We start from the raw sequence: 72,089 nt of genomic DNA, 5'->3' as shown, positions 1-72,089 counted from the left end.
GCTTTTCCTTTTTCCTTTATTTCCTCCCAGGGTTTCTATTTTCTTTTTATTTTGAGGCTCTGCCCAGTCTTTCCTTTCGTACCAGCTCAGTCATATATTTTTGAAGATAATTTTTAATACTTTAGCCAGGATTCTTTATTGTTGTTTCTTTGATTAAGATTCTTTGGGATCTCTTCTGCCATGCTGCTGGAAATAGAAATCAAAAGCCATTTAGGTTTCCTGTTCCTCTTCAATCCCCATCCTATTTGGTCTTACTAAATGAAACTACCTGATTATATTGTTAGTCTTTAAGAGATGAATTTTTCTATAAGTTGATTATAATTTATGTGAAAGAAGGAATATTTGTGCTTTAGATTCTTTTATAGCCTCTTGAGGGTCTAGCAGAAGAGATTACATGTCAAAGGTGGTCAATAAATAGTTATTTTTAATTGTCATTGATACAGGCACCACATTCTCTCTAGGTTAACGTGTAGACCATCAATATGAATAATGTGAACAATCAAACAATGTGAATAATTAAACATGACAATGAGTTTACTATTTAATTTGAGCAGAAAAGATACTTTCTTATTGAATATCAACTTAATTTCCTACTTTGTAACATAGCCCTTCAAAACATATCTTAAGGTTATCAGATACAGCATAATTTAATGGAAAATCCACAATGTTGAAGTTTAAACAACTTGGGTTTTGTATTCCAACAATGCACAAACTAGGCAAATGACTAAGTGAATAATTACTCATTATTCAATCATTCATTCTACAACATTTATTGAGCATCTGCCATATGCCAAACACTGTGCTAGACATGTTACCAGCAGCACAGACAAGCTCTTTGTCCTCATGGTGACTGTAAACTAGTGGGAGATGCACATTAACTAAGTAAACACATGAGCATGAGCTAATATTACTTAAAAATACAATTAGTTTTTATATTCATCTATTTCATTCTCTTCTATCTTTCTCAAAAGAGATCCTTTCCATCAACATTGCAAAAAGGGTAAATGAATACCTTCCGGTATATAGTATTGAATGCCTTCCACTGGTCAAACATAGACTTGGGAGCCTGGAAAAGGCAGCCTGTAAGGATTAGTCCTCCTGTAAAATACAATATAATCAGTCCCTATCCAGAGCAGAGGATGGCTGGGGACTGGATATGAGTAAAAAGCCCAAGAACTGGCACAGGGTCCACAAATATTAGAGTCATAATGGACATTAACTCTAACTGATTCATTACATTTAATTAATTACATTTAAAGCAACATATTTGAAAATAATATGCTATTAGTTAAAATTATTGGGGAAATGAGGGCTGTATTATTTAATCTGGAGAATGGAGAAGAAAGTAAAAGAGTCTTTTCCTTCACTAAATCTGAACCCAGATTTGTCTGACTTCAAGACATGGTATCTGATGTCCTTGGTGACCTCTTAAGGAGCTTCTGAAATAAGAGTTTTAGAAAAAATAACATTTTAAAAAATAAGAAGAAGTACATTTGCACATGTTCTTGTTAAGTAGTAAACAGTAAATCCTACTTTTAAACTCTAGCAGTATTGTTTTTGTAGATCTGTGGTTTATGGACTTGAAGTGTTATTTAAAAACACTAATTACACTAGAAAAGATGACATTTAACAATAATTTCATCATTACTTGAGGTATGTTTTATAGCTTTTGTGGAAAATCCTTTGCTCAAGACATTTTCAATGCCTTGAATATATTAATTTATATGACTCAGTGACTCAAACTTTTCAAAATAGTGATGATTTCCATTCAGCAAGCACACTGCGTATTAATTTCATAGTCCTTGTGGGATGTGTATTAATTTAACAGCCATTGGTCCATATGAAGAATTGCTAGGGTTCCCATTTTTCCAAAGCTTAAATAGAACCTTTAAATAAAATTATTTTTTCCCCCTTCAAGCTTAAAATAGTGTTTTGGAGTCTGTAACGTGTAAGCTACTACTGGCATCCAGGTTGTTCATTACTAGTTCAGGCATCGCACATAAACAGACTCAATTAAAATGTACTTATTACACAGCTTGAAGCTCTTCTTATCTCATAAATGACAGAGAAAAAGAACCAGCCATTACCATAAAGGGATAGACTCAGGAAATTCTTGAACCTCCCCAAGGTCAGTCATATGCACCAAGCTGTTGACTAAGTCCAGGTCTGCCTGAGCAGCAAATTGTTCTGACAGATATGGGAAAAGAGTGGCAGTTGTTCCACTGTGAGGCCTGCAAAGCCACAGTAACTGATAGTGGCAAAGTGCATGATGCCCTCGTTATTCTTTGATTCAGAACTCCCCAGCAAATCTATACATAATATGTATATGCTGAAAATTATGATAGAGAGGCCAGCCTGAGAGAAGTGTACAGCCCTTAGAATCATACTAGTGATAGATAACATTCATGCTAAATGCTTATATGTGTACTTGATACCATTTAATTCTCACAACAATTTTAGAAACTGAGCAAGTTAGTCAACTCTGGCTCGAGAAATTGAAAAAGAAGTTAGGTACTTGCCCAACATCTTATAACTAGTAAGATGCAGAACCAGACTTGAACCCATTGTCTAACAGAAGAGAATGAAGCTTAATGTACTACGTTTTAGTGCCTTTCATACACTTATCATTTCAATTGTGTAACAAACATTTATTGAATTAGTCATTGTAATATGTGCTGGGTCAGAGAAATAAGGTTATCTATTACTAAATTGTAAACATATTTAGTTTACAATTTTGAATACAAAATTGAATACATAATCTAGAGCACTTAACTAATAACAGTATGGGTGATTTTTACATTAGTTGATAACATTTGACCAGAGGACACAGGAATTTCTGAATCTCACTCAGAAAATCATCCTCTTCTTCCACAAGGTTCCCAAAGGAGTTATACACACAAGGAAAGAAGAATCAAAGTTTCACTTTCTTATCTGATGTGCCCATGCCCCAAATCCTACAGTGCTGAATTCTGATAGTTAGGTTGGAACATGCAGGTTAAAATTTAATTCTAAAATAAACCTCTTTTTCCTTTATGCCAGACACTCAGTCTTGGGTTCCAGACCCTCTGATAAACCACATGATATAAAGTCCAGTGCGAAGATCTAGCGTGCATGGGAAGGGACAAGGATACGAGGCCCACCCCAAGCCAAACTCTACTTAATGATCACTCACAAAGAGAAAAGCAACCAGAAGATATTTAGGCATAGCAACACATGACCACTTAACACACAGTGACTCCCACCCACAACAAAGATCTAACCCATTCTCTATGATCTGAATAATTGGATTATAATTCTTTCTTCTTGGGTAGAAGAAAGAAGAACGGAGAAGAGATGTTCCCTACTTAGGAGGAAGGTGTTGAAAATTCTCCTCTCTCTAAGAAGTCTGTGAATAATATCACCAAACAGTGATGCTTTTTGTCATCACTGATAACTGTTACAAAAGCATCACTGTTAACAAAAACTCAATGAGTAACAGTATGAAAATTAAAACCAATAGCATGGAATCCAGTTTCCTGCTTCTCTAGGACAATTAGTTCTGTGAACTGAGCAAGTGAGTTAACTCTGGCTCGAGAAATTAACTTTTGACATTAAGGAATTTTGTGGACTAATAATTAAGCTCTAAAAGTGTATGATTTCCAACTATAACTAAGCTACTACCTTGACAATCCATGAAATATAGCAACCCCTAAAAGTAATACAATAAGCAGGAGCCTACGGGCTCTTTCTAGGAAGATGTTATTGAATCTAAACTAAGAAGAATGGAAACAATCACCCAAGATTCACAAACAGACAAAAGTGATGGAAGTAAACATACATAGACAAAGTCTATGTATCATTCTTCATGTTTAAAACTAACTTGACAACTAGCAAAGCATATTGTTATTCTATATTGCCAGAGAGATCTTATGCAGAAGTCTTTGGATCTCAATGCTAAACACACTCTCCAATCCCAGGGGATAGTTCAGAATTCCCCTCCCCACCAGCTCTACCCCCAAGGACAAGCACTGATACATGTCAAGAACATTCCATTGTAAAAAGTAGAGGTTTGGCTATTGTAGTAACTGAGATTTCTTGCTTCTCTCTCTTCCCACCTCCTGTGGGCACTCTTGGTGTCCCACCAAGAAGCCCTCATGCTGGTGCACTCATGGACCAGCTGCTGTGAGTACTGAGCACACAGGGTTCACAGCTGCCTCTTTCTCCAAAGAATTGGCCTTGGCCAAACCCGAGTGGGAGAAGACCCTGCCCCTCCTTAGGGACAGCCAGGCCAAGGACTAACTACCTGGGAGTCCGAAAGACCTGAGCAGTCCTCTTGCCTCCTGCTGGAAACAACTCTGTGGTGCAACACCGGGTCCCAGGGCTTCCCTGTGGAACCAGATGGGAGCTGGTTTCCAGGCCAAATAACGTTCTTGCTTAGCTTTCTTCCCTGACCTTCCCTGCTTCCCTCACACCTCTTTTTCTGAGTGTATTCCCTTTATAAATCACTAGAAAAGAAACCTCATCTCAGGCTCTGTGTGCCCAGTACCCAAGCTAAGACAAACCCAAGGGGCTGGTGCTGCAGGACAGGCTGAAACCCTCTCTAAGTTGGCAGTGGAGGTCTCCTTGCCTCAGAAATGTCACCAGAGCAGGGATGTCCAAGGAAAGGGTGCCTGGGGCTCTGTCCCCTGTGGGAAGAGATTTATTTCTATTCCCTTCTCTGGCATGTTCTCATATATCAGGGTAGGAAGATCCAGAAGACTGAGATCAGAATATGAACCCAAAAGGAATTGGGGCCAAAAAAACCACTTGATCTATTTCTAGATCTTATACAAAAAAAAAAAAAAAAAAAAAAAAGGGGATTTTATGTGGTCTTAGTTGAGTGTGAGAGAGAGACACACAGAGATTTGGAGTTCAAATTCTAGCTGATAGGAAGTGACATGAACTTCACCCAGAGGATCTTTAAGTACTAACACTCCCTGTATTGAACTGAAGGAGTGGCTGGTCAGAGTCTGCCGATCTAGAGATCGACTAGTGTTCAACTAATACCAAATGCTGCCCAACACCTGGCAGTATGCAGTAGAACATGACTACACAGAGGATGCTTGTGATTGGCCTGGTGATACAAAATTGAGAGACAAAAATCTCATGACCAGGATCCACAGAGAAGCCTAGACCAGGAACAGAGAGAGTTATAATCCATGTCCCATCTGTTTTCTAGTTTTCTCCAGCCCACTCAGTCAGCCCACTACAAAATATTCCCATGTGTTCCTAGGTACTGTGTGAACAAGACATCTGGAAACAAAGCACTCTTGTTTTTAAACCATGATAACAATAGAAGACTTAGAAAAAATTATGTTAAATGCTTCATTATTCTGATGGGGAAAATCTCTCAGCCAGAACTGTGTTAAGGTCCATATAAGAAAGTGAGCTCCTACATGTCTTGTCCTGGTTTATGAAGCTTGTGGAGGTGGTGGTGGGCAGAGTGCAAAGAGACAGGACTAGTCAGATGGCTGTAGAAATAAAAACAGCCAAACAGTGTTCCGAATTAGAAAACCGAATCAAGTCAGCGGTTAAAGACCTCCAGGCTGCCTCCAATAAGTAGAAAAACACCAAAGGAATAAAAAAAACAAAAAAGAGAACATTTTTACAAATAAAAAGACTCTATTAGAGCAACACATGCATGTACTTAGTTCTGTTTGTTTCCAAGATATAATTATGTCCCTAATCTCAGTTTAAGAATAATCATGGAGTCATAGAATTTAAACCTGGGTAGGACTTTTGTGCTTATCAAAGATAAATATCTCATTTTACCGGAAGACTCAGAATGGTTAAGGCATGGCAGACGGGATGGGAGTGCAGGGCTCCACCACCCCAAGTTACATTGCCCCTGTGCTGTGGAATACAACAAACACCCCCAAAGAGAGGACAAGTCCCCGAATTACCTGGAGTCACCAGCGCTACATTTTAAAACCTAATTAAGGCACATTAACATACATGTATTAATAATATCCCTTCTCAATTCAAATCATTGTGTTCAACACCAAGATGTTATCTCTGTGTGTAACTTTCATTTCTGCCTTCTAAATAGAGTGGAACTATCATTTTTCTCCATTGTAACAAAAACTCATAATAAAAAATGCAATGATATTTAACAAAAACTATTTCTTTCAAATTAAGACAAATATTAATGTAGTGTAAGCACCTTGATATAAATTATCTTCAGATCAAAGCCAGGGCACTATGAGATGACTGTGCCTTTGGAGACAGGGCACAGTTGAAGGGAGACATATGCAAAGTTGCCAGCCTGACGATTCTGCCTTCCTTCAGGCCAGTGCCCACAGGGTAACCCAACAGGAAACCCAATCTTCACAGCTTCACACTGGGAAGCAGAACTCCGCCGACCCACCTCACTAACATGCTGTGAGGATTCCTGAGTTAGAAGAGCGGCCCCACATTAAGGCCTACTGGGGGACCGATGCAATGCCATCCGTGCTCCCCCTTCACCCCACCCAGTGTCAAGTATAGAGATGAGGGTGAAACTAAACTTAACCGAATTCCCCAGACTCCACTCGAGCATCGTGGGCTTTGATTCTGTCCGAGCCATGTGGAAGACCTGGGCCTCCCTGCTGACATCATATAAAAATGGATTAATTTGCACTTACTCAGGGTTGCCAGGTAACCATCCCTTTTTCTCCCATTCATTAAAAACCCTCCAGATGTGTAAATTCCACCTTACATCTATTCTCTTTCTGTGGCACATTACAAGTCCCCTTTGTGCATTTAAGATGAGGCTGCACCTGGGCACAGCTAATGCTCAAAGTACGGCTTTGAGATTTTCTAGATGGCCAGACACTCACAAGAAGGAAATGGCAGATTCCATTTTCTTCTGCTTTGGAGTCTTATTTTTGACGGCTCACACTGAAAAGGGTGATTTGCCCTCAAACTTAAATCAGCTTGCCGCCCTTTGTGAGCAGCATTCTCGGGGTCAAATAAAGGCCAGGAAAAGCTTTTGGGAAACCGATGGTGACATCTCCCTCTGCACCCTCGCTCCCCATGCCTTGCTGAGCCACCTTAAGAAGGTGTTACATTTAAAGTCTTGCTGGGACTGTTCCTTACCCATGCTAGGCAGTGTGTGCACAGCAAGAGACTCCCACCCTGCTGGCACTGGAATGTGCCTTTCATTCATTCCATAAACATTTATAGTGTGCTTATGATATACCAGGCTGTCAGGTGCCAGGGGTTACAAGAAGAATCAGAAAGCCCATGCCCACCCAGAGCTTGGCCTGCTGCGTGTATAACAGAGCTCACTTGCCATTCTGGGTTTTATTTATTCGCTTATTTCAGTTTTGTGGCCTTGGAATAAGAACGTTTCCATCTCTTTGCCAGTGTATGCCTACATTTAGAAATCCTTATCCCTGTTCTGGGGCTGTATTAAATCAGAAAATCTCTATTTCATGAATAAAAACCTTATTAATGCTGAGCACTATCCCAGTTAGTGGATAAAGCAGGAGTTTGTCTCCCAAAAGGCAGTGGGGCCCCGATGGGCAATAGTAAAGGAGCAGAGCGGCTGTGTTCCCTGAGATGCCCTGCACCCTCGGGGTTGCTCTTGGGAATAGACCTGGGTATCTGAGGCCACCTCACTAGATCAACACGTGGAAGATAGTAATGCAATGCATTCACAGAATGTTACAGCCTGGCAGGCTGGCAGAGATCTTTGGAGGAGGGTAATCGGGTACTTCTCAGATTGCACCAAATAATGTTGCCCAGTCCAGAGAACCCTGTCCTAGAGGGTGCCCCTACTGGATCAGCTTCTGGGCTGTATTAGTCAGGTTTCTCCAGAGAAATAGAAGCAATAAGATTGATTGACTCATTGATAGTAGTTCTTGCGACTTTGGGGCCTCAGATGTCCCATATGTGCAAGCTGGAGAACCAGGAAAGCTGCTGGTGGAGTCTGAGGCCTAGGGACCTGATGGAGTGCTTGCCAGCCAGGTTCTGGAGACCTGGGAACCAGAGCTCAGGACAGATGGCCGGCGTCCCGGCTCAGGCAGGCAGCCTGAGAGCCAGCGAAGCCTCCCTTCATTCACAGTTTTGTTGCATTCAGGCTCTCAGTGGACAGGATGCTGCCTGCCCACACTGGGAGGGTAACCTGCTTTATTTATTCTAGTGATTCAAGTGCTAATCTCTTCCAGAAACATTCTTACAGACAAACCAGGAAATTATGTTTAAGTACATATCTGGGCATCCTATAATCCAGTCAAGTTGACACAAAATTATAAGGGTGGCGTAACTCACACCCTTTCTTACTGGGAAAAAACAAAACAAAACAAAGCAAAACAAAAACAGAACAAATGGATGGTGGTCTGTGCCCTACTTTGAATGTGCTGTTCTTTTTGGGGGTTCTGGGTAAACTTTTTAAAAGAAGGCATTTTTTTATTCCAAGAGAGTTCAAATATATTTTTTACAATGTATTTACCCTTCTCTATAAAAGACCTCCTCTGCCAGCCTGCCAGGCTTCTGGAGCCCTCCTGTCACCTCTCCTTTGGGCTAGAGCCCTGAGCGTGTTATAAGAACACAAACACCACCCAGTACCCTAAAGTTCTGCTGCAGATTAATGGAAATTTATCAACATCTTCAACTGCTGCCATGTTTAAGTCGATTTCCCTTTCTTCCAAGCCAAATCTTTTAAGTGCTGCCAGGGAAAGAAGTGTAAGTGAGGACGGGGTAGAGGCCATGAAGAAGTGAAGACTACAGGATCCTAAAAGAAATCCATCTTAGATTTACAAGGAATTAGGCAGTTATAACAGAAATACAGAGTCTGCTCTTCTGTTACAGTTTCTAGTCAACCTACACATCTTTATAGAGTGTCTAGTATGTTCCAGTCACCATGGGAGACAAAAGCCGCAATCACAGCCCCCACCCTCAGAGGGCGGGTAGAGGGAGAGGAGTCACACAAGGATTGTGCGTTTCACATCAACATCCCTGTGGGCCGAATGCACAACAGAGACAGCCAGTCACACCCCAAACACGGTCCTGCTTTATCTCACTGCCTCTTCCCTCTTACCAGCCACCACAGTCCCTTTCCATGACCAGCACAGAAGCTTCCTGACGCCTGTCTTTCATCTTGGCCTACTTCCTATGCTACATTCTCCTCTGAGGAGTCAAGGAGATCCTTCACAAGATCAGACATGCCCGTCCAGCACAGCCACTTGAAGTCCGTGAGTCTTCCCCTTGCTTTCATCCATAATGTGGCCCACTGGGCCCTAAACTCTGACCCCATTCTTCCTCCCAACTTCATCTCCCAGATCTCTGCCTCACCTCGTTCACCCCAGTCCAGATGTTCCGGCCTTTGCTCCACTCCATGTGCTTACTGATTTCAGAACCTTAGGGGCCAGACCACTCCCCATGAATGGAGTGCACTGCTTTTCTTCTACTCCCTCTTCACCCTGTCCTTCGGTCAGGACACAGACTCAGTGTCACTGCCTCAAGGAGGTCTTCCATGATTCCCCATCCTCAAATGGCCCCCATTATCCTTTCTCTTGTGCCTTCCATTCTTCCCTCACATAACCTATCTTGGCCGACTGTATGCTCCAAGAGAGCAAGGGTCATCTGTTTTTCACTGCTTTATAACAAACACACATGTTAGTAAGTATGTGCTCAATAAATATTTCTGAAAGAATGACTGAGCAGGGATATCAAGAAAAGACACCAGAGCACTAGCATTTGAGGTAGTGAGGAAAGACCTCAGGAAAAGGGTTTAGAATCAAGCCTTAAAAATTAAGTAGGACACAAATGGATGGAGAGAGAGATGGGAGAAGTTACAAGATGCATGTTTACAGGGTGGCTTTGGTCACAGTTACTAGGCTTAACAAAACCCAGCATCATTTTTCAGGTTGATTCCATTTCTACTTGACGTTTTACAGAAACAGTTGCTTAGTAGCAAATCAGTTTTTTAAAAATCAGTCCAGTTGCTTTCCCAACAGTAGTCCTAATAAATTACATGACATTGCTGTCTTCACTTTACATGTCTAGGTAATATTCAAGCAGAAAACCAATATGGATCTTAAATGGTTTCACCCCGACTCCATAGGAGTTGCTTTGCTGTTGATATCACACTCAAATTAGCTGTGCTAAATTGGAAAGAGAAAACATAAAAAGGAGGTAAAGAAGACATTGGTTTATGTGGGCAGAGCCCATGCAGATGGTTAGGCCAAAGTCTGTGGCAAAACTTAAACACAATTTAAGCCAGTCTGTTAGGCAGCTTTAAGACAACATGAATTTAAAAAATATTTAACTGATTGAGGAGAGTTGTTACAAGCTGTTATATATGAGGCTGCAGCATAAGTAGTTGAGGAAAAGGTATCTGTCACAAAGAGGGGAATAAAAGCTGAGTATTCTCAAAAGAGAATTGTAGTTTCAAGGACTAGGGATGGAGACAGAAGGAAAGTATCTGGGAAAAGGTAATTCTTAATTTATCAGTCTTTTTATTTTCCGGGGCAGAGCAGGATCCCCTACAGCATATACTGTCCCCAGCTTACCTGTCTGGTTTGGCTGCAGACACTTCCTACTCTCTTTCTTCGGCTACTTGTAAGGTGCAAGCTCCCACCTGACCCTGGCCCCACACACACTTCTGCCCTGTTCCTCAAAGCTCTCCTGGCATCTTCACCTGGCTGACTGCTTCGTGTCCTTCAGGTGTTACACAAGTTTGCCGGAGTTCCCATCACCCCTTTTATATCTTCCACACCTTTACTCATTTATGTCACCCACCAGGATCTTAAGGCCTTTTGCATGTGGATCCTGAGACTAACTAGGGGCTAAACTCAATATTCTGAAGTTCTTTAACTGCAGTTTAGGGAAGATGTGCCAGAAGCTTTGCAGTGCTCCTCTGGTTTGACTCCTTGACTAAGGCAACGAAGCCCAGAGACTGGTTTGGGGGCTTTAGAGGGATAATGATCAGCTCCATGTAAACCAAAGGAAATGCTGAGTTTTGTTCATCCTTCTGGGTTCCAAATAATATAGATATCTACTTCACATTTTCTGCTTTTCTAGTTTCCTCTTAAAAGCTTTTCTTAAGTCCTTGCTTGTAGATGACCAAGTCCTGGACACTGCTCAAAAGGAATAGACTGGAAATGTCCAGAAGAATGATATGTAAATACTTCAGACATGGAAACCTATTCTTCTTTCTTTCTTCCTTCTTTTCTTTCTTTTTCTTTTTCTTTCTTTCTTTCTTTCTTTACTATACACACATTTTTATTACATGTGTATAAAATAAACATATATTTATTCTTAATCCCTGCTCTAAATATAGCGAGTATAATTCTTAGGCCACAGACTCAGGCATATAAAAAAAAAGTCTTTGTTTTACCACAATTCAACTTATTTTCTGTTTCTAACTCCATTCTCACAGATGGAAAAAACTCAATCCCAATAGATTCTATTTTACTTTGGTTCTGGGCTTTTCAGTTGATCAGAATCCCAGGTCCACATATAAGTTCCAGGTGCCTAAGGAGAGTCAAGGGTCAGGGAAGTGGTGGAAAGAACCTCATGTCTCAGTGTCGCCCCTTCAAGCAGGTTGTCTCTGCCTGCAGTTGCCTCACATGTCTTTTTCTGTGCATTTTCCCCAGGACAGCTGGGCCAGAAGTGCAATGGACTATTACACTCACATGGCTTTGTCTTCAAGATAAAGAACGATGGGAGTAGCCATGCAAATGACTTACATGTTCTCAAAGCACAGGAAAGGCATTTCTGGCATATGGCATGTCTTGGGAGAAGGTTTTGAGATTGACATGAGATAAACCAGTAAAAGGGATACTGAACAAGGAAAGGGACTAAGGGAAGACATTGAAGAAATGGAAGGAGATGGATTTTTACAGAGACGCTAAAGATCTTGAAAATGATTTCTCATGAAAGATGCTGCCAGGGATCTTATGCAGAGAGAAGAAAATATAGTACATGCTATTATTTCTAGAAACATTGAAAACATAAATGGACTTGAATGGCACCAAATCATTCGCTGGTGACCAACACAGGAATCTGTCCTAGAACTCTGGATGTTTGCCTCATTTGCTACACATAATATACAGCTCCTTAGTTTAGAAGTGTGACATGTTTAGCTACCCAGTTTTAGGTCTATATTTAGATAAATGGTATGGAATAATAGAATGCAAACACCACTTCTTAAGTGAAATGTTTTTGCCTATTTTGTAAAATAGTATTTTTTTCTGAATATTAAAATATAATAACTTCATTGTAGAATATTTGAAAAATACAGAAAAAGCTTAGAGAAGAAAATAGAATCACCTATAATTCCATAACTCAGCAATAACCACCATTAACATTTTGATGTATGTACTTAAAATCTTTTTCTCTGATGAAAGGGTAAATTTCTTATTACAAAAATGTAGTGGCACCTCACACACTATTTTCTAACCTACTCTTCCCTTCCATTTATTGTGGTCATTTTTCAAATCATTAACTATTCTTCTAAAATAATTCTTAATGGTTGCTCCAGATTCAATTATGCATATGCACCATAAACCATTAATCCAGTTCCCTATGATTCAACATGTAAGCTGTTCGCAGTTTTTTGCTATTAACTAGCGTACAGCTTTCTTTAAAAATAGTATAGAAGAAATTGCTATTGTTATTACCACTGTGTTCTTTTTTCACAACAGTACACAAATTGAAATCACACAGTTTGGGGAATGCAAGACCCAGAAAGAGAGGATTACTTTGGTAGCAGTGTTGAGAATTTTTAGAGGCTGTTTAAACCATGGGTGGGAAGTCCTAATCCCCAGTGGGAGAGAGAACTGGCATTTGGGCTAAGAAGGTGAGGGCAGGGAGCATCACAAACAAATGTCGTGAAGGAATGTTAAGGAGGGTTGAGGAACAAGACCGTGTAGAAAGCAAAGCAGAGATTTTAAAATGATTTTTTAAAGAATTAACTTGGTTGATTTTAACGGCAATCCCATCAGGTGCTAAAGCTGATGGAAGGAACATGAGACAGTGACACAGACAGCTTCCAGACAAGGACTCCGGTCTCTGTGCTCACAGCTGTGGATTGGGCCCTAGCATCAAGCCAATCTAGTTAACATGCTGACTTGTGGTGGTTACGGACATGAAATTGTACATGCAGATAAGCTAACCCCATAAGTAACATTATTTTGAAATGATTTTTAGCCTGGAGAAGCATTTTCTCCAACTTGAAATGGGAACATGTGAGGATGTAGAGTCGAACAAACACACTGAGTTAAGAAGTGTTTATTCCATGTCAGAACATTCAGCATTGCTCACAGAAACCAGGGATGCCTTGAAAGAGAAGGAACTGGATATAATCCCCCGCAACTCATCCTCCCCCGAGTCCACAGCCCCCACAACAGCCCTTTAAGAAGAGCTCTGACCCTGGCTCTCAGGCTGTGTCGTGGTGTCCGGGAAAGGCAAAGGCCAGGAGATCTTGGCAGAGACATGTTTGCCTTCGGGCAAATGGAAGTGTTTGTGACATTGAAAGGCAGCAGCCTGTCCTGGCCCAGTTTGTACCACAAGTGACTAGTCCGAATGCCTTCCTCTAAGGCAAGCAAAAGAGAACGTTGCAAAAGAAGTTTAAGGATTAAGTTTCCATGTGTGTCTCCAGTCACAGCAGATGGCCTCCACACGGACAAACTTCACGCGTTTGGTGATCTCCAGATGGGCAAATAAAATGCCATTTTTCATCTTATTTTAAATTGGGCAGGGGGTTGTTGCAGCCCTTCAATCGAACAAAAAGGAAAATGAATTTTCTCCAGGCAGGAACCCAAAGTTAAAAGCATAAACCTTAAGGTTACTTAAGATTCTACATGTAAATCTGTCTTCACTGAAGCTTAAAGTTTAATTTGTTGCAAGCCTTTAGAGATAAAAATATATGAATAATTATAGAATACCTTTGATAGGTTTTACACATATGGCATACTCAAGAAAAAATTAGTTTTCAACTGATGGTAAATTCTAGTCAGTTCAATATGTACTGTAAAAATAACTGTATGTTAATAGTTTCATTGGATATTTGATTATATAATTGTCTTCCTATTTTCAACATACACTCTTAAAATTATCTTTCTCTTCCTTTCTCTACTAAGCAATCAAATTTCACCATCATTCCTAAAATGGTTCCTTTTCTCTTCATTTTCAAAACTAAAACCAACAGCCATATCATCCAGCACCTCTTTGATTTACACAATGCAGCACACATTTGATGTCTTGCCTTTGATTTGGTGTTTCATTCTGCTTCCCCACCTGAGCGGTCTCTCCAATATTCTCCTCAATTATGGGACACCCCCCATCACCAACAGACACACACGCACACACACAAACACACACACACAACGAAAAACATCTGATTTCATGGAGCAGCTACCCGGTGATTGAAGCTCAGGGTCTTGACTACCTCCAGGAAGCATAATTATTCATTGAGCATAACAGAGTTTGGTGTAAACTTTAGTTCTGCAAACCAATTGCTCTGCTTTAAAAATGGGACCATGATAATGTACATGTTTTTTATTCTATAATTATGTTTAAAAATCATATATTTCACATTTTGCACTAGCACACCAAACTGCCAACATATACATATGGAAAGATTTGATTAATGACTGCAGCTTTAACTAAAGCAAACAACCTAGTCCAGTGCTAAGCTTATGGTCAATTTTCAGGGAATAATGATTTAAAGATTCTAAGTTATCTATTAAAGTCTAAAAAAATGCAGTAGCCTCTAATAGCTACAGTAGGATGTATTGAAGTGAGGCCCAGAGACGTCACACCTCAGCATGGCTGAGATTCAAACAGCAGCACCTTTTGGTGATGGAGCCCAGCAGACCAATAGGGTCCAGTTCTGGCTCTTAAAACATCAGCTTTTACCCTGGGAAGTAACCTGCCTTGGCAAGCCTAAGTTTCCATGTAAATCGAATGGAGAAAATAAGAGTATATACAACATGTTAGATTCTGTGAGGATTAAGTAACACAAAGGTTTGATATCTGAGCCCTTGTCCATCACAAGGATCGATTTACCTTCCTTTGGTTGTCTATACCAGTGTCTTCTTACTTTAGCACCTGGCGGTCTCCTTATCAAGGTTTCCTGGGAGATAAGAAGCATCCTTGACTCAAGGGTGTGGGACACAGCATAGACCTACAGTCCTTGACCACAAGTAGAAATCACCTGGCATCTTACCTGGGTGGGTGCCCATCACTGCAGCCACATTGCAAGTCATGTCCTTAGCACATGACAGGGTCTGCAAGCTCTGAGAAACTCAGAATTTCTGCTCCAATCCATGGAGAACCCACCATTTTAACTGCTTGTGGAACTTACATCACTATCTACCTTACTTTCCCCACAGGGTTCTCATTCATCTGATCTTTTCATTTGCTTTTGCTCTATGCCCACTCTTTATGGAGCAGTCCTACAGAAAAGTTGTCCACTTGATCACCCGCTGGAAAGTCTTTTGACTTTTAAAACCAACATTACTTAAACACTTAATATTTCAAATCTTTAGGATATTTGAAAGGTCCCATGGGAGCTCATGGCAGAATAGAGTAGTGGAAGGAACACAAACTAGGAGTCTTGTGAGCTCTGTGTGATCTGCACCTGATTCCTCACTGTAGGCCTACAGTGCGGGGCTGTGCTGTGTGTGGAGGGAGATAATGCCCGTATGTGAAGGACCTGGAGCAGCACGTGATGCGTTAGGACCCAGTTCACTTCCCACACCCTCCCCCCTCCTGCTCTACACTGCTCCTCCTAGTCAGGGTCTAGCAAGCTCAAAGGCAGTTCTATATGCTGAGCATCCCCCTGTCACACATCTTTGGCCTAGAGATCAAGTTTACAGGCAGTATGCAAGGATGAGGAGGCTGTCAGCACTGAGAGTAAAGATAATAATGGGTCCATTCTCCTGAAAACAAATTCCAGCTAAGCTGAAACATTGTGCCATGACTGTCTTATAGAAAAAGGCGTTCATCTCTTCTTTGTAGATCTGAAAACTCAATAAAGTTTAAGTAATTTTTAAAGTGATTTTAAGAAACTTAGGAACTGCAAAGAATTTCAAACATAGCTTTAGTGTGTCAGAATATGGGAATAACTGAGGGGTACACTTCATCCCCAGAATCATAGAACATGGTTTCTTCTGGATGGATCATCTCAATTTGGGCCACTATCATGAAATACCATAGACTGGACTGGCTTATAAATTTATTTCTCACAGGAAGCTGGAGGTCCAAGAGCAGGGTGCCAGACTGCCGACTTCTCCTTGTGTCTGCATGTGGCAGAAAAAGAGTGAGCGAGTTCCTCTGCTTGTAAGGGCACTAATCGCACTCCTGGGGCACCCACTCTCATGATCAAATCACTTTCCGAAGGTCCCACCACCTGGCACCATCACCCTGGGATCACGGTGTCAGCGCATGAGTCTTGGAGGGACGCGTGCATCCAGGCCACTGCAGGCTGGGTCACTTCCTTCTTTCTCTTTCACCCTCATCTTTCTCCTTACATTCTGCCTCCCCATGGCACTCACTTCAGAAAGAATATAAGACTGGTTTGGGTGCTAATTTTATGCCATACAGTCTGCCTCACACCTTGTTTTTCAGTCTTCATCTAAAAATGGCTTCTTTTTATTATCATCCTTTCTTTTCATACCCCCAAGTGGGCTTATGTCACTCTTAGTAAATATCTTATGCTTAGCACCTTTCCCACCAAAGCTGAAGTCTCAAAATGCTGGGTATTAATGTCAAAGCATTGCTCACCTCTGTCCTGGGTTTGGCTTACTGGTCAGAGGAGATGAGTTTGTGGAAGATAAGGAGGTATTTTGCATGAAAACTTGCAATGTGTTTCTCTGCCACTGTCTCATTTATCCCTGGTTGTGAATGTCTATGGTGACTGACAGTTCTTCAGATTCTTGCTTTGAGCAAAACTTGCTCCTAATTCTGTAGATGTTTCAGATGACAATGAACTTTTCATACATTTATCTGAATATTTCACCCTGGGGCCTATTTAATAGGAGTGGATTTTTCTTTTAATAAAAGAAGATTGGTTAATGCTCAAAACAGTGTCCTCTCATTGTGTTCTCTACCACTCCTTGATACTGATAGATAAGACTCAACTGGGTTTCCTTGTAAGTTAAATTTATTATGTTTAATATACTAAAATATATAGTGCAGACCTTTAGCTTTTGAAGGGAAGAAATTATGGTTCTTGGCCATTGTTCTTTTCCTTTTTCTGCAAAGATGACTAGAACCATCTCTGGATTCCCTAGTCTTAGAGACATACACATGCTAAGTTTATAATTTCATGAGTCCTCAATATAAGATATGCACTGTTCTAGATCCTTAGCTCTGAATGAATGCCTCTGAATTAAAATCCCAAACTGTTCATCAGTTTTCATGATCAAGGGAAAACAAACAGGTTATTTTGACATTTTTAACAATATAGTAAAAGTGAAAGATGATCTTGTAGACTCTGTGGTCTGGTCTTGGCCAATGCAATTATGCCAGGAGTTCCCTGTAAAAGCAATCAGGGTGGTCAAAACAGTGAGCACTCCCCAGATGTGATCTTACCAGTGGCCTTCAAATATGACATCAATGAGTTAAATGAGGAAACTTCCAGAGGCCAAACATGGAGGTTTTATGTTTCAGATGAAGTTTTCACTTGTGCTCACCTCAGGAAATGAATATTGCATTCATAAATTGTTGTTCTTATCCAGGAGATGAACCATAACAGCTCCACTTAGCCCTAGAGTATTAAATTTCTTTAACACTTTGCCACATTAGAATATGTTTTCCATCTGAATGTGATGATGCAATATTTGAAGGGAAAAGCCATTAGCCAAGTGACATTCCATAACAAGCCATAAAAGTTTATGGTGCACATAGTGGGATAATCGGCACAACAGGAATGAATACTTCCTTATGGATAAATTTGATAAGATAGGGCATGTGTAACAATCATAACATTTCAATTGACCAATGATGGCTACTTCAGAATGCATTTATTTTATTGTTTCCATACTGGATTTCACAGCCCCAGCATTGGTTCTACTCTACTAGAAAGACAAAAGAAGGACCATATTATTTTTCCTCCTGCATTTATTTTCCACCGTAATCTTTTGCTTGTGCGTTATACTCCCAGACCCATTAGAGTGTTTCACCACAAGCTTTTGACAAACGATTTGTTGAAAACCAAAGGTGGTGGACAGCAGTGTTTTATTTTTCTCCTTGAGTTGGCATTCTTTTGCATGAAGTCCCTTTACAATATTAATTAAATCATTCAAAGACAGTGTCCTTTCTCTTGGGTTCCAGATTTTCTAAAGCTCACACCTGTTTTTCTTTGGGTTTTGTACTGTATCAGCTTATAAATCTTCCTATATTCCCTAGTATAGCTTCTTATGAAATAAAACATTTTTTCCCACAAACCTTTTACCCAACTGTTTTCAATAGTGGCAGTCAAGCCTGAAGTTGTCAATCAAAGAACAGCTTATCAGTCTGAGCTTTTTCTTTTCAAGCTCTTACTCGGTGACTTTTGAGACCTGTCAACACCCAGTTGATTTTAGCCCCAACGATAAAGTCACACTCTATCTCCCACATAGAAGTCTTAAGATTAAATTCTGATGTCATATACATCATATTTACATAGGTAAAACTCATAACAAGCAACCCACAGGCAAGAGGGTGTAATAACCATGCAACAGAGCCATTTCCTGTCCCCCTTTTTTCTCTCACACTATGTTTTGTACACTTTATTGGATGTGAATGTTATGAAAATGAAAATCATCTGGGAGAAACCTGCTGGCCAGGTCTGAGGTTTAGAAGAATTCAATGGAGGAGCATAAAGAGTTGTAAATGCTTGGCCATCTCTTACGTTATAAAGTAGTAACACTTTCAACATTCCTTTCCTTTTCAAAAAAAGGAGAGATGGGAGGCCACAGTTACATGCTCTAACAGTGGATTTTTAGTATCTTCAATTCTTCTACTTATTAAAGGAAAGCCACTAACTTAGAGTCAAAAATCATGAAACACCAAAAGTTTTCATTTTTAAACACAAAGCACCTACAGTCAAATGCACCCAAGGTGGACTTTAACTGTGGATGCTATTTAAGATTCAAATCTACCATGGCACTTTAAACTGCCAATTTAGAGAAGTTAAACATTTTCTTGACACTTGCTTTAGAGCTAGAAATATGGGTGTCATGTTAAAGTAAGAAAATGAAAACCACTGTCTCCAATTTAATTTGAAGCCTCTGTTGCATCAAAAGATTAAATTTTAAGTAAAAATATTGACAAGAAAATAAGGCTTTAATGGAAGCACATTGTATAACATGATGTGTATACTTTTTGTAATTTATTTAAAATGAAGCAGAATGAAATCATTCTCTGAATAGTGTTACTTTAGAAAAACTTCTGTATAAATAAAGCTTAAAACACCATTTTGAAATAAGTCGTATTCCTTGTGGAACTGTATTACCCATGTTAAAAGGTGTACACTGGAAGTTAACAACCAGATTTTATCAATATGCTAGAAAACATTTACATTACATTTTTATATGCAAAAGATGCACTCATATTCCTCAAGTGAAACAATATTAAGGAAAATACAATGGAATGAGTATTATTTCACAGTTAGAGTCTGTCTAAAAGCAAAATAAACCAAATTAAAAAAACACTATAACAACATTGTTCATAGAGTCTCAACTTCCATAGCTTCCATACAAAAATCAGGTTATTGCAATATTTTTATTTTACTCAAATTATATAAGAAGCTGATTTGGGGACTCACTGATTTTATTCCAGCATATAAAGTAGAGTTCCTAGGAGTATTTAAGACACCAGAATTGGAAATGGTTTTTTGTTTTCTTTGTATTGGTCAGTAAAAGATGCATTTACACATTTCTCCCTGTGTGTCTTTGTGTGTGTGTCTCTGTCTTGCGTGTGCACATGCATGCATGTACACCGCATGTTCATCTTATAACTGAGAGAGTTCAGGAAAGGGCTCCATCTAGACCCAAATGCTTCTCCTCGTGGCCTGTCACTAGGCCTGGGGTTCTACTAATAAGATCTATTCCTCCTTGGGAGGCATTTTGTCTTTAATAATTCTCAGTTCAAATGAAAACAAATACTCCTAAAGTAAGAGTTTGTAGAGTCCACTTTTTGTATCCCAATGCCACCCTCAGGAGTTAACACACAGACTCAGTTAGCTAATATTGTTTGTTAGCTTCATACTGAGAAATAGTTTAAATTTGATTGAAGATTAATTTCAATTAATTAATTGAAATTTGGGGGCACCTCTTATGTTATAAAATAGTAATACTTTCAACATTCCTTTCCTTTTTGAAGGCACTGTTTGAGGCCCTGTGGGAAATAACAGGATGACTAAATGTTGTACCAAAGGGGAAGTGAAAAAGATAGGTGGATCTCGTTATGGACAAGGAGAGAAGGGAAGGGTATAATGAAAGGGCCAGAGGAGGAGGTGGCAAGAGGCGGAGAAGGGAATTAAAACAGGAAACCAGAAAATGTCAAGTGCAAATTTCTTCTCTTACAGTTTTGTGTCGTGTAGCCAAAGAACAGAACTGCAGCAATGGCTTACAGCACCAACTGCATTTCTCCAGCCCCCTTGTGCAAATGGGAGAGCCTTGCAGAATAAGGAAAATTGGTCACGCCAGTGAATATTTTTTAATTGCAGAAATATCTGACATTTTAACCCAACACATTGTCTATATGAGTAAAGGTATACTAACCACCTCACCTCTGCCTGATTCAAGTGTATGCTAACATACACTAAGGGTGGTGGAACTTTAAAACAATTTCTCGAAACTGTAAATCCTGTTGAATGCAAGCCACTTAGAAAAGGGTGATTGGTCAAAGATTATTAGTTTCTTTCAGCTGCTATCAAACATAAGGGCTCAACTCAACTCCTAGTCTCTGATAGCAATTACAGATGGAGAGAACTTCAAACGCTTTGGAGCTTGTGTTTAATTCAGAGCAGCACGTGACATCTTGGACAGATCCCAACATGCTCATGAAATTACAAATGGAGTGGGAAATTTCATGAAATATGTCAAAGGCATCACCCTTTAGAAGGTATGACTATGAAGTAAAAGAACTGCTTTTTAAACCAACATTGTGGAACTTAAACATGGAAAATCAGTGTTGTCCCTTAAAAACAATCATGCCAGAGGCTCTACACTCATTCAATTGTTGCCAGAAATAGCCATGACTTTTCCTCACCAATAGCAATGCCTCTTCTTTGGAGGGTAAATTGGAAATATGAAGATGGACGAATTTGTGCAACTCCAGTTCTAGTGAATAGAGTAATTCAAGTGAGGGACAGAATTCAGTGGAGCCATAAATAAATGAACCTTGTTAAGAAAATTTGGATTGTAATATGTGATAAAAATAGCTAATATCTGAGCTGTTATGAGGTGCCAGATACTCTTCTAAGCATTTGATATCCATGATTTATGCAATGTTCACACGAACCCCACAATGCAGGTCGCATCATTACCATTTTAAAGTGAGGGAAACTGAGGCACAGAGAGAGAGAAAAATGAAGCCTGAGACCACATCACCAGTAAGTGGCAGAGCCAGAGATCTGAGCTTGGGAAGTTGGCCTCCAAAAGTCCCTGCTTGTAACCACCATGCTGAAGTAACTCCAAGCGTGGTCCCAAAGAGAAGACTGAATCAAGCTCTGGCCCCGTGTAACAAGCTATCCGATTTAACATTTACTCATTATGCACTCTAAACATTTGTAATGTAATAATGTGCAATTATTGTAAGGTTTGGATTCAAATTTTTTTGGCTAGTCTGCTGAGTCTATCACATAACCAGTGACTAAGCCTTACTGACCATCTCAGTCCAGGTTTGCAGCAGTTGTGGAGAAAGTTTATACCACAGCACCCTCTGAATTTGAAGTTTTAAAAATTCTCAAAATACAGTATTTGAAAATGCAGACTCTCTTATAGGAACACAAACTTCCATAATGGCCACTTTCAATTACAGCCTTTATTTGGATATAGTTAAGTGCAGGATGTTTGGAAATATTCAAGAAAATGAGGGATCCGGGAGAGGGTAAGTGTGCTTGTTCTGTGCCTCAGAACTTAGGCCAGGCAAGGAGCAGAACAGTACGATAGACCTGCAAAGGTGCAGATTTCATAGTCGATCAGATCTAGGAGAGATCTAGAATCTTCTACTCCTCTGAGTCTCAGTTTTCTCATCTGTAAAACAGGGGCTCCAATGCTCACAGGATATTTGAGGAATAATACACAATTAATCTCAAAGTTTGCATGGCACAATCTGTAGCAATACACTTTCCATAAATATGAAGGAATTTTTTGCCTGTTTTCAGAAATATTCTTGGACTTCCCAGTTGAAAATAAATTATCCTCAAAGTCATTGACTCAGCTTTCTGAGTGCTTAGGAGTGTAATTGTAATAGTATAATTTGGAGGCATAGAAGAAGGTTATTTTTACTGGTCTTGTTCATTATTCACCCCTGCTATTTTATTTGCCTAAAGTTTAGTGCCTGCAGCAGGCACCAGTTGGGTTCCAACTGATAGAGACAGCACATGGAAGGTGTGGGGCCTGACAAAGGGCTTGCAGCTGCTGAGGGAACAAATGGATCAGGCAGCCAAAACCAGAAGCATCTGATAAAACAACATTTTTTTCCCACAATATTGACATTTCTGTCATAAATGATAATTCCTTGCCTTCTTTAAACTACATTTAGAAAACATTTCTTTTAGTGGGGGATGAGAAGATAGGGTTCATTCTCCATCTCTTTGATTATCCCTTTCTGCACAGGAAGAGAGGAAGACCCTTTCTCCATGTACAGTAAAGGCAAGGAGCTCGTGTGTGTGTGTGTGTGTGTGTGTGTGTGTGTGTGTGTGTGTGTGTGTGTGTGTGTGTGTGTGTGTGTGTGTGTGTGTGTGTGTGTGTGTGTGTGCAGCATAGAGAGGGCATGAGGGGGGCTGGGAAAGTTTATTAACTAAATCTTGGGAAAAGAGCTGAAATTTTACCAGTGAGAGGAGTACATCAGATTATCAGTCAGGTACTATTGCTTATCTAACATCATCAAGCAGCTGTCTCATGATATCCCTGAATTTCCCACTGTCAAATGTCCAGTTCCTCTCTTCATAGAGCCCAATGCCACCCTAGACTTGATGGGTGACTCCAAGTGGAAAGACATGGAGGGCAGGGGTACCCAGCACCACTCTAAGTCACTGCATTTCTAACTATCCCTTAGGAGGCTGGGTTGTTCCAAGAAACAATGTGGTGATTTTGTCCACCCCAAAGAATACTCAGGCGCAAACCCAGGACAATCTGAAAGCAGAACTTGATTCAGGCCTGGCCCACAATTTCTCTGGCCTAGTGATGCTGTGATTCCCAGGAATAGCCAAGGGTACTTACCATTTCTCAACAGAAATTCATTCAGTAAACACACACTGAATGCCTACCCTCTGCCAGGTGCTCTTAGTGCAACTAGAAATGAGCAAGTAATCACAAAGCAAAAAGCTCTGCCCTCTTGGAGCTCATATTCTTGTGGTAAGAGAGAAACAATAAACATGCTCAGTAAATATGATACATAATACAGTAAATGGTGATAGCTGCAGGAAGGGAAATAGAGAGTAAAAGGAGCAGTCTCAGCTGAAGGCAAAATGAAGGAGGAAGCCTGAGGGTGGCTTCCGGAAGCATTCTGCAGGGAGAGGCACTGCCTTGCCTGTGGGGAATTGCCTCCAGGCAAGTTCACTCCAGATTCAGTGAGAATAACAACAAGGAAGGGCAGGGGTAAGAGGGTTTGCACCAAACTTTGTTCTCATGGGAGCAGGTCAAGTGCTGGAATCACATCCACCTCTGGGGAGTCTGCAGGGAATGAGCCTGTCTCTGTCTCTGCCTCCCGGGAGAGCACTGAGCAGAGCTCTTTATACGGTAATGCCGACAGCAGTGGCTCATTGCCAAAGGGTGTGTAAGCTTCAGCCTCGGCAGTAGGCGAATTACATCATCAGGTGGTTTAGGATCAGGTGAGGATCCTGGCTGTAGCAACTTCCATTTTCCCTACAGGCACCCACCTGGGCAGTGTGCCAGGAGGGTTTGAGGGACAGCAGGAAAGCCGGTGTGAAGCCAGCAAAGGGGAGGATAATAGAAAAATGTCAGGATAATGGAAGCAGGGACACGGTCTGTTGTTGAAAACAAGACAACAGGCCCCAGATGGATCTGCTTACCTGAAACGGAGCCGCGTATCACTGAACCAAGACTTAATCAGTTTGGCTCTCAGAGCTGGAATCCTAGAGCTGTCACTCAGAAAACACCAGCTCTAGCTCGGGGACCTGCCTACAGACTCTGGCCACCCCCCTACAGGAAAGTGACCGTGCAGTAACCAGTCCTTCTTTTGTTTTCCAGTGTGACTTCCTGGTTCCTGAGCCCTTCAGCTTATGAAAACCTTTCACTCTATGCAGCTCTTTAAAGCTCCTTTCCACCTGCTAGATGCGATGCTGCCCAATTTGTGAATCACTGAAAACAGCCAGTAAGATCTTTAAAATTTACTCAATTGGAATTTTCTTTTTGAAGACTATGGAGGGCTTTCTGGCTCTTACTCTAAGATAGAAATGGAACACTTACTTATGTTCCAGGCATTGAATGGGTGCTTTCTTATGAAAATGTTTTCTACTGCTACCAAACAGCTAAAAGGTAGCTCCTTTTCAGAAGAAGCAAGTGGAGCTGAGAATTAAATGTTAGCCCCAAATCATACTGCTACAAAACGGAAGAACCAAGAATGCAGGCCCGAGTCCATGAAGGGCAGAGCTTGAATGCATGCGTTCTGGAGGGCAGGTAAGAATCAGGAGCCTTGGGTAGAGTGTAACCCACTGAGTCACAGGGCTGCCGAAAAGCCATCCTGTTGTGAAACACTGTCATAAAGTGTTGCCATGGAATATTTACATCTCTCTTAGACCCCAAGTTTCACGTGCTCTGAAGCACTTTAAATTATTCATAGGTTCCAAAACAGGTATGTATGTGAATCACTTGGGGAATTCTTTTGAAAATTCTGATTTCAGAGCCCTACCACAGATAACTGAATCAGGAAATTATAATCCCCCAAACTTTCTGATGATGGAACTAGTTTTTCTTGGAACACTTCATAGATAAAAGCATTAGGAAGAAGCCGTTTTGGAAATGTTAAGCCCAATACAAATCTTCTTGTGGTATACAGACTTAGATGCCAACCAATTAAAAGAAATAAATAAAAATAAAAGCCTTTAGTTTGGCCTGGTTTGCTGTTCACTTAATGCATTTATTTCTTTATCCAGTTATGTTTACATTTTTGGATCATAGCTATGCAGTGTTCAGTGTGCTTGTCTAACATGTTTTTGAAATAACCTTCTTTGATCAATGTGACACTTTAACCTATTAAAAACAAATACATGAAGCCAAGGAATACAACAGGTTTAAACTACTATAAAGCTTTCACTACTTTGCCTGTAATTTCACCATACTTATAAACAGAGAAGTATATTCTGCTTTCTCAATAATTGATAGAATAATTTCCCAAGGATGACCAGGATCAGCAATTACTCTAAAAATCCAGACTGACATACCTTTTTATGTTTCTTAACCAAAAATTTTTTGTCTTTTATGCTGATATGAGATGGCTTTGCCTTCTGGATTACTGAAATAGTGTCTGCTTCCAGTGGAATTATTTGCTTATGCCATAGGTGACCTGCCATTATTGCTCAAACAGTGGGAGGTGGAAGCCAGAGCTTTGACAGTTCACACTGTGGAGGAACCTGGAGATGTATGTGCCCTGGAATTGTCATGACCCTTATGCCTCTCCCAGCCCTGTCCTGCTGCTCAGTGGCCCTTCAGCAAATGAGCAACAGTCTCTAAGACAGTCCCCACCAATCCACTATGGGAGAATAAAGAGCAGTTTTTCGGGGTTTTTATTTAGTTTCTGTCTTAAATATTTGTTGCTGTAAGATCACATTGTGCTGCATTACACAGACCTGAGAAAACATTCACAATCCCTGCTGATTAAAGGTCAATGAATATTCAGTTTTCAAAATCAATTCCAGATAACATCTCCCACTTAAAAATTAAGAAACAATAATTTAATGTGTCTTAATCAGAAATTATTAAAATCAAAGTGACACTTTTCTACTAAGCTGAAGGAATTTTAGCTTATAAAATCTATTTCAGTAAAATAGTCATAGAAGTCACAGTTCAGAGTCTGAAAATAAACAGCAGTCTACCAAGAGTCTTAAGTGTGCCTGATACAGATTTGTAATACTCACAATGTACAGTTCTCCTTCTTTGTGGTTAGGCAGGGCCTGTGCCACATTCTGGTGGAGACTGGTGGATGGAGAGCGGACACATTTAACTGTCCAGGAAAGTCCTCCCGCATTCTCTCCCCTGGTGCAGCAGTCAGAGCAGGTAGAGGTGATGGAGTCCTGAGATTGAAATAGATGAGTTCTTGGGTGACCATATGGAGGACAATTGTACATTAGCCCTGAAAAAGCAATCAGACTTTCAACCGATTTTGCACAAATGAAAAATAACACTTTTGCTAATTAAGCCACTGAGATTTAGCTGCTATTTGTTTTTGTACCATAAACTAGCCTAGCCTGACTAATACAGTATGGACTAAAGGAATATGCTTAATAATGCCAGCAGTCTAACATCACAATAATCTCATTATAGAGAATTCACCAACAAACCCTCTGTCCACTTAGGCCCTACTCACTGCCACCCCTCTTTTTATCTGATAACTTTTTCTTTTTTGTATCTGTGTATATGGCCTAACATTTACAGTATGCTTCTTTCATTGTCATCTCTAAACAGGTTCAACCTACATGTATTAGGGTTACAAAATGTTCAATCTTTCTGGTCCCTTACTCCTTGATCCACTATATCATTACCAATCTCACAAAACCAGTCATTGATAAAACTGCGAGAGGAGCCGCATCTCTCAGGGGCCACGCTCACTGATCCGGGTGTAGACCAGGCTGTCTTTCCTCACAGTTACATCAGGTACAGAAGAACATTTTCCTGGACACATGTTTTTAAAAAGCATTCAAAGGCAATAACTAAAAATCATAAAAATCTACCTATCATAACTAGACAGTAGTTTAAAATATATGTTTATATTACAATATGAAAAAATTTTTAAGTTATACTAAAAACAAGTTCACATAATCAAGTCAAGTTTACTGACATTTCTTCTCCCTTTAATGCCTTAGCTCTTCAATCAAGTCTCCTGTCAGCAAAGTTTGTATCTTTTTGTTCATAAACTGGTTGGTAAGCTTTAAGCAATTTGGAGAAATTAATTAAATCAACGGAATGGAAATTTTTCTCTTTAGGTGTTACTTATTAAATATCTTTAAAAAATTTTCTAGTCAAAGTCTTTAGCTAGAAACATGAAACAGTTACAAAGAAATAACCACTTTATTTGCATTCTTGCCTCCTGCAGATGTTATATTTTGTTTTTCTAGGTTTCTCTTGAGGAATTTCCCATCACCCAAAGAACCCATTTAATAATGAATATAAGCTTCAGAGACTTCACCCAGTTGATCACCAGAAACCAATTTATAAGAAAAAGTAACCACCTAAGGGAAGGATGTTACTTTGAATTTTAAATGTGTTGGTTTTAAATTACCCCAGCTTCAGCTTGTGCACTCTTTTAAAAAATGTAGCTGATTTGTGAATTATTCCTGAAATGGTAAGCACCTCCATGTATGTATTAAAACTACCAATAAAGAGCTGCTAATTGTGATTTGAGGTAATTTTTTTAATGGCCACTCCTGGCAATTTTTTATGACTCCCAAGTGAATTTTAGTCTGAAAGGGTTTGGAAATCAAGGTGATAAACAATATGTCTAATTGTTGTGGTGCAATTTTACACGCCCTTAAATTTTTTGTTTCATATCATTAAAATCTTATTTTTGAATAAACACATAACTGACCCAGGGCAATGCCGATGCCAGTGACATCCTAGTTAGAAGAAAGGCCTGGTACCTGGGTAGCTGGAGAGGCACCTCCAGAGTTTCTCCCCTTCTCGTGGGGACCTGCTCCATTCCTTGAACCAGAGAAATACAGAATGTACCTTGAGTAACAAAGCTTGACCTTGTTTCGTCCCATAAGTGCTACGTACACTTCAGCTTTGGAAATAATATCTTTCTGGAACAAAAACAATCTTCCTTTTAAATTTATGATGGAACAAAAACAATCTTCCTTTTAAATTTATGACCTCCTTTAAAGGGCTTGATTGTCAAATGAAAGGTTAGTTCATGTCTTGGCTTCAATAAAACTTGAATAAAGCTGAAAGATATAATATTTACAAAAATCATAAGAAATAGAAAAATGGCATTAATTTTTAGCCTAAATCTCACCAAATATCTGGAAAGTAGGATTTTCCAGAAAGAAACAAATGGTATTTATTCCTTATGCAATATATTTAAACTGTTTTATAATTCCCCTGCTCCAGCAGAAAAATTATTTTTAAGTTAAAAAAAGGCAAAAGATATATGTTCATCGTTGATTAAAAAAAAACTCAGGGGATCATGTTTTGTAGAAAATATCTATTAAATAAACCATTTTGGACTTCCACTTAAAAATGTATTATGAATTCCCACACTTTACAAATAAATGCTATATTATCTTGGAAGTTAAAACCCCAAATTTAATGGGAACTAAAAGAGAAGCTGAGATTTTTTTTCTTCTTTTTTAATGAACCCACTCAAAGTTTAGAAAAATGCATCAAATTAAAAACAACCCTCAATTTAGGTTGCAACACAAAACACCTACAGACCTCAGGAAATCACCAGCCTCATTCACCTTGACCTTTGACCTCTCACACATTCTAACATTTAGCCTTCTTCCTTCTGTCCATCTGCTTGAACCATTAGTAAAGTTCTTTTGCAATGGCTAGCACAAGTAAGCCAGCTGTCATCGGAGCATATTTAAACTCTGCCTCTTGGTTTCCCCTGAATCATGTGTTTGCCCACAGGTCTCATTAAATACAAGGAAGGGGGGCAGTAGTGCAGTTTCACAAAGCTCTGGGAAAACAGACCATCTATATAGAAGGGTGGTCCAAAGGCCCTTAGACTAATTTGCTTGCTTACTTTCATTTCTTTTTCAATCTACTGAGAAGATTTCTATGGAGAAATAAGACAAATGAGAAATACATGCTTGGTGACCTATAGCAAAAAAGGATGATAAGTACATTAGGAAAGAATAAATCATTCCTTTAAAAATCAACTTCAAAAAATAGTAGTAACTCTTGCACAAATTCCCATTGCCTGATTTGAGTTAGGAAATAAGTGAATTGTTCATGCTAATTTCCTGTTCTTGCCACCAAGAGTCCAGTAGAGGAGAAAATACAAGAAAATGGTTAGATGCCAAGTCAGAATTGTCAAACTTAGTACTCAAAGGTTAATTGAACTGTCTTTAGTAAAGCCCAAAAACAGAAAATAAAAATGCATCCACTTCCATACCGTGGAAAGGGCTAAAATGCCAGGTTTCCAAGTGAACAGGATATGAATTTTTAAGGTCCATTCTAAGGAGTGAGGCCAGGAAGCAATTAACACCAGGTAAACCAGGAAAATTGGAGTGGATATCAGGGCATTTGGGGTTCCATTTTTCATAGGTGCAGTATCAGTATTTTGGCTGGTTTCCTAAATACCTTTCCTTTTCACTGGCATCAGTCTGCTGAGACTAGGGTCATACTGTAAAATCAATCATGATGAATATTAACCAGGGCATACTCTGCTAAAGCCAGCCCATCAACAGAATGATCAGAAACACAAATCAAGTAGGAAGGCTAAGAGGTTTGCGTGTGCGATACTGGAATGGCCAATACAGTCTATTTCAAAGGTAGAGTTAGCAGTGGTATTCCCCACGTCCCTGTGGGTCATACACAGCTGTTTTCATAGGGAAATTTGTTTCACTTAGAAAACTTCTCTGTGCTAGACACACATTTTAATTTGAACTCGGTAGTTGTTTTTTGTTTTTTTGGGTTTTTTTGTTTGTACACATTGTTTTTCTTGATGACTTTTGGGATAAATCCTCAATGGGAATTTTCAAGACTTTTCAAGACTCGTTGGCAAGGGGGACCTACTTATGCTCCTTTCGTCACATTTAAAGTTCTGCCCTTGAAAGCTGCACCTACTACGGGACTGAGATAGCCATAGAGAAGGGAGATTTCCTCCCCTTTCTGGCCTTTCCCTACTTCAGAGAGACTGAATATATAACAGACAAGGCCCAAACCATATATAAAAATAGAATTCTGACCCACAACGCACAGCAACCTTCCCAGGAAACCAATCTCTTCATCTGTAATAACCAGCCAGAAAGCCATCCTGCTATAAGTTAGACTCATGGGAAGTCAGACTGTTACCGCTACAACAATCCAGAAAACCAAACAACAACCCCTATAGCAATTGGCCTATCATGGCCAGGACTCGATTAATAACTCACAGCTTTCCTAATTTTGTCTCTCCTTTCAACTTAGACCCAACCAAAGAAAGCCAAATATGCAACCCTAACCAATCACATATGATATTTCACATCTGTTTAGCCTGCCTCCAGTCTCCCCATGCCAACAGCCTTTAGTCTGGGTGTCCCTGAAGACTTCCCTTTTTCCCATTATAAAGCTATCCTTTTCCTCTGTCAGCCTTAGGAGAGTCTCTGCCAAATGCAAATGATGGTGCTGACTCCATTGTTAAGCAAGCTCTGAATAAATGGTCTTTCTGGTTCTCATTTGTCTGGTCTTTGTTCATTTCCACACTTCCAAGAAGGAGCAGCTAATATGAGTATCTAGTTGGTGTCCTGACTAAGAATATTTTCTTAGTCTTTTCAGAAAAAATTGAATTCTTACAAAAAAATAAGATCTATGTTCATTTCTCTTTTTTTCCTGCATGTTACCTCCATCTGCTGAAACCCTAGAAAGGAGGAAAAGGTTATTCATACTTCCTTTCCATAGATGCCAGATGTACCTGGCATCTGAATGGGACACTATTCATTCATTCACACATTCAGAAAATATTTACTGAACACATGCAACATGCTAGATATTGTTCTAAATTCTGGAGATAAAATGTTGAGCAATAACAGTTTTTGAAATGACAGACATTGTAACTCTTGAGGGAAAATCCCAGGGCAAAATACATCTAAAAACTAAATCAGTCAAAGGGAGAAATAAAGTTAAGAAACTTGTTTATCACTTACAAACAGTCATCCGGTCTCGTTTGACCAGGCTGCAGCAGAAGAGTGCTTCACCCAACCACTACAGTCCAGATAAACCTTCCTCCGCCCTTGTGATTACCTACTGATATGTAAATGGGCTAACTCTCTCCAGCCCTTGGAAACACCTATTGATATGAAGATGCAAGAAAGCCAAGTGAGAGATTCTGGAAATACTGCAATTTTACAGACAGTCCACTCCTCCAGAAATCTTGCTTCAAAATCTACATGTTCCGCATTTTCCACAATGGCCCCTGGGTGAGAAAACTGGAGCATTATAACTAGACTAATAACATACAATAGGAACAGCAATAAAATCATGATGATCATCAACCCAGAGGCTTCAGCTACATTCAAATTCCAAGGCAGATTAAGCCCATAGCCCGCCCAGTCCACAGGCAGTCAGTAGCTGAACAGGTAGAGAGTTCACAGCAACCATCACGTGGCAGCTGCCACCAGGGGGTTGGCCCAGGCCACAAGGAATGTAGAAGAAAATAACCTTAAGCGTGGTAAGATACATGTTTTAATAACACCAGCATAGGCAAATCTTGTGCATCAGGTAGGATACATTCAAGAGAGTAGTCCTGTGATAGGGCAGTGGCAGGAATGGGATCTCATCCTGGTCTAGTTTACTACATGATCATGCCCCTCCCTGTGGGAGTTACAGATAGGTCAATATATAGGGCTACAGGAGGTACACACACTGGCCAGATAGATAAAACAAAACTTCCCTGCAAGATGCTCTTACCTCCTGGATATTTTGGGTACACTACCATGACCTTTGGGGGCCACTCTGCTTTTACTCCAGGAACACACACAAGACCAGCTTCCAGGCCTTTCCCCCAAGGTGCCAGAAGGGCCAGCCATCGCTTGTCCATATGTCAAAATATCCAGGGCATTGTCCACTCAACAGTGTCTCCGGAGATAAATGCAGTAGGGGCTGGCAGCGGGATGTTGCTCTGCTGGCCATATCCTGTCTTCAATAACTCCTCTTTGGTTTGCACTGTTGTATAGGAGAAGCAGCAAGGTGTGTTAGCATTTCCACAGGGCTCAAGGCTCCTTTTCAGGGCTTGTCATTCAAATGCCATAGCACTGTCCCTAAGTGAACTGACCAGCACTATAGACTATTGGTATCTGACTTCAGGGCAGATTTCAACAAACCACTGTACCTCTCTATCATTTCTGCCCCAGCAGGGTTATATGGTCCATGAAACTTCCACTTTATTCCTAATTGCTACACCCATTCTTGTTATGCATGTCCAGTAAAGTACATGCCTTGATCACTCTCAACCACCTGAGGCGGGCCACAGGCTGCAAAGGGATGCTCTAGGTACCTCTTGGTGGTTTGCTGATCTACACAATGTGCAGCAAAACCAACCAGTAGGCCAACAGCTGTATCCATGCAAGTCATGGCATATTGATATCCTTCTGATATGGGCAGAGGCCCAATATAGTCAATCTGCCACTTGATAAGGGGTATCAGCCTCTGTACTATTGTCCTATGTTGCTGAGGGACTTGGTATAAGTCCCTCTTAGAGCACTCAAGGCACTCCTTCCAGGCTCTGCTGACTTCTTCAAAGGTCAACAGCAAGCCCCATTGATGGGCTATAGCCCACATTGTCTCTTGCCCCATGTGCAACAAACACTGATGTTACCACTGAGCTACATCAGTTGCAGGCCTTCCTTCTAACAAATGCACCTGGGCCAATGTGTCTGCTTCATCATTCCCTGGGGATGCCAAAGGCAGTCACATGATACACAGTAACAGTCTTAGTCTGACCAGAGGCCCATAGGTCTTGCTACAACTCTTGCCTTCAAAGGGGCTGGTGACCAACCATCCAGTTGGCATGGTACCATGTTGGTAGCCACAGAGTCAAACCCCAAAAGATGGCACAGCTGTCAGTGCAGACAACTATGGGGGAGGGCTCCTGAGCAACCATGAGCCATACTGCTTGCAACTCAGCCCATTGGCTGCTCTTTCCCTCTCCATCCTCCATCCATATTGTCTCAGTCTTAGGAGGGAAAGCCACAGCCTGCTACTTTGGGGGCTGCCCATGACTGTAACCATCTGTGTACCAAGCATCTTCAGGTATAAGGGCTATTCCCTCCTGATAATGACCCTCAGCTACCAATGGCTCAAAAGCAAGTTCTTCCTGCTTTCCACTGGTGTATACACCACTGGCCCCAGTAAGCATTGGAGTTTTCCACTTAAGGGGCTATTGGAGAGGGTGCTGCACTGTTGTAAATGTTGTAAATGTGCACTCCATTTGGCCAGTGTAGGTGTCTGTGCCATACCACTCCGTGTCCTTTGGGTCCAGTCTCCACAACTACCCTGTGATGGGATAGGTGGTTATTACCTTGGTCAGAGCTGTTCCAGTGATGGGCCGGCAAGGCTTTGTACACAGCAGCCAGTTGCTTCTCTATCAGGAGGTACCAGACCTCTGCTCCTTTCCATAGTTGTGACCAGAATCCAGTGGGCTGGTGTTTCCATTCAACCTGCCTCCAAAGACATCATCCATAACCATCCTCCATTACATGAACATCCTGCTCCCAAGGCCTTGATGAGTCCATTACATTCATGGCCTATAAGGCCTTGACTGCTCGCTTAGTAGCAGTAAATGCAGCTGCACATTTCTCATCCCAGTCCCACCCAATGCCCTTTCATACAAACCAGTATAAGGGCTTCAGAACTTGTGCCAAGTGTGGGATAAACACTCTCCAGTAGCCTGAAATACCCCAAAACTCTTAAGACTGCCACAGTGGTGGGGGTGGGGAAAGCCTGAACCTTGTCTATGACTCCATCAGGAATAACTAGTTTTACCCAACAAGACAACCCCCAAGAATTTAAGAGACAAACCAGGTCCCTGAACCTTGGTGTTGTTCACAGCCCATCCATTCTTCTGTAGACGTTGCAGCAGTCTAGGAACTACCTCTTCTAAGTCAGAAAGAGAATCAGATGGGAGCACAATATCATCAATGTAGTGATTTGCAGTTTCTTTAATGTAGCCAAGTCCTGGGCTACAAGTCTGTGACAAATGGTGGGACCGTGGAGATATCCCTGTGGAAAGACAGTGAATGTCCACTGCTGGGCTTCCCACATGAAGGCAAACTGTTCCTTACTTTCCTGTGATAGGTCAATAGAGAAGAAAGCATTAGCAAGGTTCACAACATGGTACATCCCCAGTTCATGACTTAGTGTGTCCATAAGGGCTGCTATTGAGGGCATAGCAGCATGCAAAGGTGGTGTGACTTTATTCAATTCCATATAGTCCACAGTCATACCCCCGAAGCCATTGGGCTTTTTCACTGGCCACATTGGGGAATTAAAAGGACTATGAGTGGGTTTTATGACACCCACCTTCTCCAACTTCTGTAGAGTCTCTCCAATTTCCTTGTGCCTCCCAGGCAATTTATACTGCTTAGTATTTGTCACTCACCTAGGTACAGACAGAGCTATAGGTGGGTGCTTAGCACATCCCCTCAGTACTGTCTTTACCACATGTGCCCTCAGTCTGAACTCACCTGCAGTGGTCTGTAACCCAGGCCCTGCAGGATATCCACCCCCAGAATATATTAAGGGATGGGAGAATTGTACATAGTTACTCCTTTGGGGGTAAATGCCCTATGCCCAATGGGATTTGGGCTTTCTTCACTCTAGGCCCCTCTTGGTGGTTTGCTGATCTGCACGACATGCAGGGCACTCCTTCCAGGCTTGGCTGACTTCTTCAAAGGAAAATGGCAAGCCCCACCAACAGGCTACAGCCCACATTGGCTTTTGCCCCAAGTGCAACAAATGCTGGTGTAGCCATTGGACCCATCAGAGGCAGATCAGAGGCAGGCTTTCCTTCTAGCCCATGTACCTGGGCCAATGCATCTGCTTCATTATTCCCTGGGGATGCCAAAGGCAAATGGCCAGTCACATGATATATGGTAGGTGTCTGCACCACACCACTCTGTGGCCTTTGGGTCCAGTCTCTCACCCACCCCGCGATGGGATTGGTGGTTATTACCTTGGTTGGAGCTGTTCCAGCGATGGGCTCCGTAGCCAGCAAGGCATGGTATACAGCAGCCAGTTGTAAGGTGACCTGGACCTCTGCTCTTTCCACAGTTGTGACCAGGCTCTGACCAGCAGCAGGAACAGCAGCAGTGGTAGAAGCAGTAGCCTTATGCTTGGGCCACGGGCTGGGGTCAGTGTGGCCAGCAGCAGTGGTGGTGCCTCCTTAACCACACGAGTGTAGACACATGTCCCTCAGCATGAGCGCCACTTCTCCCCATCATTTCTAGGGGCAGCCCTTCCAAAGGTCGCACCCATTATGACAGATGTTGGGTTCAGAGGAATCCTACCAACTGCTCCAGATGTAAGTCCAGGGAGAGGAATTCCCAGGGCAAAATACCTCTAAAAACCACAACCAGTCAAAGGGAGAAATAAAGTTTAAAATCTGTTTATTGCTTAAAAACTACAGTCCAGGGCCTTCTCTCTTTCCTGCTCCAGCAGAAGCAAAACCAGCACTACCCCTCCCTAGGAGAGGAAGGAGATCTAATTGTTAAACCTCTTAAAATTTCATCTTTATGGTGTGTGAGGGTATTCAAGTAAAGAGGGTTTTCCAAGTAGAAAATTAACTCTTGTTTCAAATGTTTCTGACAGATGATGTGAGATGAGGATTGAAAACTGCTCTGCTCTTTGAATGATCACAGTCCATCCACATATTTTATTCAGATTTCCTTTATCATTGCCAAATGTCCTTTGGCTGCCCCAGGGTCCCATCCAGGAGCTCACACTTCCTTAGCTGTCAGGCCTCCTTAGGCCCCTCCTGGCCATCACAGTTTCCCAGACCTTCCTTGGTCTTGATGACCTTGAGAGTTCTGAGGAGGAATAGTCAGGCACTTTATAGAAAATCCCTCAGTTGGGATTCGCTTGATGTTTTCCTGGTAATTTGACTGGGGCTATGAGTTTTGGGGGAGGAAGGCCACAGAATTAAAGTGCCATTCTCATCACATCACATCCAGGGCACAAATTATACACATGTCTGTACTGTGGATGTTAACCTTGATCACCTGACCGAGGTGGTGTTTGTCAGGTTTCTCCACTATAAAGTTACTCTCAACCCCCTTTAACATACTTCACTTCTTTGAAAGAAGTCACCATGCACAGCCCACACATAAGGCATGGGGAGTGAGGCTTCCGCTCCTGGAAGGGGCAGTATCTACATAAATTATTTAGAATTACTTTGTCTATTCTCCCCCATTTATTTGCCAATTTGATAGTTTCTTTATATCATTGTGGATACATAGATACTTATTTTATACTTTGGGTTATACTTTAATGCTGCTGCATTTCTTTTTTGCTCACTCGTTCCAGTATTGGCCACTGTGAGCTTATTCAGTTGGTTCCTGTGTCCCTTTGACACACTCCCATCATTGTGGATTTATTTTCCTGAATACTTCCTTACTTCCTGGCACTACAGGATGCTTCAGGCTTATCTTGTATATTCCCCAAGCTAATTTTTCCTGTCACACTTTCACAACACTAATATTCTATTTTGATGTAATACTATATCCCAGCAGACTTCAAACAACTTACTAAAACAAGGCATTCATTCAAATTCCCAAGAAAATTTTAGTTTCACATCTGGTAACTAATAGGATAAATGAGAAACAACAAAACAACAACAAAAATCACAAACATTTTCCAAAGATGTGTCAAGAATTTTGCAAGGATCCAGAAGATATGAGAAACAGGAAACATCCTTTCTAAAACATGGATCCTCGAATTTCTCTGTTTCCACATGGTTGTCTGGTGATCTTGGCAGACCTTTCTGACAACAAAAATTTTAAATGCTGAGTAATTTTAAAAGTTTCTTTTTAAATGCATCCATAACTTGTCAATGAATCAAGACATTTTCAGACTTCAAACTAAGAGACAGAAGGAACCCAGAGCTCTTTCTAAGAGCAAAGAACAGTTCACATTCAGAAGGTTGACCCCAGGTTAACTTGAGCTTCAGTTTTCAAGGCTCGCCAAGCTATAAAAGGCAAGACATAAGGGCCAAGGCATCATACACAAAGCTCACACCATACATAACACACCACAGACGTGGCTCACACCATACATAACACACCACAGACATGGCTCACACCATACACACCACAGACATAGCTCACACCATATATAACACACCATAGACGTAGCTTATGTCCGAAAGGCATCATCAGTATTGTGGTGAGCTATAAAAAAACACATCATTCTCCTGTTCCCCAAGGAACAGCAGGGAAATTGTCCCAGATATTGGTGCTGGGAAAGGAGAAAAAATGAATTCCCTTGAAAATGTAAACTTGTCTTACATGGGTTGTAGCCCAAATTCACTCTAGCTTGAAGATATGAAGCACCTCAAATTCAGAGTTCAGTTTTAAGTGATTCCAAGCTGGTAGTGTGCCCAGTTGATTAACAGAACAAAAATTATCCCTGGAGAAATCCACCTTCAAAATAGGCCTCAAAGAATTTACTCAGATGAAATGCTAAGGAATTGGAATTCATGATTTAATAAACTTTCTAAGAGGTACAAGGAAATAAGGGACCATGAAGAAACCCAAAATCCATGAGCTGTTAGTATGATCAAGTAAATCATAAAGTATGTTCTACACACTGAACAAAATTAAGTGCGAGGTTTTAAAAATATGAATGAGGAGAAAGAGACTTTAAATGCTCAAACAAGTTTTTTAAAAGCAGAACTTCATGAAAGTAAACCTCTAATTATTAGAATTAAAATTCAGTGGAAAAGTTCAATGGAGCTTTAGTAGAGCTAAAGAATTAATGAACAGAAAGACAGATCTAAAAAATGTATATAATGCAGCACAGAATAACAGAAGAGAAGAGAAGTAAAAGCTAGGGAAGACAGAAGATGTTCAGACAGTTCCCAAAGGGAAGGGAATGGAAAAAGGGACAAGCTACATTTGAATGGATGGTAGCTGAGAGTTTTCCACAGTTGATCTTATCCAGTCTTCTTATCTAAGAGGCCTAAAAGTCTAAAACTCCAAACAGGATGAACCCCACACCCTAGTCACACCAAGATGAAAGTACATAATAGCAAAAGCACAAAAAAAAGTGTGAAATAGCCAGAGAGAAAAGTCTATCACCTAAAATGAAACAACAATTAATCTATGAAATGACTTCTCAAAAGCAACAGAAGGAAAAAGATAGTAGAATTGTATATTCAGTATATTGAGGGGAAAAAGTATACACCTAGAGTTGTATACTCAACAAAATATATTTCAGGAATAATATATAAAAACATTTTCAGAAAATATAAATTAAAAGGGTTTGCCACCAACAGACACTCAACAGGGGATTTTTAAAAGATGAACCTTAGAAAGAAAGTAATTGCAAATGTGCTAAGTACTTGCATAAATCATCAAGTGTTGAATAATAGCATCATGAGAGGATGGGACCTAAATACTTGCCACCAAAAGCATATAAATCTGCAGCCAGGCAAGTAGAGTCCCAGTGCTCTCAGGGGCCTGGGAGTGCTCAGATGTGCAGAAAGATATTGATCAAATGCAGATTTTGATAAGTTAGGCATGCATGCTAAAATGATTAACCAATCAGAACACCAATGTTGCATTTAACTTCCCAACAAATATCTAAGACATGGAATAAAAGAAAATATTCCATCAATCCAAAAGAAAGTTAGAAAAAGTTACAAGAGAAACAGAAACAATGGGAGAAAAGAAAGTACAAAATAAGATGCTAGTATTAATCCAAATTTGTCAGGAATAACAATAAGTGCAAAAAAGCTGATTATTCCAACCAATTCTTTGTTTAAAGATTCAATATATAATAACATTAAGGATATAAATTTCCTAGGCATAAATGTAGCGAAGTATGTATAAGAGTGCTATAGAGAGATTCATAAAGTTTCACTCAAATACATTAAATAAGACTAAACGGAGAGATATGCCTTGTTCATGGAAAAAAATTGAGAGAATATATATATGTGCATGTGTGTGTGTGTATACATATTCACATAAATTTAATATATGTGTTTATATATATATATATTTCTGTATATATATTGGGAAAAATAAATATGGAACACTATCAGCAGCTAAAATCCACTGTTTTTAATCCTATACAACATACACCACCATATATGAATCTCAGGACATAGGTTGAATGAAAGACACAATGTTCAGATTTGCAATATGTTGGCTAGGGATACAAACCTACGTTGAAGTACATAAAGAAAAGTGAGAGAAAAGTGAAGGAAAACCAAGAGGAAGACTTTAGGACAGTGATTACCCTCTGAAAGGGGATGGATATAGATGGGAAGGGTGCCCAGGAGACCTGGAAGGAAATGGCAATGAGTCCATACCTTGATCTGGGTGAGAGCACACAAAGATTCAATGAATCTCCCCCCGCAACCCCACATATATTTTATTGATATTCTTTTTGCTTCTCAATTGTTTTTTTAACAATAAAACAATTGCCTAAACACACACACCAGTCCTGCTAAAGACCAGCCACCCCATTGCATCTGTCACCTTCTCCAGCTCTTGAGGTGCAGCGTGACCAGGGTTTATCACCAAAATATAAATCAGTACGAGAAGTGGGGAAACCTGGTGAAAGCTGTGACGGAACACCAGCTTTTGTAATCCACTGTTTCTGTTACGCTTGCTGTTGTTTACAGTAATGTTTTATCAAAATCATATTTCCTAACTTACTCAGAAAATAGCATCCTTTTTTAAATAGCAGTTTCATCCAGAGGCCTATTTCGGTAATGCGCACCGTATTCTTTGTTCTCCCATTAGTACATTTTTAAAGTACATTCTAATGCCCGGTAGAATAGGGGGCAGCCTTATCAGTCTTAGGTCTTCCTCCCTATTAATACTTCCTAATGATCTTCAAAATCTTAATAAGTATAACAATTATTATTTGTATTGATTACATTAAAGTTATAAAATAATTTATAAGTAACATATTTGTAATGTTTCTGACAAGAATAAAGAAATCTCTCTTCACATATTAGGATTTCATGTCATTTCATTCCATAAAGTTTATTAACTTATTCTGTACAATCTCCATAATGACCTAAGAAGTTTCTTTAATGTATTTTCCATGTTTTTGATATTTAGAATGTCATATCTTTTTATATCTTCTAATGGTTGTTTTTGCAATATAAGAAATATTATTTGTTTTAATTTACGTCTGATCATTTTACATAAGTTCTTATTAATTCTTAGAGTTCTCATTGATTTTGTTTTTACCAAGTATATAATCATATGGTCTGAAACAAAGATGTAATCACCTTTCCAGTTATAGTATTTCATTTACTTTTTCATATCTCATTTCATTGGTCAGGTATTTAGGAAAAAACTAAATAATAATAATAATGATCATGAATATCAAATTCTTCATGCTAACAGGAATGTCTCTACTATTTCTCCATTAAATGTGGTGGTGTAACCTGCTGGAAATATCCTACTTTTCCAACATTTTTTTTTACATTTACATTTTTACATCCAGGAATGGATATTAAATGGTATCAAATGGATATTAAGTGATATGAAATTATCTCATAGATATCTTTATCAGACCTATTGGTGGGATGCATTAATAATTTTTTTAATGTTAGACCAACAGTATATGCCTAGGGAAAAACCTGATGGGTTGGAGTGACTGATTCTTTAATTTATAAAGTTTAAATTTGCCACTCTTTAGGTAACTAAAAGATAAATTGATCTATGATTTTCTTTTTGAAACTATACTAGTCAAATTTTGTTATCAGGATTTTGCTAGCATAACAAAATTAAAAAGACAGCTCTAATCCTTTTATATTTGTTGTAATAGATTAAAGAATACAAAAATTATTTTCTTCAATGGTTTAAAATAAAAACACACTATCAGTTTTTAAAATATTCTTTTTTTAAACCTGATACTTTTTTGAGGTAGTTCTCTACTAATTAGAATTTTCTTTAATAGTTGATAGGCTATTCTAATATTCTACTTCTGTAAAAAAAGTTAGTGTTCTAGAAAAGAGTACTTATGAAGATTTTCAAATTCCTAAGTACATCAAAGAAGTAGTTGTAGTATATTCTTATTACTTTTATTTTGCAAATATCTGTTATTGTCCCCTATTCCTCGGTTATATTTGTCATATGTGTTTCTATGTTATTTATGGCTTGTTTGTCTATCTCAATTTTCAAAAAATAATACCTGGGCTTTTTTAGTAGTCAGCCAGTATGGAAATCAGTTCCCCTGAATTTTCTTATCAGGAAATATTTTTTTGTACCTGGACAGTTAAGAGCTCAGGATGGTAAATATGATGGGAAGTCTTAAGTGCTTAACTGGTATAACTTGTTATTAACCTAAATTTATAAACAGCTATTACCTATACTCTAGCTTTAATCTCTGACAACTAATACACTGCTGTTTATAAACAACATATCCATTAAACTTATAACAACCTAGAGACCAACTGAACTGTCAGATCTCATAGACCCACATTTTGGATTGTTGAAAAGATAAGCAATAGCTGGAAACACTGATATTAAAGCAGCAAGTGGGGATGTAGGTATAATCTTAAAACAATCAAAGTTCTTCAAGTATACCAAGTATAAAACATGTCAGGTTTTAAATTATTGTTCTGTCCCAAATTTCTCTGAAAGAGGCCACAGGCAGCACAGAGCTAGCAACCACAAATATTTTATAAATATTTGAGTGCTTACTATATGCCAGGCATTTCACTAAGCACTATTTAGCTACAACAAAATCTCTATGAGAAAGGCATACTATTATTAGAGATGAGGAGATCAAGGGTTAGGTTAATCAATTTATCCAGGGTCAGAAAGTTCTAAGTGACAGAATTTGGATTTGAACTCAAATTTATCTTTCAATAATATTCATTGACTACCTACTGTGTGCCAAGACTTGTGCTAGGTATGGGGGATCCAGAGAGGAATAAGACAGGCAAGGTTCCTATTTTTGTTCTAGCAGAGGGAAACATATTAATAACATTATATACAATAAAAATATTTACATGTATTTATACACACATATAATTATTCCAGAAAATGAAAGAACTGTGAATATCTATCTCATACATATTCATTTAAAATGCAGGGAGTGAACAGGAATAAAGTCCTTGAGTAAACTAACCCTTCTAAAGAGTTCAAAGGAACAGAGCTACTGAGAGCAGAGGTTTTATTGCTTAAAAAGGAGACTGAAAATATTTAAGGTAGCACTATTAGTTTAAATAATCATTTTTAGTTAAGATTTTTAGTAAAGAAAAAAGAAACAGATACCAGGATGGCCCCCTAAAACTCTAGGCTCAAGGTCTGACCTGGCTTAGCAAACGCTCAACAGCCTACTGCTCCTTGGGGGCAACTTTGCCCTGCCCCTCCTTGCTCCGTGTCTCTACACCCCATTCACCACTTCTTAATGTTCATCCAAGAGGTGATGGGCACAAAGATGATTCCGGCAGGCTTTCCTGGCAGGGTGAGGGTGGAAAAGTAATTTACCTATTGATGTCAAGGAAAGTCAGGAGTTTGGAATGATTCTGGTAAGAATTTCAGGAATGTTAAGGTTTCCATTTGAGGCTCAGAATTTGGGGCTAAACTTCCTCAATCCACAATGAAGTCCTATTTCTTGCCAGTTATCCAAGTTCTTTCCCCTGTCAATCAACATCACTTTGGTTGGATGCAAGCCATGTGAATTTCATCAGGACCTCTATTTTAACAGAACCTCAGGGAAACTGTTCTGTTTGGGTTTAGAACTTATACATGATATGCTCTTGTAAAGAGTAACCCTATTACAGAGCAGTGTATAAGGGAAATTTGCTTTATGAGCTCTGGGTCTTCCATTGTTAAAAGTGAAATGGTGCAACTGCAGTAATAAACTTGACATTTAATGTGAAAACAATTTCTGATTGTGATGCTCCTTACCACAGACAGAGGCTACTGCTGGCACAGCCAAGCAAGAAGAAGGGTGTGTTTGACCTCCCCCTCAAAGTAGCTTAATTTCTAGTGAGAAGTAATTGAGTTTTACCATGTTTGGTTTTGAGGTTCTTTTCCTAAGGTATGGAATATCAGAATGCCTTCCACCAATCTTTCAGCAGCTCAGAATCCCAGGGAACACCTCCCAAGAGAGGGTCCTCAATTATGCCTTTCAGGAGTCTTTGCCTAATTCTGAGGTGATACCTACTTCCTAATTTATAAGAATCATTAGTCTGTCTAGATAAAGCAAGACTGATCAACGAATTTTAGTATACACATATACGTCTATTTATTCACTTGTTCCCTATTTTCAAAACTGATTTAAGGCAGCTTAGAATTTTAAAAAAATACAGAAACCATATGATGCCAGCCACAGTATCCTTCCAGGGCATTTTTTATTCAATGGGACTTGACTTCACAGAATGACCAGCTTCCTTTTCTCTGGATGAGATCACTTTTTTTTTCTTAAATTCCATTTATTTATTTAATTCATTAAATGTATATTTCTTCAATATCTTTCAGAAATAAACAATAAGATGTCATACAATGCCAAGTCTGTTCTCCTGCACCTAGATCCCTCTTCCTATTCTCTACCCATCCTAACAGGAGCCACTCTTAGGAACTTTCTTACGTATCCTTTCTTATGTTCCTTATGCCAATTCAATGTACATGTAAATTATATACATTTTTATGTACATATGTATATATACACACACACATATACATACATACATGAAATCTTTTTTACACTTTGCACCCATGCCTTGCCTCTTATTCACGTAAGTACCTTGGAGGTCTCCCTTCACTACATAAGAGAGTGACATCATTCTTTTTTAAGTTGAGTAGTATCCCATTATACGGGTGTACATTAATTTATTGAACTAATTTTTAAATGGACATTAGGCCACCAGGTCAATTTGCATAACTTTATGTTTTATATTTCATGTATTTTATATAATTTATGCATGTATAATTTTGATAGTTATTGATCAGTTTACCAATTGGTAAATTATTGTGAGTATGCCGGTTTCTCCACAGCCTCATCAAAAAAGTATCTATTTTCTATTGGATTGCTGGTCTTGGTCTTTTTCTTGATGTTTTCTAGGAACTTTTGACATATTAGGGAGATAAGCTTATTTTTCTGTGATAAGAACTGTGTGTTTTTTCCTATTATGTTTTTTATCTTCTAATTTTGCTTAAGGAGTTGTTTTGAAACCTTTCTGTTTCTTTTGTATATGGTCTTTTCTTTCTGTTTCTTTTGTATATGAAAAAATCTTTCTGTTTCTTTTGTATATGGTCTAATTAATTTGTCAATCTTTCCTTTACGGCTTCTAGATCATAACATAGTTACAAAGATCTTCCTTACTTCAAGATCACAAATGAATTCTGCTATATTTTCTCCTATTATGTTTTTGTTTTCAGCTTTAAATTTCCTATCCATTTTCAAGTTTATCTGATGTATGACAAGAGGGTATTGGTGTAACTTTAGTTTTTTTCAGGTTATTCAAGTGTCCCAACATGTTTTCATGAAAAAACTCATCTTTTGCCATTAATCTATAATGCAACTTAGACTTTTCCCATATATTCCATTGATCTGTCTTCCTGTTTATGTGCCAGTACCATAAATTCACAGTAGTATATTATCTGGAAGGTATAATCCCTCTTTACTGTTATTGTCTTTTAAACTTTCCCAGCTCTTTGTTTTGTCTTCATTTGAACATTAGAACTACCTTTTCAAGTTAAAAAAATGTAAAGTATTTAAAAGTATTTAAAATTTTTCTTCATGTGTGTTTTGAACATTTATTGCTATATTTATTCCTGTGGGTTTTTTTCCTACTTGTTGGTATAGAAAATGGGATCTTCTATTGTAGCTTCTATATTTATTGACCACCTATTGTATGTCAGGTACAATGATAAGCACTGGGATACAGCACAGAAAAGAACAAATGAGTTCCCTATCCTCATGAAACCTATAAAACAGTAGAGCCACAGAGTAAATAAGTAATTGCACCAATAATCACAGGATTGCTGTAGTGATAAAGCCCACATGGGGGAAAAAACTGTAATTGAGTACAAATAGGAACATAATCCAGACTGGAGGTTCAGATAAGACTCTTCTTAAGACATGTTACTTTAAGGTGAAAGAGAGAAGGTTCAACTTGTATAATTAATAAATCTTGAATAACTCCTTGGGATCCATTATGATCAGCATGGGCACAATTTAGCATATGCGTTTACATATTTGACTCTGAGTCCTGGAAGTATTCAGATATTCAGAGAAGAAAAATCCTGATTGCTTCTCAGGTTCCTTCCATTTGCCAGGTTCCAGAAATGATAGTCTCAAGGCAAAGCACCTTAACCACTACCGGAATTGCCAGATACAATACATACGTACACAAAAATAACTAGTACCTATCAATCACTCTTCTCTGCTGCTCGAAATTGATAAAGAAAATTTCAGTAGTAGTTAACAACTTAAAAAGGAGATATCTAAGGTTTTTGCAGTGGGGGAGTTTTTTTTGGTGAAAAGGGCTGAGGCTGGAAAGAAATATAGCATACGGAAAGTGAGAAGAAAATTCAAAATAAATAAAAAGACACCTAATTGATAAATTTGCTTAGAATAGGTTATTCTACATTGGCACCTCATTAATTGTGCTCAGTCTCATTAACAAGACTAAGCCACATTTGTTGGGGACACTACTGAAGGAAAAGCATAAGGATAAAATATTTTTGCTCTTTCTGTTAAGGGCATGGTTACTTCCTGATGCATAAAGGGAAGTACCACTCTAGGCACCCTGGGAAATGGAGCTGAGGGTCAGGAGCTTGAAGGAAGTCAGTGTTGTGTTTGTAAAAGAGACGACATGGAAGAGGTGAGACAGAGATACTGATAAGGGTAGAGGATGAAGAGATAAGTGGAAGGGACTAGATACCAGCTGGTTTAGAAAAGAGATAAAGAATCAAGCTAGTCAACACGGAGTCAAGCAGGTATGGGACGACCTAAAACAAGTGGGCAAAGTTTTCTACTAAGCCCAGAGAGGGTTCTTTAGAGCTGTGCTTGGAAAAACAAATTCAGGCCACCTGGACAAAAGCTGGCCTCAATTATGGTCAAGTCTGAATTAGAGAACATTTTAAATAAAATGCAATTTTTATGTTCTTAAGTCTATCTAATAACATGGATTTCTCTAAATGAGCCAAACAATTTGTTCCTTCACAGCATAACTTTACTTACCCTCCTTACTTACCTAAAATCCTTCATTGAAATCAACTACAGAACCTGCTTTATCCCCATGATCCGAGGTATTTTATTAATGCAGTGAGTTCACTGTCTGGCTTCCTCACACTCCCTCTTTCATGCTGAAAGGCATCTGTAGTCTGTTTTGCTGTTTCTGAGCCTACTATCACTGTAAACTCAGGTTGATGTGGTAGGGGCATCCTAACAGACAGGTATACCTAGATCCTGCAAAGAGTGGAGATAACTGCTGCTCAAACAAGAAGTCATAACAGTCTGTGATATCAGTATTTATTAGACTCTCATGTTGGTTGTCTCTTACTGACTACTTGGAATTGAAATCCCCTGTGGCTGGAAATGACTTCCCCAGATGTCATTCTGGTAGAATTGCTAAAGCCAGAGGCTGTTTTGATTCAGGGGGCATAGGAAATAAATATTCTTTAAGTACCTTCCAGCAGGGAGAATCCCCGTTCACCTCTTTCCCCCCAGGAGAGCTAGAACAGGCACTTCTGCTGGGGCTGACCACAAACACTGGGGCCAGGAGCTGGCAAGGAGGCCCCTGTTGTGCACAGCTCTGGTTGGTCAGCGGGAGCATGCTGCTGAGAGGGGTTCTGAGCACACCCAACATCTGTGGGAAGGTGTGCCACAATGGACAAGCATGTCTGCCATGGACACCGAGTGGGAGTGGCGGAACATGGGCTAGTTAGGTGCTGGTACACCTTACAATTGTCCCACAAAGTACCTTCTGAAAAACTCTTAATGAGCACCTAGGATTCTCCTCATTGTGAAAAAAAATAATGAGAATCTAGCATTCACACAGCAACAGAAAAGAGTAAGGAGCCACACCCTGTTGAGCAGATACCTTCCCACCTTGGAAGAGGGCCCTGATTTTGTGGAGAGAAAAACTCACTTGGCACATACCTAGAGAGGAATGTTTGATTAAAAGAAGGAAAAAAAGTCTTTGTTTTCAGGTTCTTGGTGAAAAGAGGAAGAAAAAACTAAGGGAAGAATCATGTTTTTAGTTGCTAAAATAAAGGAAGCTTGCAGTAAGCCAAAACATTTAACTCCTTTAGCAGTTTAAATCCACAAGAAGAAAGTGAGGAATTCTCTAGTGTCAACTGGTACCTTCCTCTTTCCTTTGCCACCATTTGAGGAACTGTGTAAGTGTTTACTCACTGGTTTTCACCTCTGTGCAGTTTCCATTTTCTCTTGGAGTTTTTCTTTTTTTAATATAACTCATATTACATAATAAAAGAATGAATAAAAATAGTGAAATTTTTAAAAACTGGCAAACCTTAACAAAGACTGGTACTTCATCTATGAGGGCAGCAAGCTTTTAAATTAGGAGGTGGGCCTCCAGCTTATGAAAGATTCTATTTAAGAACTGTGCCACTACTTCCACACCAAGTGGCTGCCCAGGTCCAGCTGGTGTGGACTGCACTCCAGCAACGGCACCAGAGTTCCAGACACTTGGCCTGAATGTTCCTACCACCTGGCACCAGGGGCCGAAGGCACTACTCTTGGCCAGTCAGGGCCACTGACAAATCACTGCACCTTTTTCCACACATTGTGCCAAACAGCGCGCTCAGTTACTCAGAAGTCACGTTTGCTTCAACACACTGTTGCGAGAGAAAAACAGAGTAAATCAAGTGTCTTTTTTCGTTTGTTCTTTTGCATTCTTTTAGCATTTCAAGATGCTTTCAAGCGTGCAGGGAGAGAGGGAAGCAATAGGGAGAGGAGAGACTTCCCTTAGATACCAGAATCTGTTACTGCTGAGTCAGCTACATGAGACCAAAAGTGGGTCAAACCAGTCACAGGATGGTACGTTAGGGTCAGGACTGAATTTGCAGAGCAAAAGGACTCTTCAGAGAGCCACAGAGTAGGCTTGAGACAGATGGGTGGAAACATTATAAGGTAAAAGGATAAACAAGAGACGCAGTCACAAATCCTGAAACCTGCGGTTGTCTCACTGGGATGTTCCAAGTGTGCTGAGTGATTCCAGGTGCTAGGGTTTTGCCAATTACTTCTCAGTTTTTGCTTTATCTGGCAACTAGAAAGAATAATCTTCCAAGTTTACAGGAAAAAGATGTTTACACTTTATGTCTTTCTGAACTCTGGGTTTCTTTAAGCTTCTAAAGTAAATGTCCAATAGTGTCAAATGCTGCCTCTCCCTCAGAAAGCATGAGGCAGTGTGGAGAAAGTGAAGGTTCCTACGGCCAGGATTCTCACCTGATCCTGGTCGGTTTGCTCACTACATGAGTGGGCAATATGTTGTTATGACGAAAAAGAGCTCTGCCCAGTGCTCTGGGCTGCAGGGCTGCAGGACAGCAGAGACTGGAGTGGTAGCAGTGCCCAGGACAGAGACTGAGATGGCTGCGGAGGCAGAGAGGCCCAGAGGCAGAGACTGGCTTGCTGCATGCAGACTCACTCTGAGGTGGATGGGATGCTAGTGATTGACCTGCCACCATTGGAATAAAGTTGGGTATAACTCTTTCACCCCTCAACGTTCCACTGTCATTTTTTTTCAGTCTCATTGAATCCATAGTGAACTTGTCCCAGGCTGAAACCCATTGGCAAGACAGGAAGCTATCCTAATACCTAACACCTTCTCAACAGCCAAATTCCTATGTGTGTGTCGTGGAGCTTGATTCACTAACTACTCCCAAGATCTCCAAGCCAGAAACATAATCCTGAGTTTGACCTCATAGAATGTAAAAGTGTGAGGCAGCTTCAAAGATTTACCTAAGCACCTGGAATGGTACCTGGCACAAAGTAGATGCCCCGTAAATGTCTGGTAAATGAATGAATTCCTCCAAAGCACCAAAAGCACAAGCAGACTATTGTTAAATTTTTTGGAGATTTTATCACAATACAAATAACAATGTTTGATTAAATATTAGATGTATGTTCTAAAAATTCATTAAGCAATTCCTCACCCAAGGGAAATTCTCTCCTAATACCCCAGATTATTATCCTCATTATAGACTTTTTTTTAAAAGTGCTTTTTTCTCTCTTTCTTTTCCACTTTAGGACAACCTAGGGAAATTATGGATTTTCCTCTTAATGGGGCAGAACAATTTAGTCCTCTCTTGTGGAGAAAATGGAAATACCTATGGCTAGGATCCTCATTCGACCCTAAACCACTTGATGATGTAATTGGCCTACTGCTAGATTAATGCTTCCACACCCTAAGCAATGAGCTATTATTGACTGAGTTACTATATAAAGAGCTCTTACCAGTGTTCTGGGCAGAGGCAGAGATGGAGGAGTATTACAGATTACATACAGGATTGTATGCAGATGTAATTGTAGTGCTTGACCTCCCACCACGAGAAGAACATTCCATTGTCATTCCTTGATGTCAGTGAATCCACAGTAAAGTTGTCCAGGGCCGAAACTCAGGAAAGACACCAAGGCAGCTAGAATTCTCAGAGTAGAGGACTAGAGAGAAGAGTATGTCAGGGAGAGGAGCAACTTTCATGGAAAGGAGAGAGCTGTGCAGAGAGAGCCAGAGGACTGTATAGTGTTCCCCTGAATTTTCAGGTGAATTCTGGTCAGCACATGTGTGAGAAAGCTGCCTGATACTGCAGAGAGAACTGCAGAGAAGAAACAGGCAGAACAATGTTTACACCTCAAACAAGTTTGGGAAGAGTTTGTGCTCCCATCAGCCATAGGAAAAAATTTCATAATGCACAGGAATCAAGTAGACTACTGAGAAAAGTATTGCCTCAGTAGTGGGTAAAATTGTCACTTTACTAAATGATATTATTTTCCCACTTAAAAAAAGCATAGAAGTATATTTTGAAAGGATCAACTGTTTCCAGGTAACTGCATCCTAAAACAAAGGTCAAGAATTTTTAAGAAATAGAAAATATCCAGCTTCCCAACAGATATTTTATTGCATTCTCAATAACTGGAATGCAATAATAAACTTCTAAACATGTAAAGAAGAAAAAAATATATAGCTCCAACTCAAAGGAAAATCAATTCAATAGAAATAGAGTCAGAAATCACAAAGATGATTAAATTAGTAAGCAAAGACATTAAAATAGTTGTTATAAATACATTCTTTATGTTAAAGAAGACAGAGGAAAACAAACATATATGGAGACAAGTGGAAGATTTTTAAAAAAGACCAAATTTGAAATCCAGAGTTGAAAATGACTGGAGAGGATTAACAGCAGATTAAACAGTATTGAAGAAAAGGTTAGTAAACTTGAAGACTGAGCAAAAGAAACTATCCAAAATGAGACACAAAGACAAGAGACACTAAAAATAATAATAATAATAATAATGAATAGAATGTCAGGGAAATGTATGACAACAATTTCAAGCCACACATTATATATAAGACTGGAGTCCCCAAAGATAAGGAGAGACAGGAAGAGACAGATATTTGCATTGGTAATAACTGAAATATTTCCAAATTCAGTGCAACCTAAAAATCCACAGATCCAAAAAATCCACAATGAACCCCAAGTATAGCAGTGAAGAAAACTATACCAAGGCAAATAATAATCTAATTGCTTAACTAGAAATAAAGAGAACATCTTAAAAGCATCCAGAAGACATGTTTTGTACAGAAGAAAATGAATAAATAAACAAACACCTTATTAGAAGCAATGTGAGCCAGGGAACAATGGATTAATATCTCTAAAGTACTAAAAGAAAAATTTGTCAACCTAGAATTCCATACACAGCAAAATATTTTTCATGAAGGTAAAATAAAGATTTTTTTTCAGACATACAAGAGTTTATAGAATTCACCAAAGACCTTAAATACACATGCACAAAAAGTGGGAAGGAAGTCCCTCAGGCAGAGGAAACTGAGACCGGATGGAAATCTGGTGTACACAGGGGAATGAAGAACATTGGCAGAAGTAAACACAGTAGTAGATTTGTTTTGTCTTTTTGAGAAAAAAACATTTGTGAGGCATCAAATGAGTTTAGATTCCTTTGATCAGCCATTAGTGACCTAATTCTGCCAGAGATACACAGAGAAAAGCTGTGGCTGCTCAGCGATTATAAGTCGAGCTTCACTTTCTGGCCTTGATGTTTTCCTGAGCATCTTTGCAGTAGAGCAAGTACATGTTGGCTCAAGGCACCTTCTATCTGTGGAGGCCCCTGGCTCCCACTCAACTCTGCTCCTTAACCCACAGAATCAGCAGGGAAGGTGGATGCATCAAAAAGACAGAATTCAGATAATGCGGTCCACGCACTGGATCCTATCTTAAGTGTGTTAGCACTCCACCTCTTTCCTCCTGTTTCTTGCTACATGTTTAAAATTGATTGAGTATATTCTGTGATTCATGCACCCTAATTTAGTTGATGAGTCTCCTATAAGATCAAGGTATTTTTCATTGCAACATGCTCATTTCGTTTGAGGGTGCACATTGAAAACATAGATTTCCCCCCTATATTAATTCATTTTGTATCTGCCCCCAAGTATTAAAATGTTTTGTCATGGTTGATAACTTCTTCCCAAAGATACTCTTATCTTATTTGTCAGATGAACTCCTCACTGGGAAGAAATTTCCTTTTATGAACTGCTTTTTCATAGGCTATACTTAGACCACTGGCCTTGAAAACAGAGAATTCTGAGTGTGAATCTTACCTTTTCTCTTGCTCTAATTACTAAATTTCTCCAAAACCAATCACTTGAAAACCTATTAGAAATCTAGATTTCCCAGATACGGGTATCTATGGAATGAGAATTAAAATTCCCTTTCTTGTCAAGTTGTAATGATTAAATGACTTAACATTTCTCTAGAGCCTGGTATGAAATAGGTAAGCAACATCCTAACAGCCAACTAAAGTTCACTCCTTTTTCTTCTTTCCCTTCCCCTGCCTTTGCAACATCTCTGCCGAGCAGCTCTCCCCTCCCTTTCCCTTCCACCCCAGGGGCAGGGGCCGCAAGCCCCGCACGCGTGCCAGCTGCAGCGTCTCCTGTCCCCAGCGAGCTCCCCCCTCACCCTGGGAGGCTTCCGTCCCCCTCCAGCCTCTGCAGCCAGGCAGGAAGGTGTCCCTGGGGGCCACACGCTGGTTTACTAAGAGCACTAAGAAAATGCCAAGGCCCACACTCTCTGCTCCTCCGGGCTCCGTTTTCATCCTCTTCCCCCTTTACTACTAAACAGTTACAACTTGCAAAAGGCAAGAATCAAAGGCAACAGGCCCAAGCCAGAGAAACAGCCATAGGAAAAGAAGTAATAGTTTCAGGATCACCATGAGATGATTTTCTCATAGGCTTTCTAAAGCCTCCTTGGCTAGTTCCATCCAATTTCCATGTCAAGAAAATCCCTGCCCTTTTTGTCCCAAAGTGAAAGACTTATAGGTGTTGTATTCCTACTGAGAGAAGAGAAGTGGCCTAGAGAGGTCAGAGCCACCCTGTGATTCAGTGAACCAGAACTCAGGTTCCAGAGGGCTTCTTCCCCCACTCCCCTAACTGGGTCTGTCATTGTTACTGTGACCTTTTTCTCCTCATGTGTCTAGTCCCCTCTTGTTCCACTAAATATCTGCCTCCCATTTAAAAAACTGTTCTACTCTGGTGAGAGAAAGAGCTCATTTGAGTTGATTTTTGCACTGAAGTCCTTCGTTTCTGTCCCCGCACTCGCACATTTGCTGTTCTGTGTTTTGCAGTGTATTCATCCTTCCTAAGGCCAGCAGACTTATGAAGTATGACTCAAAAGTGGGAGATAAATAAATGGGAGGAGGAGGAGAGGGAGGGGAGCGAGAGGAGAGGAATGACCTTGAGGGGGAAGAAAACAGAAAGAAGAGGGAGGAGGAGGAAGAGGAAATATACACGGAGGGAAACAATTTCCTCTGGGAATAAGAAAAGCACATCATCAAGGTCTTTGACATCCTTCTGACTTCCCAGACATTCTCTGGAATCTTAAGCCAGTTTCTTGCTTTTCACTCACTGACTAGACCAGTCACCTGAGCTTCTAGACTCAGAGCAAAAAGGACCAGATCCTCCAGACATGACCAGTCCAGTTCAGGGTGTGTATTAGGATATTTCTTGAATACACACACACACACACACACACACACACACACACACACACACACACACACACGCACATACTTCTCTACATGGAAAATGACAGGCTCCCCAAAATATCATTTCTGATTAAAAACTTGCGGTATAAAAATGACATCACCTCAACTCTCTAAAGGCTTTCCTGACTATTAATTTAAATCAAAGACAGAAAAAATTTTTTAAACCGTAACAGAAGTTTGTAAAACCTGAGCTTCCTACTTTTAAATGGGTGAAGAAAAGTCATCTTGCTTCATTTGAGTTTGTCCTTTCAGATTAACTTTGACAATTTGTTCTCAGATTAAGAAATAGGTAAACTGTATTTTTCACTTTTCTTATCTTTTTCTTTCTGTTCAAGTAAAACTGTATATGTGAGCCACATTTCAGGATGGCCTAAGTTGCCTCTAGAATGGGACTTGGATGAGCTAAAACTCTACTCAGACCTAATGAGGTCTACAGATCTTCAATTTAGTACATTGGTGATACAGCTCCTCCACCCAAATAGAAAGGTAGTTACAGGAATAATGCCCCTCCCTAGGTTGTTACACACCCACCCAGTTCTTTCTGTCCTCCCTTTAATGAGCAGAGAAGAGGTAGGATCACAGTATTAAAACAATATTAAAATAAAGATGAGACTAAGCAGGGGATGCCCCACAATTGTCATTACTCTAACATGAGACATCAGACCCGAGGGTTTGGAAGTTGAACTGCATAAATGAGCTGTAGCATCAGATCATTGTTTTGGCCAATCAAGTCAACTTGAATTCCCACTACTGATTTCAGAGATTCAACTTCAGTCCATTATGGCAACAGTGACATTGTTACCGATTTTAGCCTATCAGAATTGCAATCTATATGTATGTTTTAATAGGCAGAGACTGAAGTTTTTGAGCTGTTAAAAACTAATACTGGGGGGCAGAGCCAGCATGGCGGCATGAGTAGGACAGTGGGAATCTCCTCCCAAAATCATATATATTTTTGAAAATACAACAAATACAACTAATCCTAAAAGAGAGACCAGAAGACACAGGACAACAGCCAGACTACATCCACTCGTGCGAAAGCCCAGCACTTGGTTAAAGGGGTAAGATACAAGCCCCGGACTGGCGGGACCCGAGCACACCTCCCCCCAGCTCCCGGTGGGAGGGAGAGGGAGCCCAGGACTGCTACACACCCAGCCCCAGCCACCCGCACCAGAGCGCAGACACAGTGCATGCATGGAGGGCTGGAAACTAGGGAAATAGGGCAGCAAGACCTCTGAGCGGGTTCCAAAGCTGATGCCCCCGTGACAAAGAAAAGCGAGTGCTTTTTGAAAGTCTTAAAGGGACACGGACATAACAGCTGGATGGAAACAACAAAGGTCACAGTCCAGTGGCTGGAAATTACAGGGAAAACCAGGCACACTAACCCCCTGCGCAACAGCTCTGAGACCCCTCATGGAGGTAAACAGCCAAACAACCCCCACCCCCTGTCCATTACCCCTCCAGGCCCTGTGAAAACAGAGAAGCAGCCTAAGGCAAGCCCCGCCCTCAGAAAGGGAGCTTTCTCCCTATCAGCTGGGCAAGACACAAAGACCCAGTCTACATGCAATTACCCAACACAAGCCACTAGGGGTCACAGTTGTCCCAGTAAAGAAAGGCCAGTAGCAAGTGAAAAGTTTGGCCCTACCAGCTGACAGTCAATAGCACCTGTCAACATGAAAAGGCAAAAAAATATGATCCAGACAAGACTAACCCAGACAGCTTCAGCATCTGCTACATCTTCCCCTGAGAAGGAACCTGGGGAGATAGATTTAACCAGTCTTCCTGAAAAAGAATTCAAAACGAAAGTCATAACCATGCTGATGGACTTGCAGAGAAATATGCAAGAACTAAGGAAGGAGAATACAGAAATAAAACAAGCTCTGGAAGGACTTCAAAACAGAATGGACGAGATGAAAGAGACCATTAATGGACTAGAAAACAGAACAGGAATGCAGAGAAGCTGATGCAGAGAGAGATAAAAGGATCTCCAGGAATGAAAGAATTCTTAGAGAGCTGAGTGACCAATTGAAAAGGAACAATATCCGCATTATAGGGGTACCAGAAGAAGAAGAGAGAGAAAAAGGGATAGAGAGTGTCTTCGAAGAAATAATTGCTGAAAACTTCCCCAAACTAGGGGAAGAAATGGCCTCTCAGACCACAGAGGTACACAGAACTCCCATGACAAGGGATCCAAGGAGGGCAACACCAAGACACATAATAATTAAAATGGCAAAGATCAAAGACAAGGACAAAGTATTAAAGGCAGCCAGAGAGAAAAAAAAGGTTACCTACAAAGGAAAACCCATCAGGCTATCATCAGACTTCTCAACAGAAACCCTACAGGCCAGAAGAGAATGGCATGATATACTTAATGCAATGAAACAGAAAGGCCTCGAACCAAGACTACTGTATCCAGCATGAATATCATTTAAATATGAAGGAGGGATTAAACAATTCCCAGACAAGCAAAAGTTGAGGGAATTTGCCTCCCACAAACCACCTCTACAGGGCATCCTACAGGGACTGCTCTAGATGGGAGCACTCCTAAAAAGAGCACAGAACAGAACACCCAACATATGAAGAAGGGAGGAGGAGAAATAAGAAGGGAGAGAAATAAAGAATCATCAGACTGCATTTATAATAGCTCAACAAGCGAGTTAAGTTAGACAGTAAGATAGTAAAGAAGCTAACCCTGAACCTTTGATAACCATAAACTTAAAGCCTGCAATGGCAATAAGTTCATACCTCTCAATAATCACCCTAAATGTAAATGGACTGAATGCACCAATCAAAAGAAACAGAGTAATAGAATGGATAAAAAAGCAAGATCCATCCATATGCTGCTTACAAGAGACTCACCTCAAACCCAAAGACATACACAGACTTAAAGTCAAGGGATGGAAAAAGATATTTCATGCAAACAACAGAGAGAAGAAAGCAGGTGTTGCAATTCTGGTATCAGACAAAACAGACTTCAAAATAAAGAAAGTAACAAAAGACAAAGAAGGACATTACATAATAATAAACGGCTCAGCACAACAAGAGGATATAACCATGATAAATATATATGCACCCAATACAGGAGCACCAACATACCTGAAACAAATACTAACAGAACTAAAGGAGGAAATAGAATGCAATGCATACATTCTAGGAGACTTCAACACACCACTCACTCCAAGGACAGATCCACCAGACAGAAAATAAGTATGGACACAGAGGAACTGAACAACACACTAGAACAGATGGACCTAATAGACATCTACAGAACTCTACATCCAAAAGCAACAGGATACACATTCTTCTCAAGTGCACATGGAACATTCTCCAGAATAGACCACATACAAGGGCACAAAAAGAGCATCAGTAAATTCCAAAAGATTGAAATCCTACCAACCAACTTTTCAGACCACAAAGGCATAAAACTAGAAATAAACTGTACAAAGAAAGCAAAAAGGCTCACAAACACATGGAGGCTTAACAACACACTCCTAAATAATTAATGGATCAATGACCAAATCAAAATGGAGATCCAGCAATATATGGAAACAAACGACAACAACAACACTAAGCCCCAACTACTGTGGGACACAGCAAAAGCAGTCTTAAGAGGAAAGTATATAGCAATCCAGGCATATTTAAAAAAGGAAGAACAATCCCAAATAAATGGTCTAATGTCACAATTATCAAAATTGGAAAAAGAAGAACAAATGAGGCCTAAGGTCAGCAGAAAGAGGGACATAATAAAGATCAGAGAAGAAATAAATAAAATTGAAAAGAATAAAACAATAGCAAAAATCAATGAAACCAAGAGCTGGTTCTTTGAGAAAATAAACAAAATAGATAAGCCTCTAGCCAGACTTATTAAGAGGAAAAGAGAGTCAACACTAATCAACAGTATCAGAAACGAGAAAGGAAAAATCACGACGGACCCCACAGAAATACAAAGAATTATTAGTGAGTACTATGAAAACCTATATGCTAACAAGCTTGGAAACCTAGGAGAAATGGACAACTTCCTAGAAAAATACAACTTTGCAAGACTGACCCAGAAAGAAACAGAAAATGTAAACAGACCAATTACCAGCAACACAATTGAAGCGGTAATCAAAAAACTACCAAAGAACAAAACCCCCGGGCCAGACGGATTCACCTCAGAATTTTATCAGCCATACAGGGAAGACATAATACCCATTCCCCTTAAAGTTTTCCAAAAAATGGAAGAGGAGGGGATACTCCCAAACTCATTCTATGAAGCTAACATCACCCTAATACCAAAACTAGGCAAAGACCCCATTAAAAAAGAAAACTACAGACCAATATCCCTGATGAACATAGATGCAAAACTACTCAACAAAATATTAGCAAACCGAATTCAAAAATAGATCAAAAGGATTGTACACCATGACCAAGTAGGATTCATCCCAGGGATGGAAGGATGGTACAACATTCAAAAGTCCATCAACATCATCCACCACATCAACAAAAAGAAAGACAAAAACCACATGATCATCTCCATAGATACTGAAAAAGCATTTGACAAAGTTCAACATCCATTCATGATAAAAAACTCTCAGCAAAATGGGAATAGAGGGCAAGTACCTCAACATAATAAAGGCCATCTATGATAAACCCACAGCCAACATTATATTGAACAGCGAGAAGCTGAAAGCTTTTCCTCTGAGATCGGGAACTAGACAGGGATGCCCACTCTCCCCACTGTTATTTAACATAGTACTGGAGGTCCTAGCCACGGCAATCAGACAAAACAAAGAAATACAAGGAATCCAGATTGGTAAAGAAGAAGTTAAACTGTCACTATTTGCAGATGACATGATACTATACATAAAAAACCCTAAAGACTCCACCCAAAAACTACTAGAACTGATATCGGAATACAGCAAAGTTGCAGGATACAAAATCAACACACAGAAATCTGTGGCTTTCCTATACACTAACAATGAACCAACAGAAAAAGAAATCAGGAAAACAACTCCATTCACAATTGCATCAAAAAAAATAAAATACCTAGGAATAAACCTAACCAAAGAAGTGAAAGAACTATAGCCTGAAAACTACAAGTCACTCTTAAGAGAAATTAAAGGGGACACTAACAAATGGAAACTCATCCCATGCTCGTGGCTAGGAAGAATTAATATCGTCAAAATGGCCATCCTGCCCAAAGCAATATACAGATTTGATGCAATCCCTATGAAACTACCAGCAACATTCTTCAATGAACTGGAACAAATAATTCAAAAATTCATATGGAAACACCAAAGACCCCAAATAGCCAAAGCAATCCTGAGAAAGAAGAATAAAGTAGGGGGGATCTCACTCCCCAACTTCAAGCTCTACTATAAAGCCATAGTAATCAAGACAATTTGGTACTGGCACAAGAACAGAGCCACAGACCAATGGAACAGACTAGAGAATCCAGACATTAACCCAGACATATATGGTCAATTAATATTTGATAAAGGAGCCATGGACATACAATGGCGAAATGACAGTCTCTTCAACAGATGGTGCTGGCAAAACTGGACAGCTACATGTAGGAGAATGAAACTGGACCATCATCTTACCCCATATACAAAAGTAAACTCAAAATGGATCAAAGACCTGAATGTAAGTCATGAAACCATTAAACTCTTGGAAAAAAACATAGGCAAAAACCTCTTAGACATAAACATGAGTGACCTCTTCTTGAACATATCTCCCCGGGCAAGGAAAACAACAGCAAAAATGAACAAGTGGGACTATATTAAGCTGAAAAGCTTCTGTACAGCAAAAGACACCATCAATAGAACAAAAAGGAACCCTACAGTATGGGAGAATATATTTGAAAATGACAGATCCGATAAAGGCTTGACGTCCAGAATATATAAAGAGCTCACATGCCTCAACAAACAAAAAACAAATAACCCAATTAAAAAATGGGCAGAGGAACTGAACAGACAGTTCTATAAAAAAGAAATACAGATGGCCAATGGACACATGAAAAGATGCTACACATCGCTAATTATCAGAGAAATGCAAATTAAAACTACAATGAGCTATCACCTCACACCAGTAAGGATGGCTGCCATCCAAAACACAAACAACAACAAATGTTGGCGGCTGTGGAGAAAAGGGAACCCTCCTACACTGCTGATGGGAATGTAAATTAGTTCAACCATTGTGGAAAGCAGTATGGAGGTTCATCAAAAGCCTCAAAACAGACCTACCATTTGACCCAGGAATTCCACTCCTAGGAATTTACCCTAAGAATGCAGCAATCAAGTTTGAGAAAGACAGATGCACCCCTAAGTTTATTGCAGCACTATTTACAATAGCCAAGAATTGGAAGCAACGTAAATGTCCATCGGTAGATGAATGGATAAAGAAGATGTGGTACATATACACAATGGAATACGACTCAACCATAAGAAAAGGGCAAATCCTACCATTTGCAGCAACATGGATGGAGCTAGAGGGTATTATGCTCAGCGAAATAAGCCAAGTGGAGAAGGAGAAATACCAAATGATTTCACTCATCTGTGGAGTATAAGAACAAAGGAAAAACTGAAGGAACAAAACAGCAGCAGAATCACAGAACTCAAGAATGGACTAAAAGGTACCAAAGGGAAAGGGAGTGGGGAGGATGGGTGGGTAGGGAGGGATAAAGGTGGGGAAGAAGGGGTATATTAAGATTAGCATGCATGGAGGGGAGGGAGAAAGGGGAGGGCTGTACAACACAGAGAAGACAAGTAGTGATTGTACAACACTTTGCTATGCTGATGGACAGTGACTGTAGAGGGGTTTATAGGGAGGACCTGGTATAGGGGAGAGCCTAGTAAACATAAGATTCATCTTTTAAGTGTAGATTAATGATAACAAAAAAAAAAGCAGTTCCTGTGTGGTGACCTCCAATGAGTTCTACACAATGGTATAAAGGGCATATAAAAGTGTAGGCAAAGGGTTTTTTTGTGTTTATACAGAGGATCAAAGCCTAATTTGGCTATCCAGAAAATGAACTAAGATACGATATGAAAAAGAACTTCCAACATCAGCACTCTCTGGAAGACTCATGCCAGAAGATGATCATCAAAAAACCCCAACAAAGATCCACGTGCTGCTACAGGTGTAGATGCACTCATCCCACCGGTTCCTGGACTTGCCATGGGAATGAAGAAGGAGATATCTAAGCTGGCCTGTGCATACAGTAAAACAACAAATTTGACTGGATCTACACTCTTGGAACGCAACCAAGAATTAGGAGAAGTGCAAATTGTAGCGCTCCAAAATCTTACAACTACAGACTATTTACTGTTAAAAGAACATATGGGATGTGAACAGTCCCCAGGAATGGGTTGTTTTAATTTGTCTGATTTCTCTCAGAGTGTTCAGATTCAGTTGGACAATATCCACCATATCACAGATAAGTTTTCACAAATGCCTAAGTTGCCTAACTGGTTTTCTTGGTTTCACTAGAGATGGCTGGTAATTATAGGTATGCTTTGGTTATGTAACTGTATTCCTATTATGTTAATGTGTGTGCGCAATTTAATTAGTAGTTTAAAACCTATACATACTGAAGTTACTCTACAAGAAGATATGTCAAAGAAATAATCAATCTTCCCATGTTATCTTCCATCTGCTACTCCTATAGCTTTTCTTCTTCCTTCCTAATTACAACCCCTAAATAGAATTCGTGCCTCATATAGAATTTACTGTGTATCACAATTCTTCCAAGTGGTAAAGATACCTCAAGACAAATGCTGGGCATAGAAGTCACAGGGCATAAATATGCAAAGAAGTAAAAAACTAACCTTTTCAAACAATAAGGCTTCTCTCTCACTTGCCAACTTTACATTTCCCTGTATGGCCCCAGAAGATGATTGGTTAGCCAGAGACGGGTAAGATTCCTCAAGGGAGGAACAACCTAAGACAGGCACAGTCGCAGGGGGGCCATCAGGTGAGAAATTGGGGATCAACAGAGGTGAGGCTTAGAACCTCTCCCCCCCTGTTCTGAGAGAAATCTGCTGCATCCGTGGATGTTTTATTGCCCTTGTCTAGCTTCGATTAACACATAGTCTACAGACACACACCTGATCATCTACATTTGATCTCTTACAACACTAAACTATGTTTTCTACCTTTATCTTGCATCTACCTACCACTTCAGCATTTTATTAAAAATAATAATATTAAAGAGAGAAATGTGGTATCCACATATAAATGAAGTATAAAAATCAAACGAATATTCATATTTGAACTGACTGTTTATAGTTCATAATGCATGATCAAAACCGAAAGTTTCTGTGATGACTGCCCTTGTACTGTTCACCATGTAACTTATTCACTATGTAAGAATTTGTTCTCCATGTAAGAACTTGTTCGTTATGCTTCAGAAGATTGGAGACTGACGAAAATTAGGCTTGGGGTGGATTAATGATTATACATTGAGCATTGAGTCCCCTATACAGAATTTTATTTTATTGTTGTTAACAACCATTTGATCAATAAATAGGAGAGATGCCCTCACAAAAAAAAAAAAAGTACACACTTCCAATTGTAAAATAAATAAGTAACCGGGATGTAATGTATAGCATAAGGAATATAGTCAAAATATTGTAACAACTTGGTATGGTGATAGCTGGTACCTAGAATTATCATGTATATAAATGTTCAATCACTGTGTTGTACACCTGAAACTAATGTAATACTGTGTGTCAACTACCCTTCAATAAAAAACAATTATCTAAAAAAATAATAATAAAATAAAATAAAATAAAAAATAAAAAATAAACTAATACTATGACTTTTTTTAAGGTGAGGAAACTGTCAGAAACATAGGATTAGAAGTAAGAAATTTGTTTTGTGAGTGCATCCTTTATGTTTAATACCTGCACTAGAAGCCACCTGCTTTTCCTGTTTCTTTTTCTCAGGGAAAGAATAAAGATCAATAAAGTACACTTGAGAATCATAAGAATTCATTGTTCTAGTTTGTGTTATTACAAGAAAAAATATACCAAGAGTGAGAGAACATCTTATAACCATGAAGCTGAAATTGAGATTCTTCCTTAGTCTCTCTCTAGACTCCATTTTCCCACTTAATATACCCAGAGCAGCTTTCTCTCAGCTTCCAGAACTGGAGAACAAATTGAAAGTAATGAGTATAGTTCTGGTAAATGTGACACAGGACTCCAAAGCATTTTAAGGGAAAACTTTTATAAGACAAATGAATAACTGTAATAAATCTGCAAAAAGGTTAACCCCCTTATCTGAATGTACAGCCTTCCCATGAAACATTTCATAAGCCAAAATGGCATAAAGCAAAGAAACAATGACTGTTAATTTAAATGGAAATACTTTTTAGTATTCCCAGATCTAAAAAATGACCTCTTGTAGGCTTTTCTATACCTTAGGACCCATCTTTCTAATTGCATAAAATAAATCGAGATGAAGACAGGTGCACACAGACATGGTTCAAAGACATGGCGGCTTGAGGCTGAGACACAGAGTGTACTTCCCCGGGAAGGAACTTGGGGGCGCCACTCTCCCCGCTCTGGGTGTGCACAGCCTCTATCAGGGCTCACGAAAGAAAAGGAGTGCTGAAGGCTATTTTCACTTCACCTTTTTAGTAAAAGAGAAAATCCTCATTAGATTTCTTTAGCAAAAAAGGTTCTAATATAGGACTTTCATAACAGCAAAGTGGCACACTGTGAACTTTTGAAAAGTGGAAAAATATCAGTATTTGAAAAAGGTAATTCAAAGATGAAGACATGCCTAGCTCAGGAATTTCCTATCTTTCTTTAAAGAAAGTTTGTCTTTCTTAATTCCCTTGACATGTGAATAAGTTTTCAAAACTAAGAAGGGCTTATTGGCAGAACCTGGAAAATCATGAGAAATAAGGGCATTCTGGCTGATTGGGGGGCATTTAATAGAAAGATTAAAAACATAAGTCTTTTTTAATGTATTCACTTTTTATTTAGAATGTTTCTATATTATTTTTTAACACAAATGAAAGTACTATAGGCTTTCCCTTTTCTTTGAATTTACCATTTTTAACACTTTCAGTTTGCATTTATGCATATTTAATTGTAAAGCTTAATTACATGAGAATTTAGAGATTGTCACAGGTTAAACCTTTTAAGGAGTTCATTCATTCTTACAATATGAATGAGAAAGTAATTTTCACAAAACATTATGTCTTTTTCTGTGGCTCAGAAGAAAATCCTGTGTAATATGCTTGACAAATTTTTATTACCTCTTGGCACTTTTCGGGTTTTATGCAGATGGTAGTATCCATTCTTCCTAAATTGTTCCATTTCATTTTGAAGGAATTTTGATTTGGAATCCAAGATACATTCCCTGAGGAAAGGGCACCATTCCGGTGACTTTTCCTCACCACACCATACATCTGCCCCTGGGGTTTTCAGCCTATATTCCCTGGTGACTTCTCTCTACTGGGTGCCATGTCATGGTAATTCCAGTGGTTCCAGCAGTTTCTTAAATGGCCTTCTTGTTACAAAAATGTAAACTTCAAATTTCAAGGAAAGCCAAATACAAGGTTCCAAATTCTATTGTGATATTACATGTTAAAAGGTAAACCCTGGTATTCCTTTTCTTTTAATGAGAAAAAGTTATTGAAAAAGTACATAACTAAAAGCAAGACAGTTATATACCCATTTAAAAATAATAAAATACACATCTAGAGCCAACAGAAATGTCAGATTAGACTTGTGTTTTTAGCTGGATTTTCCTTTCTTTAAAGTTGATTTGATTTTCAGTTTGCTCTTAGTATGCTTTATTAGTTTTATAATAAAGAACATCCATAAAGCTTTCAAATAAATATCAACCTAATGAGTTAACTGTTAAATGTCCTTAATTTTTGCTATAATCTTTTGTTCATAATTCAGATGCCAAATTGGTAAAACATACCAATTTATAATTAACAAATATGAAATTTCCAAAAGGTCTTTCAGGTGTTTCATTCTTCAACTTAGCTATGACTTTCAAGGGTTAAAACTTTATTTTACAGAAACAGGAATACTAGCTTCTGGACATCATGGAGGAAAAAAAGAGCTGTGCTAGGAAGGAAATACCCAACGGCATCTGAAGAACAGGGCTGCACACCAGAACTGCTCCCCAGCTCCCCCTGGAAACTCGTTCTCCCAAGAACACAGACTGGGTGGGCGTTGCTACAAGTCATCCTAGCTGCCTCTTCATTTTCTATTATTGTTGGAAATATCTGCCACAGCCCAGACAGTTCTCCCATTTCCCCCAGGGGTCTGCTCTAAGGGCAGGAATACAGCACCCACCACCCATGAGGACACAAGGTCTGTGACTGCTGTCTCTCCGATGACTGGAAGAGGGCCTGGCATTAGCAGATACTCTACCAGTATGTGTTGAATGAACAAATGACACTGGAGAAACATGCAGTATTTAAGTTTTTTGTCTATTTGTGCCCATGATAAGGTAAACTCTGGGGGCAAGAAAATGATCTTCTCAGCATCTAGTAGGACACTGATATATAACTAATTGTAATGCCCAAAGCCCGTAACTTACACACTATGGGAATAGGCAGTATGGTATAGTGGCTAAAAGTTTAGATGCAAGAAAGCAGACTGCCTGGTTTCAAATCCCAGCTCCACCTTTATGAGTTGCGTAACCTTTGGGCAGACAATTTCACTTTTCTTTTAAAACAGAGATAGTAAGAATATCTACCGTACATGGTAGTTGCAAGAACTAAATGTCAAAACACCAAAAAAATGCTTAGAACAAACCAAGAACATAATATGATAGTAGTGTCTTCTGTATTATTATTAACAGTTAATTTAGTTTTAAAGTCTTCTAACTCTAGCCTTTAGATTTTTTAGTTCATTTACTCAGAAAAACACAACTTCCTGTTTCTAAGGAGGGAAAAAAGCTTTTAAAAATTATAAAAAGACTCAAAGGCTTCTTGGAATTCAAATAGCTCTTACAAAACATTTTGATGAGTTAAGTGTAAAGGAATCAAAAACATACGGATCAAATTTCCTTTATAATACACGTGGGCTTAAAATGAAGAGAAAAGTGCTTAGCAAAACACACTTTGGGTTTGCCAAACACATAACATTGAAAAACATTTCAAGACACTCCGCAGACTCACAACAGAACCAAGTCCCCCCAATCTACAGTTAAAATCCCCACTCATCTGGACCACTGAGGCCCAAACTGGTCTACAGCTTGTCATCTTTTGATCCATCTCAAAGGCTAACCTCCCAATTTATGAGGAAGTATGTTCTTCCTCAGAAGCAGTACATAAGCAGTTTATAAATTAAAAGGTACAAGTAGGTTATCATCTGCATATGATTTTAATATTGATATTTTATTGAAGACCTGTAACTATGCATGTGAGTGCAATAATATGTGTTGCATACAGCAAAACTAAGAGGTAGACAAACACTTCATAATGAGTTGGTCTTACTTTTATTTTTCTGAGTTCAACACAACCATGAGTAGGAGGCAACTTGGACATTTGAAAGTATTGGATCAAATAATATTCTAAAAATTGTTTTCTGCATAAAAATATGTTTTTCTAAGATGATTTTCACTTTGAGAGTCTTAATGCCACTCTGCCTACATGTTATCTGTATTGGAAAACATGTAATTACCTGACCTTTCCCTTATGTATTAAGTCTATGACATTTTCTATACCTCTAATTTAAGAAAAAAAATGTTTCGGGTTTTAGAGTTTTTCTGAAATACATAATTTTCTACACTGAACCCATTTAGATGCTTTCATAGAGGAGCAAAGAAAAGCAGCCTACAAGATTAACTGACACCCAGAAAAGCAGAGATGAATAAAAAAACCAATGTTAATATTAATGACCTAGTCACATCTAAAGAAGCAACTTTTAGTACCATAGACAGACATAATGACCTGTTATTTTTTGCTGCTAAGCCCTGCTACATGTATTTCCCATAGTAACCTGGATCCAATATTATAGAACTTAGTGCATTGAGTTAGTCAGTCTCTCTGTAAATAAAACATTAGGATAAACTGGAAAAGAATTTAATGTTTCTGAATATATCTTAAATTAAGATCAGAGGGTAGCAAAACTAATTCAAAACATATTTCTCTGTTTTTAAAAGTATTACTGTTCATTTTTTCCTATATTTTTTCTTAATGACTTCACTAGAAAGATGCTGGCCTAAAAAGTGTTTTTCCCTGTTTAAGAGCAATGTGGGTGGCCCCTTCCTTTAGGGACTGTCAGATTCTCTTTGAGTAGGAAGTCTGCCACTCAAAGAACAATCTTAAGGATAAAGTGTTGATCTGATATGCACATACATTGCCTCATTTTTAGAACTAATTAAAAATTTGGTGAATACAGACATTAGTTTGCATTTCATCATTAGTTTTATAGAAATGTCACAGTACAGTACCTATTATCATCTCACTAATCCCCTACCCATTACTCCAGTTTACATGAGAATCTTCTTTTTGATGAATTCAGAATCAGATTTTCTGTATGCCAGTTATCTTGGCTCACAAGAGGCGGGGGTTTTATAACTAAAACAGTTTCTAAAACTGTTTATACCTAAAACTGTTTTAGGTATAAAATTAAAATCATCACTTTGAAAGTAAAATTTTATGACGACGTTTTATTCTATGCACATTTTGATTTCTTATAACCAAAAAGTAACCTATCTCGGACGTCTGCGATTTTTGCCATAGAAAAAATGTCAAAATTTTCAAAAGGATCAGTCTTTAGACAGAAGGACCAGTTGAAATTAGTAAAAGACTACATTATAAATTATTCTCAAAGAAAATGCATTTGAATTAATTTAAATATTTAAAAGTGACTCAAAATAATCTAATAAAGTTACCTAGATGTAAGGAAAAGGAAGTTTTCGACCAGAATTCCCTCCCGGCCTTGACGGTGCCCACTGTGCCTAACACAAGGGCCTGTCCGCGCATGGGCGGGGTGTCTACGGGCGGCACAGCGGCCGGTCTCTCACGGAAGGTCCAGCCCCGGCGAGGGTGGAAAGGCTGCTCGCGCCTGAGTTCCCGTATGTAAGTGGGCGGGGGGCCGCCGGTCACCAGGGGCCCGCCCACAGAGTTCCTCCCGGGCCTGGGGCGGGGGGTGGGGGGAGAAGAGAGAGAGCGCGCGGCGCGGCTGGGGAGGCGGGGCTCGGAGCCGAGCGATGGGGGCGGAGCGCGCGGAGGGAGACAGGCCGGGCCGCGAGAATAAACACCTTCGTCTGCAGCCCTCGCCCTCGCTTCCTTTGGTCTCACCGGATCCATGTATGGAACTAGCGCCGGGCGGGAAACCCCATCCCTTCCAGGGAACCCCCTCCCTCCCAGAGCTGCACTATACTTCAGCTACTTGTTCGTATTATTTTTCACATGTAAATGAGATTTCTGGGATAATTAATAATGTGTAATACAAAATGAATAATTAGTAATGCAGACTGTTCTTTAATACAATAAACATTTACCAGAAATCTTGATTATGGCATTAGTCACTTAAAGATTTGAGTAGGGAGCAAACTCAGACCAGCTACTATGTAAACCACCAAAAGTGTAAAATAAATGAATATCAAATTAATGAAGCTCTAGTACTTAACATGTTATGCGAAGGAAATAACCACAGGTACTCACTACTTGACCGATTTCATGAATTGGGTCAACTTTGAAAAGCATCAGCTCTAAGAACATTTGTGGTCTCTGACTACTTATTGTCACTCAGATATGCAAGTATAATGGTTATTGATCACATAGAAATATTTTAAAAGTACAATTGAACTCATCAAAATAAAATCTTTAAATTTAGCATGTCTACTTGGTCTAACCTCCTTTCCATGAAAGCTTATGAAAAAGACTCTAGATTCACTTATTCATCAAACCTATACTAAAGATCCAGTACATGCTAGCCACTGAGGAATCCAAGAGTAATAAGATGTCACAGGTTTAACCATAGGCTATAATTTATTTAAAATTAAGATTTAAAGCCTGAAAAATTACAGACTTGAAAGAGACCTCAGAAATGATCTAATCCAACCTATTCATTTTAAGCCCCAGGGCAGTCAAAAGATTTGTCCAAATTAATTGCCATTCGGTATGTTTAAAAGTTTAAAAAGACTACTGCATAATTTAAGCTCTTTTCAGATGTATGTAAAGTCTAGTGCATTAGTTTATGTAGCCACTATTTATAATTTTATTCTTTAATAGTTGTATATGATATTCGTTGGCTCATAATAGGTTTGTTTGTTGTTTCCTTTAAGCAAAATCTGTCTGAACATCCAGTCTGGAATCGTGCTTATTAAGACGAGGCTATGTGCTCTGGTTCTTGTTTGGACCAGTTAATTTGATTATGTGCCATGGTCTTAAGTCTGACCAGTTATCTCATACACATTTGAGGCAATCTAGACAAGACACTACAGCTAAATCAAATAAAATCTGTTTAGAGAAACTGCTCAGCCAAATATCCTGATGAAAATGAATCTGCAGGCAGAAGAGGGTCCTTGTTGATAGCTAGGCAAAAATACTCAGTGACTATTTAAGGATTATTCCACTTTTTTTTTCTATCTAATTATCTTCTTATCAGTTTGTCTTGCAGCAGCAGCTGAAGTGACATCCATTCTCAATTCATGTTCAGGTGAGTGTAACTATTTTGAAAAAGACAGTCATAGTGACTGTCAGTTGGCATCTCCCTTCCAAAAAACCCCAGTTGTATTCAGATATTCATTGCTCAGAGAGGATGATCCAATAAGGAGCTGAAAGATAAATCTGCTTTAGCTTAAGCCAGTCATGATTTTCCCATTCCCCTTGCCAGTGATTGTCGATGGCTGTTTAAAAGGAAGTTTGTAGGCGTATATCTGGGAAAGGTTTCCATGACTAGATGGTTAGCTAACCCCCAAAGTTTAATTCTTCCCTTCCATAGCATGATCTGGAAAAGAGCTGCCCATCCAGGCACAAAGAGGATGTGTGCTTGGGGGATCAGGGCTGCATGTATGTAAACAAGAAGCTGTGACATTGGGGGCCTGAATGCATTTGGCTTGGGACAGCTGTATCTAAGCTGGCAAAGGAGCACTCTTCCTGCGTGAACCCCAAAGAACCACTGCGGAATAAACAGCTCCAGACAATACCACCTTTCAAACAACCTCTTGGCTACATTGGTTTCACCACCCACATCAGCTCCCCATTATAGAAAACTCAAAACAATACTAAGGACTAACTAGGTCTGTAGCAGAGCTACTGAGAGAGGTGGTTTAGGACCCTGGCTTTGAAGGCTGTACCTACTCTCCCTGTAAGAAGCCAGTGGGGAAGAAGAATGCCTTATGGACCAGTGTAAGGAACAGGGGCCTATGCTGAGAAGCCCAGGAAAAGGACTGATTTCCTGTAGTCTGGCTAGAAGGGGGCTTGACAGTCATTACAATTCAACCTAAAAATAAATATGATCTTATTTTGTAAGATGAACTTGTGAACATGCCAAGTATATTATCATGACTATTTTTTGAAATTTGTAATGCTGGACATTTTCTCCTTGAAAAGACAGGTATTTGGGTACAACAATTTTTTGAAATCAGGTGTGGTTATATAGACTAAATAATATTGGACCCATTATATACCTGTCATAAAATGACTTGGTTAGTGATAAACAATAAACAGGACATTGCTAAATAAAAAAAACCATCTATAATATTGAGCACTGAGAATTTTAAGGACTATCTAAAAAAACCAAATGTACCTAGGTGCTATCAGATAAAATCAAATTAAAATATGTCTGATTTACTGAAGGTCACGGTTCTGTCAGCTCAGTAGTTGTAATCATACAATATTTTCTGGCACATACATAAACACATAAATACTGGTCAACTTCCAAGAGGTTTACATTTTTAATCACTTCAGTTAGCTTAGTAACCATACTCTGGCACAGGATTCACTTCAATATCCTCAGGCTTCCACCTTTTACTCCTTCCGCTGCTGCACCAACTGCTTCTGCCCAGGTTTCTCTGCGCCTAGCTCGTGGTGCCCGGGTGGGGAATCCACTGTGCGTTACACGTGCACAACACAGAAGTGGGGGGGTCATACTGGCGGACCATACTCAATGGGGGATGGAGCAGATTATAAATACTTTATTCTTATATTATTCATGTAGACGGTTCTGATACATACTCCCTTAAGTTCTTTGAAAGGTCCCAGCCTCAGTTACTTGCCAGTAATGTAACTATCTCCACAGCACACCCCTGCAGTGGTTTTCCTTCCTCCCCTTTACTATCCCTGTCCTCCACCCTTATTCCCCGGGACTACTTTCAAATTAGCTCCCTGCACACCAAGACTTTGCTTAAGGTCTGCCTTCAGAACTCCATTTTTATTAATTGGAATATATTTATTTTTTTACATTTTAAAGTTAATCACAACAGAAGATGTAGTAATAATCAAATTATAATAACATATGTGAAGATGCTGGGACTAATATTGGTGCCTTGTTTTTTGATCTTCCCAAACCTCCAGACAAAAACAGAGAAAGCAAGTAGATAACAAAACCAAAAATGCAAATGAACATTTCCCAAAAAAATGAAACAAGGTATTTCCACAAACCCCAAAATACAGCAGGTGGAGACAAACCACCAATAGATACAAACTATATGTTGTCACCATATTTGTGGAAGAAACCAGAGGGATGCAACAAAGCATTTGGCAAACCTGAGAAAATAAACAGCAGGGACTTCCTCGAAAGGGGAGCAGATCTTGCTGAGAAGAGAAGCTGAAACTGGGCAGGATTTTGCCCACTGCATTAGGATGGAGTGCAGTCCACCCCCACCCTTGTGAAGTCTCAGAAGTGACCAGGCAGGTGCTTTTCAAGACGACTTCACAATGAGAAGAAATTGCAGGGAGTGGAATAGAAATTGAGCAGGATAGGTACAGTGGAGACACAGGAAAGAAAGGAACCAGGTAAAGTGCAGGAAAGGAAAAGAGCCAAGAACGCTCAGACACCCCAGAAAGCAAAGCCACCGTCTTTCTAACACTACATGGGAACAACAGAAGAGGGTGCGCTGTAAAGTTAGAAGTTCCGTCTGAACCAAGCCTCCTTCAGAAGTTCAGGAAATATGAATTCATGTAAAAATAAGCAACAGAAAACTATGAAGGTCAAACCCCATAGTAAGTTACTATAAGAAAAAAGACTAAGAAATAGAACCAAAATCCTGTAGTAAACATTTCTTATAAAATTTACAGCATTCTGTAAACATGCTCAAAAAGCAGATCAAAATAATAATGTAGCATTTCAAAATAAGCTAAACGACATTAAGGAAATGATGACACAAGACATGAAAGACCAACATACATCAGAAAAATCCAGAAATGAGTTGAGAGATTTAAAGAAAATCATTGAAAATAAAATAAAAATACCATTTTAGAATTGAAGACTATAACAGAAGGATCACAAAAATAAACACAACAAAACATGCCCTAAGAGAAATAGGTGGAAGGGATGACACTTTGAAAATCAAAAGTAAATGAAAAGGAAGTGGGGAACGGAGAGTTCCTGTTGAGCAGAGTTGCAGTCAGGGAGGATGGAAAAGTTCTGGAGACGGATGGTGGTGATGGTTGCACAAAACTGTGAGTGTGCTTAATGCCAC

General features: G+C 39.4%; 1 protein-coding gene across 1 annotated transcript; it reads right to left on the bottom strand.

The window, feature by feature from the left end:
- Positions 1-15,092: 15,092 nt before the first annotated feature.
- On the bottom strand, positions 15,093-70,537 carry LOC140845786 (uncharacterized). Its single transcript, XM_073220833.1, has 5 exons — positions 70,392-70,537; positions 67,332-67,576; positions 27,980-28,040; positions 26,261-26,416; positions 15,093-17,488 (listed from the first exon to the last, which is right to left on the bottom strand). Exons 1-5 carry the CDS (start codon positions 70,535-70,537, stop codon positions 17,473-17,475), a joined length of 624 nt encoding a protein of 207 aa, XP_073076934.1. The 3' UTR covers positions 15,093-17,472.
- Between the last annotated feature and the right edge of the window lie 1,552 nt (positions 70,538-72,089).

This window comes from Manis javanica, chromosome 13, assembly GCF_040802235.1.
Source record: "Manis javanica isolate MJ-LG chromosome 13, MJ_LKY, whole genome shotgun sequence".
NCBI classification, from domain to species: domain Eukaryota; kingdom Metazoa; phylum Chordata; class Mammalia; order Pholidota; family Manidae; genus Manis; species Manis javanica.
Note: the sequence above shows the minus strand (reverse complement) of the source record. Positions and strands in the feature narration are given on the sequence as shown.

Excerpts from the sequence above, each read along its gene's own strand:
- LOC140845786 (XM_073220833.1), bottom strand. The coding sequence starts at position 70,537 with ATGACCCCCCCACTTCTGTGTTGTGCACGTGTAACGCACAGTGGATTC. Across the intron at positions 28,041-67,331 it reads TTCCTTTTCCTTACATCTAG|GAATGGAGCAGGTCCCCACG; the intron begins GTAACTTTATTA and ends CTCTGGTTCAAG. Across the intron at positions 26,417-27,979 it reads GTGCCTCTCCAGCTACCCAG|GACTCCATCACCTCTACCTG; the intron begins GTACCAGGCCTT and ends TTTCAATCTCAG.